This window comes from Panicum hallii, chromosome 5, assembly GCF_002211085.1.
Source record: "Panicum hallii strain FIL2 chromosome 5, PHallii_v3.1, whole genome shotgun sequence".
NCBI lineage: Eukaryota > Viridiplantae > Streptophyta > Magnoliopsida > Poales > Poaceae > Panicum > Panicum hallii.
Window position 1 is genome coordinate 2,672,826 of NC_038046.1, and position 60,948 is coordinate 2,733,773.

The window sequence follows — 60,948 nt, forward strand, 5'->3', positions numbered from 1 at the left end:
AGTTTGGTCTATATTGAAAGAAAGGGAAAACGCCTATAGATTATTTTCTTTCAGATGATGTGCTTTAGTATTCACCTAGCTCTTTTCTGATGCTTATCAAAATATACTAGCCATATTTCATGGTTGATTCCCACTCGTTCATAATTTTGGTATAACTTGAAGGTTGTCCAATGTGGTATAATTTGATGAAAATAAAAGATGATGTATAGCGTTGCTAGATTTTAGGGTGTTTCACCGTTTCGCAATTTTAAGTATTGTAATAAGAAGTAGTGAAATTACGCTCGCTTTACCGGATGTTTACTGGATGTTTAGTTTGATCTGTATTGAAAGAAATGAAAAACACCCATAGATCTTTTTCAGGCGATGTGCTTTAGTATTCACCTAGCTCTTTTCTAATGCTTATCAAAATATACTAGCCATATTTCATAGTTGATTCCGAATCATTCATAATTTTGGTATGATTTGAAAGCTGTCCATGTATTTGTTGCTGTCACTTGGTATGCGGTGACGAGTAGTGGCCATTATCATATCGGCTTCTCACTTTCTCAGTTTGTTTTTGTCAACATAGGTGGTATCACTTTAAGTCTGCTCTTCTTGCCCATCACAAATATAATGGAGTGAATCTTATTCACAATTTTGAGATCTATTATATCAACAAGAGAGGTTAAAAGAAGCCACCACGTTCGCTGAGAGAGTCTAGAAATTTTCACATTAATCTAAAAAAGAGAGAGAAGGATTTTCATCGTAGCATTTTATGAAGATCTAACGGTATAAAAGAAGTGTTAAAAGGAGTGCATGTCAAATATTAATAAAGGAGTGTTAAAAGAAGCCACCATGTTCGTCAAGAGGGTTTAGAAATTCTCACGTTAATCTAAAAAAGAGAAGGATTTCTACCGTAGAATTTTATAAAATCTAACGCTCTATACTAAATAAAGAGTCTATGTCAAATAGGATTATCTAAAAAAGAGAAGGATTTACACCATTAAATTTTACGAAGATCTAACGGTCTATATTAACCTGAAAAGTCCTCGCCAAACACGAATTGTAAATATGGCTAGATTATAAATCTAAAAATAAGTAATTCATCAGCCTGACAGAAATTATTTTTCTACGTTTCTTTCTCTCTCGAGATGTGTATGCTACAGAGGAGATGAGATGAGAACTGAGAAGCCTGCTGGCCGGCATCTCAAAAATTCCTCATCAGCTTGCACGCTGCTAGCCTCAAAGCTCCATGCTTGATACAGTGGTGACTCCATTTACAAAGGCAAGACTGGATGGATTCTGAAATCCCTAGCTATTACTATTAAAAGGCATGGAGCCACGAGCAAAACAGCAGCAACGTCCCCGCTGCAGTCGGACGAGGCGAGAGGGTAGTGCTAGGCCGCGCCTCACGGCAGGCACATGGCCTGGCCGCTGCACGTGTCCTGAGCCGTCTGATCCTGTGATTGGAAGAAGGAAGCAATTAGCCGATCTAGCATGGGGTAACAACAATCCAAATAAGGGAGAGGTAGACCGGCAGCTGTAGCAACTCTTATTATACATGCATATACTCCGTACTATAATATCCAATTAGCCAATTAAAAAGGTATTAGGCCGTAGGCTAATTATTGGTAGTTCATTAAAATTCTTTGATTGCGCTCCGTCCCAAAAAAAAAATTAATAAGGGGAAGCCACTACATTCGCTAAGAGGGTCTAGAAATTCGCACTTAAATTAAAAAAGAGAACAATTTACACCGTCAGATTTTATAAAGATCTAACGACCTATATTAACCTGACGAGTTCACACCGAATACGAATTATACACCGAATACGAATTATAAGTATAGCTAAATTAGGAATTAAAAAAATAGATGCAAAAGGCTTATATTGTCCTTATGTTATCATTATACATGAATATACTCCATACTATACATCCAATTATCCAATTAGGAAATATTAAGCTTGAGGCTAACTATTGGTGGTTTATTGAAATTCTTTGTTCTGTCCAACAAACTTTAGATACAGATACGACAGGAGCGAAGGACAAACGTCACCTGCACCTGATGGCCTAGACATGAGAGGGGATTGTTGTCGCGGGAGCCTCCTTGAATGGATCAAAATCAATATTGATGAAGCCTTCTCCATGCAGAATCGCAAAACTAGTATTGACATTGTGATTAGGGATCACACAGATAAAGTACTACTTTCAGCCTACAAGATTCTTGATTCCGACCGTATGGTGATGCTATCAAATAATTCTGGAAGCAAGCAACTGTTATGCTTATTCTGTTATTCACCATCCAAATAGCATGTGTCGCAAAAATGCTTCCAAAATTAGTGTCGAGTCATGTGAGAGAGAGCAGAACAGTATCGCAAATGAGCTAGCTTAGACCGTGAAGCTGCTAAACCATTGTGCAGTATGTCACGATTGCTTTCCGAAATGTTAAAAGCAATAAATTGCTCTTAATTGCTTGGATAGTATAATCGGTTTCTGAAGTGTTTGAGAAACTAATTAATTTTTCTCTTCACTCACAAAAGAACATGAAACTAAAATAAGTTTTAGCTTCTTTTGCGGGTACATTTTTAGCTTTCTTAATTAAGGGGCACGCACACCCACAATAGAGATCCATGTGCATTGTTCCCAAGCATCAAAGGTGCAAGGTGCGAGGAAGCTGCCTATGACCACCATGGAAAAGTTCACCTGCGCAGCCCTTTAACGGAGAATAAGAACAAAAACAAGTTCTATTTTGCTCTAGCTACAACAATCCAATTTTCAAGATGATACTGCTGCATGTCAGAACTACACTATAATAAAGAAGAAATTGTTAACTCTAATGGTGAATTTGTTAGCCCCGACGTATGATTTATGGTGGAAAAATGTACAACAACCGTAAGAAAAAGAGAGACTTGGATATGATAAAAACTAAAGATGATGTAACTTATACGCTTAAAGTACTATTTCAAACTCAAAATTAAATTAAGAATATTATTCCGGATCGACGCTCGTTTAGATATTCTTTTAATAGTCAAAGAAATTTATCACATATAACAAGTAGTCTCAAACAAAAATGTACATAGGCAGCTAAATTTTTTTGAAGTCTTTGTATTAGGTTAAAAAAATATTTCTACATAAGGTATTCCCTTTTTCTCCGGATCTACGTTACCAAAAGAATAAAGCAGAAAATATTATAGTGAAGAAAACATAGGTGATACCTTCCGTCTAGATCATTAAGATAAAACAATTTCCATAATATGACTAAACGAAACTATATGCATATTTCTTCAAGTAATAAAATTCAAATATCAACATAAAAAATGCTAGCTACCCACGCAATTTGCGCGGACCACCTTCCTAGTTATTAGATATTGGCTTGTCATCGAGGAGGATTTTGGTGGCCCCAACGAGGAGATTGAATGGAACCTCCCAATTCCTAGTATCGTTTGGCAGTGCAAACAAGTTCAGGACAGTTTGCAGTGAACTCTCTTAACGCATTGTCAGTGGAAGTTGAACCACGTCTTTAGCCGTGAGACATGGTGCCATACGCCCATACCAGTTCTGGACTAGAGTCACCCATTACATGCGCCGTGCTGCATGTGAATCAGTTTGGCGCCATAGACGACCTGTCACGACCTTTGTAATTTGAAAGGACTTTGTATCGCTTGTTTACTTTGCCCCCATGGTCGCTTTGACTTTTGAGAGAAGCAAACGGCGCGTGGATTCACACCCCCGCGTAGCCTTTTCACACCGGCTGAATCTGTTGTCGAGTGCGATGCTTCATGTCTTCTGACTCGATGCCTGCTCTGGTTTGGGCCCAGACGATGATTATTATGCAGCCCAGCCGACTGAGAGTCGCCAACAGCCCAGTAGACTCTTGGGTCGAAATCGCGAGGCTTGGATATTGGCCCATGTTATTCAACCTGAGCTGGCCCATATATTCGGTCCAAGCTGGGCCGTGTCTGCAGCAAGGTGGGCCACGTACAAGCAAACATGTTCTTGTAGCCTCGTATCGTATAATGTACTCCATGCAGCAAGGTCAGGTGCCACAACAAAAATAGTATACGCAGGTACATACATACATTATACGTATATGAATATTACGCATACATACATTATACATTATACCCCACAGCCCGGGATCCCCTGTCGAAGGAAATCTACCAGCCTGGATATGCGGTGAATATTCCGGCGACAGCGGCGCGCATCGAGTGCCCCGAGCGGTAGGCGCTCGACGGAGATGAGGAGGGACAGCGACGCGCCGGGGCAAGAGGGCGTGCGCCGACTGCGAGCGGTTTGTCCCCGCCTCCCCGGCCGCCGCGACGGGCCAAACGCTCGAGTTGTGGCGACGACGTGCGGCGCCCGCCTGATGCTTGCCCGCGCCCCCATGCCAGTCTCATCATCCTATTTTTCCTACGTGTACAACTCAAGCCTGTGGATATACTACGGGAGGGACCGTGGACGGGGATGCGCGCGTCCCTGCCGCCAGGACATGCTTTCGGCGGCCCGGCCTGCTGCATGGGTGGCTGCGGGATGGATTTCGGCCGGGTGACGCAGCGCGTCCACATACGTAAGCATCATCACCCGCACGAGCGTACGCCCGTGCTCGTGCGGCCATGGCGCGCTGTTTTTCTTTTTTACCCCGTAGCCGCGTGATCGAATCCTAACGAGAAGCGTTGCACGGTAAAGAAAAAAAAAAGGGTTAGGAAAAGAAAAAGGTGAAAACCGTAACCGCCGGACGCGCAAATCGAAGCAACGGCAAGCGCGCGGGGCCCAGCCCGCGGCGCGGCGGCTCGCTGACCCGGTGGGCCAGCGCCAGGGGCAGGCCCAGCCGGGGAGGCCCGTCCGTCCACGTGTCGGCCGCGGCGCCCCCCTATCATCCCCCGCGCCGCGCCGCTCCTCCCTCCTCCGTCCGCGAGCGGCAACGGAAGGCCCCTACAACCGCGGCCACCGCTGCAACCGCATGCACGGCACGAACCTTTCCTCTCTCTCTCTCTCTCCCCCCTCCGATGCTGCGGTGACGCGCGGGAAGTGCGCGCCGCCTTTTCCCCTTCTTCCCCCCATTCCCTCTCTCTCTCTTGATCGCTTCCGGTTAACACTTGCCATCTCTCGCCCGGGTCGCCACTCGCCACACCGGACGGGCGCTTTCTCCCTACCCCGCCAAACAAGGGAACCGAGAAACGGCCAGGGAAGGGCTCACGCGAGACGCAAAAGGGCGCGGGGGACAGAAGCGTGGGCGCCTGGGTTAGTGATCTGATCGAGAGCGGCCGGGGATGGCGGGAAACGAGTGGATCAATGGGTACCTGGAGGCGATCCTGGACAGCCGCACCGCGCCTGGGGGAGGCGGAGGTGGTGGTGGTGGAGGAGGAGGCGGCGGCGGCGGCGGGGATCCGAAGTCGCCGGTGGCGGGGGCGTCGCCGCCGGCGGCGGCCAGCCCCCGCGGCCCGCACATGAACTTCAACCCCACGCACTACTTCGTCGAGGAGGTCGTCAAGGGCGTCGACGAGAGCGACCTCCACCGGACATGGATCAAGGTCGTCGCCACCCGCAACGCGCGAGAGCGCAGCACCAGGCTCGAGAACATGTGCTGGCGGATCTGGCACCTCGCGCGCAAGAAGAAGCAGGTCCCAATTCCCATCTCTTCTCTCTGCTTCTTTTATTATCAGGTTTTTTGAACATTTGTTCTAAATTTCATTCATATCTGAATTGTGTTAATGCTCTCTCTAATCTCTGTTCCTTTCTCTTTCCTCGTGACCGTCGTTCCCTTGTGATTTCCTTCCCTTTTTTGGTGACCGTTCCGTGAAATTTGTAGTGTTCTTCCTCGCGGAGATGCTTATTAAATTGCATCCTGCGTGCACGAATTAAACGTTTGAGAAAAATTCTGATACTCTTTTATAAACTTGTGCTTGATTGAAGTTTAGATCAGACATTCATGGCGCGCTGTGCTTCCAGAAATTCAGAACTGCGTACTTAACTGATGCCATACCTAGAAAGAAACTTTAGTTTGGATCTCCCTATCTCACTGTTGTGCATAGAAAGGTATCCCTCTGTAGCATGTAGCATATGCATCAAGGCGGAACATGGTACTCACGGTTTGAGTTTGCTTTCCCTTTTTCCTTTTGTCGAAGTCGAACTCACGGTGTTGGCTGTGAGAGCAGAGAGTTCTGCTTCCCCACCCCCCCCACCCCCCCAAAAAAAACACCCAAAAGCGTTGTGTGCCAAATTCACAGAAGAGGCCGTAAGTGGGCCGAAACAGTTCTGTTTGTTTGTACCAACATTCTTAAGTTTGCTGATGCTTTGAGCAGCTAGAACTGGAGGGACTCCAGAGAATGTCAGCGAAGAGGAAGGAGCAGGAGCAGGTGCGCCGTGAGGCAACGGAGGACCTGGCCGAGGATCTGTCAGAAGCCGCGGATACCCTCGGCGAGCTGGTGCCAGTGGAAACGGCCAAGAAGAAGTTCCAGAGGAACTTCTCTGACCTCACCGTATGGTCTGATGACAATAAAGAGAAGAAGCTTTACATTGTGCTCATCAGGTCTTAACACCACTTGAACTTGCATATTGCTGCCCCGTAAAGAAATCATCTAGCCGTACTTGAATCCTAGTACAGAGCTTACTACTTGAAATATTGATAAATTTTTTAGGATAAATAATGCATCGCTAATCCATGGAGTTTGACAAATTATTGCATTCGTCTTTTGCAGTGTGCATGGTCTTGTCCGTGGCGAAAACATGGAACTAGGTCGGGATTCAGATACAGGTGGCCAGGTAAACATCATTGTTCTTTTACTCGGTAGAGATTGTCCTTCTGTTGAACCAAGTTTCTTTTCTTTTAGTTTCATGTCTGAGTGTAACTGATCTTCCAACATCGCAGGTGAAATACGTTGTTGAACTCGCAAGAGCACTGTCAATGATGCCTGGTGTATACAGGGTGGACCTCTTCACTCGTCAAGTGTCCTCTCCTGACGTGGACTGGAGTTATGGGGAGCCAACTGAGATGTTAACCACCGGTTCCATTGATGGAGAGGGAATGGGTGAGAGTGGCGGGGCGTACATTGTGCGTATACCGTGCGGGCCAAGGGACAAGTACCTCAAGAAGGAAGCACTGTGGCCTTACCTCCAAGAGTTCGTTGACGGAGCTCTTGGGCATATCCTGAACATGTCCAAGGCTCTGGGAGAGCAGGTTGGTAATGGGAGACCAGTCCTGCCTTATGTGATCCATGGCCACTATGCCGATGCTGGAGATGTTGCTGCTCTTCTTTCCGGGGCGTTGAATGTACCAATGGTGCTCACTGGTCATTCACTTGGGAGGAACAAGCTGGAGCAACTGTTGAAGCAAGGGCGCATGTCCAAGGAGGATATTGATTCAACCTACAAGATCATGAGGCGTATTGAGGGTGAGGAGCTGGCCTTGGATGCGTCAGAGCTTGTCATCACGAGCACAAGGCAAGAGATTGATGAGCAATGGGGATTGTACGATGGATTCGATGTCAAGCTTGAGAAAGTGCTGAGGGCACGGACGAGGCGCGGTGTTAGCTGCCATGGTCGTTTCATGCCTAGGATGGTGGTAAGTATTCAAAACTCAGTTGTAGCAAGCAGTAGGCACTGCTCACCATCTGGCAAATTGGGTACTTGTGGTGACTCATGTGGTTAACAAAAGAATTGCCTACGTCATCTATATTGTGGTGATTGGATAACTTTATTGGCAGGTGATCCCTCCTGGAATGGATTTCAGCAACGTGATTCCAGAAGACATTGATGGAGATGGTGACAGCAAAGATGATATCATTAGTTTGGAGGGCGCTTCACCGAAGTCGATGCCCCCAATTTGGGCTGAGGTTGGTGCTTGATTCTGAATCCCTCTGCAGACCTACAAAGACTACCTTCATAGGAAGGATAAATCTTAAAATTGCTGCATTACAATTTACAACTGCTTGTGGCAGGTGATGCGGTTCCTAACCAATCCTCACAAGCCAATGATCCTGGCGCTGTCGAGGCCTGACCCAAAGAAGAACATCACCACCCTCGTCAAAGCGTTTGGAGAGTGCCGCCCACTCAGGGAACTTGCAAATCTTGTAAGAAACTGTTAATCTGAAGCGGATCTTTTTTCATAAGTAAAATTCAGTAGTTCAAGCGTCTCTCTCTATGTTTGCTAAAAGAAAAATTTAGCAGTACAATCCGAGCAAATAAAGTTTGTAATTTATAATTTTCAAATATGAAGTGTTATCCATCATGATCACCATGTAGGAACTATAAGAAACCTAACTTTACAGTAGTTGCATGTATTGACTTGGTTAAGGAATTTTCCTGTGTTTTCAGACCCTGATCATGGGGAACAGAGATGACATCGATGATATGTCTGCTGGCAATGCAAGTGTCCTCACCACAGTTCTGAAGCTGATCGACAAGTATGATCTATACGGAAGCGTGGCATTTCCCAAGCATCACAACCAGGCTGACGTACCAGAGATCTACCGCCTTGCAGCCAAAATGAAGGTTTGCTGCATACCACGACCCTTCATTCAGCTTTGGCAACTCACACTACTCAACGGTATATTGTGGCTTGTTCCCTGCAGGGCGTCTTCATCAACCCTGCTCTCGTTGAGCCATTTGGTCTCACCTTGATCGAGGTCAGATTCAGTATTCTAACCATCAAAGACATTTCCTATAGCCTTCAGGGGGAAATCAAAATTGACTTTGAAAAATGTTTGGCTTTCAGGCTGCGGCACACGGACTCCCGATAGTTGCCACCAAGAATGGCGGTCCTGTCGACATTACAACTGTGAGAATCCATGTTTTGCACATTAACCGCGCGAGACCCACTGCTATTCACTTGCCAAAACAATTCCTAATTGTGTGCGTGCATGTCACTGGCAGGCGCTGAACAACGGGCTGCTCGTTGACCCGCACGACCAGAACGCCATCGCTGACGCCCTGCTGAAGCTTGTAGCAGACAAGAACCTGTGGCAGGAGTGCCGGAGGAACGGGCTGCGCAACATCCACCTCTACTCGTGGCCGGAACACTGCCGCACGTACCTCACAAGGATTGCTGGGTGCCGGTTAAGGAACCCGAGGTGGCTGAAGGACACACCGGCCGACGCTGGCGCTGATGAGGAGGAGCTCCTGGAGGACTCCATGGACGCACAGGACCTGTCGCTCCGTCTGTCCATCGACGGTGAGAAGAACTCCCTGTGCATTAATGAGCCACCATCGTCGGACCCGCAGGATCAGGTGCAGAAGATCATGAACAAGATCAAGCAGTCATCGGCGCTTCCGCCATCCATGTCCTCAGTCTCCGATGGTGGCAAGAACGCAGCCGAGGCTACCGGCAGCGTCGTGAACAAGTACCCACTCCTGCGCCGTCGCCGGCGCCTGTTCGTCATCGCCGTGGACTGCTACCAAGACGACGGCCGCGCTAGCAAGAAGATGCTGCAGGTGATCCAGGAGGTCTTGAGAGCGGTCCGGTCGGACTCCCAGTTGTCCAAGATCTCGGGGTTTGCTTTGTCTACTGCGATGCCGTTGTCCGAGACGCTCCAGCTTCTCCAGCTCGGCAAGATCCAAGCGACCGACTTCGACGCGCTCATCTGCGGCAGCGGCAGTGAGGTGTACTATCCTGGCACATCCCACTGTATCGACGCCGAAGGAAAGCTGCGCCCAGACCAAGACTACCTGCTGCACATCAGTCACCGGTGGTCCCATGACGGCGCGAGGCAGACCATAGCGAAGCTCATGGTTGCTCAGGATGGTTCGGGCGACGTGGTCGAGCAGGATGTGGCATCCAGCAATGCGCACTGCGTCTCGTTCCTCATCAAAGATACCAAAAAGGTTGGCCAATTCTTTAATTTAGACGTGTATCTTTAGAGCTGCCTACTTATAATCTACAAATTGATGTACGAATCTGAATTCTATTTGACTGGTTAGGTGAAAACGATCGATGAGATGAGGGAAAGGCTGAGGATGCGTGGTCTTCGGTGCCACATTATGTACTGCAGAAACTCGACAAGACTTCAGGTTGTCCCTCTGCTAGCATCAAGATCACAGGCACTCAGGTAAGAATATGCACCATGTAACTCAAAGCTACTGTAGTATTTCAGACAGCGAGAGCAATTAGCCTGCCCGTCAACCTGTTACCGAAAATTCCATTTCAGGTATCTGTTCGTTCGCTGGGGTCTGGCTGTGGGGAACATGTACCTGATCACCGGAGAACACGGCGACACCGACCTAGAGGAGATGCTATCTGGGTTACACAAGACGGTGGTCCTCCGGGGTGTCACCGAGAAGGGCTCAGAAGCACTGCTGAGGAGTTCCGGAAGCTACCACAGGACGGACGTGGTTCCGACCGAGAGCCCCTTGGTTTCTTACACGGCTGGTGATCTGAAAGCCGACGAAATCATGCGGGCTCTGAAGCAGGTCTCCAAGACCTCCAGCGGCATGTAAATTTGCTGCTAGGAAGGCTGGTCTCTGATATTATTTTGTTGTTTATAACTGAAAAGGCAGACTTCATTTTGACCTTTTTCTTCACTACATAACTTAAGAACAGTATCGCGACTGTGTATCTTGCAGTGAAAAAAAACTAGGACGCTGCTAATTTCTACTGGTTGCTCACATAATTGTGAACAGTGATTAAATAATATTGTGCTTCTTGAAGATCTGTTGCCAGAGCATGCAAGATTGTTTACTGTGTTTCTCAAGAAGTTCCAACTTCCAACTATGACTATTCTAATACTTGCTCAGAAATGCGATTACCTGAAATATTCTCCCAGCCAATGTGCAAAACCTGAACAAGAGAACGTTGCTTGATATGATCGTATCAACTAACATATACTCTCTCTATTTTTATTTACATTTCATATTAGTTTTGTCCTAAATCAAATTTGATCAACTTTGAATAAATTTATAAAAAAACTAATAGCATTTATAATACAAAATTTATTTTATTGAAACCACCATAAAATATATGTTGACGTTGCATATGTTAGGTAGTATAGTTGTTGCTATATTTTTCTATAGACTTGGTCAAAGTTAGCCAAATTTAATTTAGGACAAACCTAATACGACATGTAAATAAAAATGAGGGAGTAATTGGAACATTATGCAAGAAGCCAAGAACATTGCTGGATATGAACTGTCAACGTAGTTGGAACATTCTTCTGCATCTTTATTCGGTCTGGTCGTTCCCTTTCACAGCATGAGTATTTAATCGGTGATCGGATGTTCTCGAAAGTTCGTGTTGTACGACTATTATTGTTCTTCTTTATACAATGATACACAGTTTTGGAGCTAATTACGCTCAACCTCTCTTTTAACTTCAGCCCTATAATGTATGGGAGAAACATTTCGAAACATTAAGCACTAATAAACCACATGATGTTTCTAAGCAAAAGACACCTGAAATATCGCATCAGTAGATATCTTTTCCTATTGAATGCATAAGAGAACACACTATTAGATTCTTCATCAGTGGTACTATTAGCTAGAGATACTGCTGATATCCTAAACAGAAAAAAACAAATAGTTAAAAAAAATTGGTGAACAGTAGCGAACCTGAAAAATGGTTGGGCCATTGCTGAATTTTGTAATTGTAGTACAAAAAGAATCAGCGTGAGGTCATCTATGTTACTTCCCTGTGGGCCATTAGTCTCCGTGACAAATAATAAAGCTTGCTTATAGATCTATGGCAATATCAATCTTTGGGTCTATTTGAACGAGCGGGACTATGATTTAGTCCCGTCACATTGGATATTTGACATCAATTAGAAGTATTAAATATAGATTAATTATAAAACTAATTGTATAAATGGAGGCTAATTTACGAGATAAATCCATTAAACCTAATTAGTCCATGATTTAATCATGTTATGCTACATTAAATAAGTGCTAATAATAGATTAATTAGGTTTAATAGATTCGTCTAATAAATTAATCTCTATTTATATAATTATTTTTGTAATTAGATTTTATTTAATATTTCTAATCGGTGCCTAAACATTCGACGTGACGGACGGCGGATGCTTTGTTCCTAATTTTAAGAGCGCATCAGACATTGATCGTCCGCAGTGCCATGCCAATGTGTTAGATTGCTCCGCAGTGAAAAAGAAAAGGCAATGCCTTGGTACCTCCTGAGTTCTGACGACTGACGGTGACAACTCAGATACGCAAAGAAACTATTAAAGTCTGAAACTAAAACCCACCCATTGCATGCAATGCAGATCCTGATTCTGAATGTGAGGTTCTCCAAATTTAGCAGGCCAACACACAGCATCCGCTACACTTGAGCGACACCGCAGCAGCACGGACGCTGGCCCTGAAACCTCTCCCCTCCACCGCTCTGCTCCCCTATCTCCAGTTATAAAAAGCCTCCAAGAACACACCATCTCCACCGTAACCAAACCGCGATCCATCCGAATAAACCGTAGACTTCCATCCCTGCCAATCCCGTTGTATCCGTTCTCGCATCCGCAGAGAGGCGATGGCGTCCAGGTCCGGCGAGCTGCGCATGACGCTGCTAGGCGTGACCCTGCTGGGGCTTCTGTTGCTGAGTCAGCACGCGGCGGCCGCCGAAACCACCGGAGCCCCCGCCACCGGCAAGAAGACCAACAGCTTCAGCTTCAATAGCGCCGGCGGCCGCACGCTCACCAGCTTCAGCATGAACGCCGCCGACCCCGAGAAGAAGCAAGGTGGCAAGGGCGTCTGATGGGCGCGCCCCCTGGCCGCCGGCCACATGCCTTGCCTCGCCTTCGCCTCGCCGCGTACTACTACTTCTACATGCGACTGTGGGATCGCGCCAACCGGAGCTCCACCGGCGTAGCTGCCGTGTTGTCGTAGTCGGTCTCGTGTTTCTCTTTTCTTTACCTGTTCTTGTGTTGGATTCGATTTTTTTTGTTAACTTTTGACTAATCTTGGCTTCAGATGCATGTACGCATGCGCCGGCACCAATTGTTGTTCTTGTGTGTAATTCTTGGGTCAAATAACGATCTGTAGTAATTAAGGGTCGTTTGGTTTGTGCGTGTTCTACCGTGTATGAAAAATTGCTGCTGGAATTAGTACCTCGTGATCGGCTGCTCTGTTTCAGTCTCTTCTTGTTTATTAGTTCTGAATCTTCAGCATTATTTATTTATTTATTTATTTGCAGCAGCAACAAGATGATGTTAAAAACACAAATAGAACTCCAAATAAAACAAGATATGCGAGCCAAAAAATATGGGATCCTAGGCAGCGTCGGTGTACACGCGTCAGGGTATTTGTATACGTCAAAATGTATACCCACGAAAGTGTACGTACAGGTGTACACTGTATGAGTAGGTGTACATGTGCAGCACGTGCCGGGTACAAATAGTGTACCCACAGGTAGGTATAGGTGTATACGGTATACTACTAGTACGGCTACGTACGTGTGAGGAGAGAGAGAGAGAGAGAGAGAGTCGTCGACACTGCTCACAGCCGAAGAAACTTCCATGGCCCCCTGGTTGCTCCCATCCTGCACGCACGGGCAAATTTGTTAGACGCGTGTAAGATGGCCATGAATCTCCCGATTCGACAGCTAGAGCTTGCGAATCGGATCGCGCATGGCGGAGTGGGCTGCCGTACCTCCAGGTGCTGGCAAGGACCCTGACGCTCATGTAGATGGTGAGGGCGATCCAGATCCCGACGAAGCCTCCGTGCGACGAGAGGAGGATCAGCGACGGGATGCTCACGGCCGCCACGCCGAACATGGAGTAGGCGGAGAAGGCGTAGTCGGACGCCCCGAAGTTGATGCCGTCGAAGACGAAGGCCAGCGTGTTCAGCGTCTGCGTGCCGGCGACGAACTGCCATGGATCGATGTGCGCGCAGGTCGATCCAGCCATGGTAATTAGCATGCTCCGACTTGGCTTGGCCTAGCTAATCCGAGATTAGATCACCGTGAGATTCTTACCGGAACGCCCTTCTGCACGGTCTTGATGACGGCAGCGTCCTTGGTGAAGACTCCGGCGCCGAACTGCATGCCGAGCCCGAGGACGACCGTGAGGGCGGCGCCCAGGACGACGCCGAGCTGCAGGACGCGGGCGGTGGTGGCGGTCACCTTGTAGTGGTCCTTCCTGGCGAAGGCGCTCGCGATCATGGCCTGCATGCATTGCCACACAAGCAGAGGTCAACAGGGTGGCCATGGCGACGGAATACCAGTAGAAGTGCAGAACAGATGAGCTAACCTGGCCCGCGACGGCGAGCCCGTCTGCGAGGAGGGACGTGGCCAGCCAGACCTGGGAGCAGATCTGGAACGCCGCCATGGCGGTCGGCCCGTGGCGAGCGGCCAGCGACGCCGCCAGCGTCACGCAGAACGTCACGGCCACCACCCTGGCCAGCAGAAGGAATCCTGCAATCCATGGCAAGTGGTTAAACTCCTCAATCAAACAGCACCTGAACTTAAGCATTGGTGCCAATCTCATCTCGTCGATGAATCCTAATTCCAAATGCAAACACCCACCGCATCCGAGGAAACGGCGGAATTTGAGGCATCTCAGGCTGGGCGGCACGACATCGACCTTCCTCACAAGCTTGCTCAGCATTATCAGCGTTATCAGGTACCTGCGCTCAGTTTTTCCTCCCTGTCAGTCGCTGCCGGCAGGATGTGACACCACAGCTCATGTCGGCACGCCGCGGATTACATGAGATCAATGGGCCTACTGAGAGAGAACATGGGCAATGGCGGCGCCGGTCACGCCCATGCGGCAGCCAAATATCAAGATCGGATCCAGCACGATGTTCGCCAGGTCGCCGGCCACTGGAGATCCAAGCAAGGATAGAAGAGAGCCGTATTAGTAGTTGAAAGTCGTGCACGGTAAGAAATGAATGAACCACATCCACATTGTTTTTTTTCCCTGCAGCAGATCAATCACGATGGTTTGGTTATCAAGCTCAACTGCTCAAGCAATGGTGGTTTTGGTCTTACCGGTGGCGTATAAATGCGTCTTGGTGTCCTTGAAGCCTCGGAAGACGCCTTGCATGGCGAGAGAGAGGAGCACGGCCGGGGCGCCAAGAGCGCGCAGGGTCAGGTAGCGCAGTGCGGGGATCATCATCGATGAACCCTGAAAAATTGATCAGGACTCGTGTGTAAGCATCGCTCATTGCAGCGACGAATCTGCAAACGCCGCCGCCACCGTTGTTGGCAGTGGGCACGGTGACTGACCGACTTGACGCCCATCAGGCGCAGCAGCGGCTTCCCGGCGGCGACGAGGAGGGCGGTCTGGAACAGCCCCAGGAACGCGCTCACGATCAGCGCCGACGTCACGGACGGCACGAACCTCCTGTTCTTGCCGCTGTTCCGGCCGACGACGGCCGAGGCGCATCCCTCGGCCCCGGCGAGCTCGGCCGGCGACGCGTCGCCAAGCACAGCGGTGGAGTCGCCGTTGTTCTTGGTGGCTTCTTCAGCTGACGGTTGCTTCTCCGGGTCCGTGGCGGCAGCAGCAGCGTGCTGATCTGGGTTTTCCTCTTGTCCTTCTCCGTCGACGACCTTGGCGCCGTCTTTGCTGAGGATGGCGTCCTCCTCGGCGACGAAGGACGTGGTGACGCTGACGAGCGGGTAGATGCACACCTTCATGACCTGGTTGAACACGGCGATGGCGACCCCGACGGCGGCGATCTCCACTGACCCCAGCCGGCCGATGAAGGCCGTGTCGATCAGCGAGGCGAGCGGGTCGGCCGTGAGCGCCAGCGACGCCGGCACGGCGATGCCCAGAACCTCGCCGCCGAGCTCGTCGAGCTTGAACACGCTCCTGATGTTCATGACGAAAAGGTGCAGCCCCGTCCGCCGCGCCCCGCCGAGCAATGCGGTGTCCACCGCAGCCGCCGGTGAGCCGTCCCCGCCCTCGGCCGGACCGTCACCGTTCTCTGCCGCAGCCGAAGCGACAGCCACCGCCAGCTCCACCTGCGGCTGCTTCTGCTCCGGTGGAGGTCGCCGCTGCTGCTCGGCCTCGGGCGTGGCGTGAGCTGCAGACTGCTGTTCCTCCATGCGTCCGGTTGGTCCACGAATCGAACCCCCTCGTCGATCTCTCAAGCTTGCAAAGCCCCTGCCTGTCGATTACATATATGCAGGGATGCGGGCGTCAAATTAACAACTACTGATCACAGCATTTTCAAAGAAAAACAAGGATCGATCTGATCATCACCCACTTGTTCTTCTATTCAACTTCTATGTGTCAAATTAATTAACAATGACTTTTACATTGATGCTAGGTGACCAAAAAACATACATTGATGCTAGTATCGCTAATCGGAATCGAGGCTCGGATCATCATCAGATCCCCGGATTCTTAAGTTAACAACGACCATCTCACCCGCCCGGCCCACTTGTTCGGAGAAACAAATTTGGTTGATGTATTGTTTGACTCATCAGATGAATGATGAGTACTATCAACAATTGACGAAATGCATGGGCGACGTTAACAATGTCCTACTCCAAGATGATGCTAGCTAGTGATCATCAGGCATAAAAAGATGGAGATGTAGATGAACTTATGAAGGCAGATGGACTAACCAGAGCTGGAGCGCGCGCGCAAGAGCAGAAATGCAGCAATGGGGAGGAACGAAGCTAGAGGTAGGTGGAGCGGTGAAGCGGTGATGGACAGGCCGTGAGCACCCGTCGTCCTTATATAGACGGCGAGCTGGAGATCTTCTGACAGATGGAGAGAGAAAGGGTTAGTGTGCCTGCACTGGATGACGCCCGGACCTTCTGAACGAAGGGGCCCTGCAGTGACACTGCTAGCTACCACTGCCTACTGGTGTAGTGGTGTCCACACGTGGGAGAAAAGGAGATGCACGGTGTGCCTATGAGTCGGGAGAGTCCACAGCTTTCTACGGTGGATTGGTCTGGTCTAACGTGAAATCATCGTATAAGTTTATTAGTGAGATGATAACGTGCCTGTTTCTACTCAAACGATAGTGGTGCCAAATGAAAGAAACCCAGGGCATACAAAGTCTACTTCAGTGATGGCATATCCCTTCCTGACATTGGATTTTTTTTTCCGCCCTTATTCATTAATTAGTAATCAAATGCCGTCCATCGCATCAGTGACATATGGATCCAGATACATCTTGCTGCAAGGTTGTGTACTTGTGTGGCGCAAAAAGGGAGAACTAATTGTACCTACAATATAAGTAATACCATGTGTTCACAGAGGAAAATAGATTAAGGATCACTACAAGGCAGAACTGTATAGTGGCAATTGAGAAATATTTGAACCATAGATGTGCTGAGCACCAACTGAACACACACTAAATATTTGAACTGTAAATCTACATTTCAAATAAAAAGAACTCAATATATGAAGATGCATACAAAAATATTAATGCGCATGTAGTAATAAAGAACTCTGCACACATCTTTCAAATTCACCAAAAAGAATCTTTTAAATTCAAATCTCTTTGTCTCATAGCACACAAATAATCATGTGTTCGGTTGTGGTGAAAAATTAGCATTTTTAGGGCAAAATAGCTATTTTGGTCCTTCAACTTTATCCTAAGGGTCAAGTTCGTCTTTCAACCTTCAAATTAGCCAATATAGTCTCTCAACTTTCATTTTAAGTCATACTTGTCCTTGTGTGCTGATATTATACTACATAATAATATGAGATAAATGCAAAAAGTCCTTTTTACCCTTGATTTCTTCCCTTCCTCAATTTCCACTATTTGTGTCATTGTATGCTCAACTTTTCGCAACATTTAAAATTCTCCACGCGTCTTCAACACAATACAATGTATTGTTTGTGTTATTGTTTGCTCAACTTTGCAACAAGTAGCTTTAATTTTACTCTCCATGGAGTCCATGCGTCCGCAATACAATATAATGCATGGATAAATAAAATTCTATGTTTCAATTAAACACTTGGAATGTTTAACTCTAATTGCATAGATACTTATGCCACTACACTGATTTGCTTGCATTGGCCAAATATTTTTTAGTAATAATAAACTATTGAGGAATTTTGAAGGGGAAGAAGGCAAGGGTAAATATGACTTTTTTATAAATCTTATATTATTATGTAGTATAATATCAGCATAAGGACGAGTTTGATCCAAAAACGTAAGCTGAGAGAGTATATTGGTCGATCTAAAAGTTAAAGGATGAACTTGACCCTCGGCTCGGGGTCAACTCAAAGTTGAGGGATCAAGATGCCTATTTTGCCTTTTTTTTATTGTACACGTGATCAGCATTTTTGCTGCAGATACTCCTAAGTGCAAAATTTACTCGCTAGAGGCCATCATTAGTGCGATATGATGGTCCCATTATAATGCTTCATATTTTGTTATTTCTTAAACTACACATCTACATGCAAGAGACAAGCTATTTTAGAAACAGAATACACGTAGTTTTATTTAGATGAAACTCTTTCCACATCTCTGTTCATTACTTTTTGTCACATCATTAAAAACACAACGCTGACATGAAACTCTCATTCAGAATCAGCAGTGATTTCCGTCTAGTTTTGTGGTCAAAACAGAATAATTGTGCCGCGGCAAGCACTCCCCCTGCTGAGCTGAGCGTCGCCTGCGCGTTCTGCCTGCCTTCCCCGGATGGGCCCTCCCCGACCTGGCTACTCCGGTAAGACTAGAATAACCCAACCTAGGCTGCCGCCCTCCTCGCGAGTCGCGAGGTGCGCATCCCCGTGCTCTAGTTTTGGTTAAGTTTGATGCAACTTCAGTTTGCTCCAGACTCATTGATGATCAAAACAAAGGACGGCCGGATTCCATTCTAGAGTAATTAGCAGCATGTAAATATAAATTTATAAATATAAATGAGGCTATACTAATCTAGTAAACTGGTTCATTTTCGTTATACTACTCCTCTCTCCGTTCCAAATTGTAAGTGTTTTGACAATTATAGATGCATAATTTTTTACTATTTACTTATTATTTTAGACAATATGATTATAATTATCTAGATGCATAATAAAACTTATATGCTCTATTAGATTTAGCAAAACAATCTACATTTTAAAGCGGAAAGAGTTTATAGCATTGGTTTGGTCTTGATCCATGCATGTACGCGCATGAGAATGATAGCTCCGGTCTCCTCCTTTGGACGACATCTTCGCATTCAGCGCTGGATCCTACGGCGGCCTCGGACCGAGCAAGACGAGGGGGGCGTACGTGGGCGCTGCTCCGGCGTCCAGCGGCGCTCTCCAATCATGGGCCCGTTGCGTGCACTCTGCCTGGCCTCCTTTTTCGTTCCGCGAGGTGCATGTGCATGTAATGAACCTTGCGTTACATGCACCTCAAGAGTGGGCGCTGCTACGCGAACTGCAATCTCCTCCTCTCCCCTCTCTTTCTCTCTCTCTCTCTCTCTCTCTCTCTCTCTCTCTCTCTCTGAGAAAGGTGCTATCTGATACGTACGGGCTTGCCAGTTTGACCGCGGGGGGAGCACGTAAGGACGCCGCGCCACCGCGTCGGCTCTCGGCTTGGACGCTTGGCCGGCGAAGGAATCGTTCAGACGCCGTAGTCTCGGTACACGATGGATCTGCCGGCCGGCCAGCCGGAGGCCGCGCCGCGCTGAGATAGCGCCTGGCTCCGTCGCTCAGATCACAGCCTTCGCCCACCTTTTCAGCAGTTCTGTCTTTTCAACCGCCCGCCCCGGAGCTAGCAGCTGACCGAGCGAGCGAGACTGTCGTGTCCCGGCCTCCCGGGGAGCTTTGCTTTTCGGCTGCCTTTTCCCTCTGGAAGTTGAAGCTCCCGTAACCGCCGTGGCATTGCGTGCAAGATGCTCCTCTGTGAACAACAAGCCAAAGCAAAGCAGGTCGGCCGAGGAGGCCGCGGGAGGACGAAGCTTCCTGGGCCGCTAGCTCCAGCTCGTCTTTTGAGTTAAGTTCGGCCGAATATCGAAGCCAAGCGCGTACATGCAACTGCCGCCGAGTTAGTTCGAAGTACTTAGACTGACCGCCACATGCAAAGCACTGAGCAGGAGCTGATTTTGGGCGTCGTCATGCATGCAGGTGCTTCGAGGCCTAGTTACACAGAAAAGGTGCGGCCGGGGTCGAGGACGATGATCGATGCTCACGGCGCCGCGACATGTACTGGATTTTGTAATTTTACTACCTCGGACCCGCATGAAGTGGGTGACACAAAAGTCGCGAAGTTGTTGGCGGCATGGAGGACCGTCTCGTCTTGACTCTCGAGTCGCGCAGCCTACGTAGGCACACCTGTGATGTGTAGATCTCTGTTAAATGTCTAAAGCATGTGAAACATGAATCCCATCAGAGGGGATGTAGCTCAGATGGTAGAGCGCTCGCTTAGCATGGCCGAAAGCTGCAAGGGAACGCGCCGGCGGTCAGCGCGCGCGCGAGACGGAACACGGAACAGCCCAAATAGCAGGCTCCGCCAGAACAAGCAAGAAGGTCCATGAGCTAGCTAGAGCTGCACGACCATGGACGATTGCTTGGTTAAACAACGATTCAAAGCTCATCAGAATGAAGGCCCCTGCTGGTCTCTGCCGCCTTTAGACGACAGCTTTGTGAATTGCCGTGAGGCGGAGTAGTTCGGGGCTTTCGGCGCGAGAGAAGATCGTACTTGGACCGAGTCAGACACACGCGCAGGGGTTTGGCTCCTTCTTTGCGCGACGTCGTCACTGTCGAGCTGTCGCCTGCGTCCAATGTGTTAAATGTTTCACCGCAGGCCCAACTCCTGGCGACCCCCAACCCCAATTAACCGGCCACTCGAGCAATGGCACAAGAGCAGCCGCCAGCAGTAGTAACCGGCCACTCGTCATCTCCTCGTGGCGGGTAATCTCGTGGCCGTTTCCTTGGTGCTCTTCGCCACAGCCGCGCAGTTGCGGCGGGCGCACGGTGGCGGGTTGCATGTCGACGCCGAGGACATCAGCAAGACCATAGAGGCATGTACACGATCCCATCTCTTTGATCTTAAGGCGTACGGTCACCGTGTGGTGCCTTGAACAGCGCATGCAGAAATTCCTTTTATGCAGCTAGCTAGTACTGGTAGCATGAGATCGAGTAAGAATAAGATGTGCGTGTGCATACATGCAGAGAGAAAACGGCGTGGTGATCGACTGCGTTTACATACACAAGCAACCGACCCTGAAGCACCCCTCGTTCAAGGACCACAAAATCCAGGTTGAGCGCGCGCCTCCTTTATTTCCATACAAACTCAACCAGTAGATTCATCCTAGCTAGCGCTAGCTATTGATTTACATGCACGCTGCTAGCTACAGCTTTGGACGACAGACTGATGAAGAGGGATTGCCATGGATGCATGCAGGTCTACAAGTACAACGCCGCGAGATCTACCGGCCGCCGCCGTTCAGGTCGCAAGAATGGCATAGGAGTGGAAGCTGTCCTGCAGGAACAGTTCCTATTCGTCTGTCGAGCCAAACATCACCGTCGTCATGCCGGCGCCCTCTGCAGGCCGTGACACCATCGTGATGGACGGCTCCAACTCTCCCACAGATGAGGCACGTATGGCACACGTTGCGTCTCAAATAAATTGTTTTAACTAACCCCTCTACTCATTTTGTTTAGATTATTAGAAAAGGTTGCCTTTTTTCCTATTCCTTTTAATTTCCTACTAGCTAGGACACACATGCTGCCAAAAGTTTACCTATTATTAGTACCTTATAAATTAAAACATCAAGATTGATTAAGTAACCATATAAAATGACTATCTATCTATATTGCTAACGACTAACGAGGTCTACCTTAGCTTTAGGCTTAAGTGTTAATATAAAATTTGAAGGTCTTGTTTCATTTATATTTACTTGATCTGGTACATCCATTCTTGTGCTTGTAGTTCGCTGTGGCGCTTGCTTTGGATTGGCCATACCACGGCTTATCAGCATTGCTGCCGTTGTGGCGACCAACCAAAATTGAGCCACATGGAATCATCCATAACCAGCATTGCCATCGCCGGAACCGTGGATAGGCATTGGTACGGTCGCCCCGGAGAATTCCCACCGGATACCACCAACCAGATTGCTCTTGGCTTTATGGTACACATACGTGCTCTTGTTAGCTGGTCCATCATATACACCACCAGGCACATGCATGATACAGCCAAAAAGGTGCCAAACAGATTTCCTAACGTGTTTGTGCATGCAGGCTAGCAGCTCTTTCTACGGAAATGACAACCCTAACCTCTACGTATATTACTCGGTACCTAACAAACTAACAACTTAGAGTTTAATTTGTTCTTGTTAAAGTTGATCTTCTGGCTACAAAATAAAACCCACACTGCATGCAGAACGATGGTGGCAAGAGAAAGTGCTTCAACCTCCAATGCCCTGGGTTCGTCCAAACAAGTAACGAGATCGCCCTCGGCACGAGCTTCATCAACCATGGCTCCTCCATAACGTACGACGGTGTGCCCTACGTCACCATGAGCATCCACAAGGCTCCAGGTCAGCAGCAATGGTAGGTGTCCGTGAACGAGACCGCCATCGGCTACTTCCCGCACACTTTGTTCCCGATCTTCTTCCCGGAGAGCTTCGTCAACCAGGTGGGCGGCGTGGTCCACAACTCGAGACCCAACGGTGCACACCGACACCGTCATATGGGCAACGGCCGCACACCCGATAGCGGCAGCTCGGCCGTAGCGACGGCATATTTAACGATCGGCGCCAGTGGAGTTGACAAAGTGGACACACCTAACTTGGTGGGAGTCACGGCCCCCAGGTGCTACAGCGCTGCTATCCTCGGGGAGAACGTCCACATACCTGGCTTCGACGTCGCCTATGGCGGGCCCGGTGGACGTGGTTGTGACCAGTAATATTGTAATGACGTGTTGCCATGTCGTTTTTTTAGGCTCACATGAGATCGTAATAAACAGACATATGATATGGTGGTGATGTTGCATTGGCAATGAAAACACGGATGATTTCTGAAAAAAAAAACTAAGACGGCCTCACGTGTCATCCAAGCTTTTGCTCTCTCTCTCTCTCTCCCCCTCACTCTCTAATTTGTTCCCGCACACAATCGATCGATTAATTGTCGGCGAGCACGCCAGGCTCTCCTTGTGCCTTCGCAGCGTGTTTGGATTCTTGTGGTTTCCGGACCAGATGTCTTGCTTGGCATGCTAACTCGTAATACACAGGTACGCATGAGGTTACAGTTGAACATTGGTAGCCAAAAAGTTGGGAGTTACTGATTTGGTGTTCAGGGAAAGCTGTCACATCAGTACATCACAGGGGATGTAGCTCAGATGGTAGAGCGCTCGCTTAGCATGCGAGAGGTACGGGGATCGATACCCCGCATCTCCACACTTGGAAATTTTTTTTGGGTGTCTTCATGGCCCAATTCTTCTTAGGTCGTCGAGCAGCCTGGCCTGCCGTGCGTCGGCCCGTTCATAACTCGCGCGGCCCGCGATCCAGCACCGTACGTCCTCATCTGTCCGGGCAGGCACCAGCTGGCCCATCCCACCAGCAAGAAGTGCGCCGCTCTCCAACCTCCGCAACCGCAACAAAAAAAAAAATATTTTTCTTCGAATTGTCCGAAAAGTTTCCCAGAATTTTACTTCAACGGCTAATTCGGCGCCCCGTAATAATTTTTTCCTTTCCCACGCCACCTCGACGCTCCTCCCTCCGTTCGCCCGTTCCCACGCCCGACGGCGTCACCACCCTTCCAAATTCCAGCGGAGCAAGTCAAAACTCAAAACGGAACCGAATCGCACCAGCCCGGCCTGAAGAAAGGAACACCCCAGAGGCCAGAACGGGTGCCACCCCGCCGAGATGGACACGGGCTGCCCCCACCAACCCGGCGACCCCTCCGGCGCCGATGCCGACGACGCTGCGTCTTCCTCGGCGGCGTCGGCCTCCTCCGCGCGCGGCTCTGCTTCCCGGACCTCCCGTCTGCGCAGGGGGGTTCGGCTCCGGCTGCGGCGAAGACGGCAGGAGCCAACCCTGTCCGCCGGGTCCGGGTCCGGGTCCGGGGGCGGGGGCCAGGGCGGCGCCGGCGTGCAGGACGACCTCGCGCTGCCCCTGGGGATGTCATTCGCGGCCGTCCTAGCGCAGGTGCGTGCCATTTCCACGGGTCGGGAGGGCTCGAAGGATGTTCATGTCCTTATTTTTACTTTTTTTAAAAGCATTCTGCTCAATTGCGATCCTGTTACCGACGAGGCATAGCTACAAATCGTAAAGAGGCGTAAGGTGAACTACCGGAGTCAATTCTGTTTTGCGGTTCTAATTTGTACTGAGCGATGGCGCTTGAAATGTGATGTGGCAGCTTGGGGCTAGTGAAATGACACGGCACACAAAGGTGTATGCTTTGAGGGGGAAGAGGAATGACCATGCTTTTTGACATTTCTGTGGGCTTGTGGTTCGCAAGTTTTCTAATTCGTTTGCTAGTTTCCAGATACTAGCTCCCTGCTTGTTATTGTTTCAGGATGTTTGGATATTAGTTAGATTCCTGTTTAGGCCAGTAGATGACTTCAATATCGATCCAGTTCGACAAAATTAATTGTTACCCCCTTCTGTATGACTTGTGCCTTCTTCGCAGTTAGTGATCATGAGAATCTCTCTTTTCTGTTTCAAAATCACATGGAAGCAGCAAGGTGCTAAAACTCGGACAATTACCATATTCACTGATTATGGGTTCAAAGAGGAGAGAAATTGAGCATAATTGTTGTATGCCCATATGGGCTACGCAGGGCTTTCCCACAATAAGTAGTAACAGATTTACTATTGCGGCATTTGCTAACCAATTTAATAGCTTTACATTGCAAATTCATAGTGACCGCCAACCACAGTAAAATTCTGGTAGTCATGTGTGCTGTCCTTTTCTCCTACCCTTCCTATGCACTATTGTTACGATTATATGCTCAGAATCTGTCATCTGTTCATCCACTCTCGAGTTCACATGCATAGCTACATCATCAATGCACACAGAGTACACTGAAGCATATCCTATAATTTCACCAATTCATCTGCATACAACTTGAAGTTAGCATGATCATGTCATATGTTGTGCAAAGTGTTAAGTTTTTTTTGTTCAGGTCAATAAGGAGAAACCTTCATTGACTGCAGGTTGTGAATACGAAGACTCACTCAGGGGAAAGATTACAACCTGCACTCCTTTCGAAGGTTAGTGTACTACAATTTGACTAAAATATCTACGAAACCAAGTCTGAAACTGAGTCTTGATTTTTGATGCAGATATGTACATCAGCAGTGAAGGAATCATTGAGAAATGTAAGCCTAATTCCCTTTATCATCACACAGCTCAGTTGTTACTAAAATTCCTGATATGTCTTTCACTTATCATCTGTGTAGATATATGGCGATAAGTTAGACAGTTTTATGAGAAATTTCGAGAAATCATTCAGCAGCACACTGACGACGCTTCATCTTGTTAATGAGATGCCTGTTTATGAACAACGTCCTATTCCTCAATGTTCTTTTAAGCATGAAGACTCTGCAGCTGCAAGCATGTTGAGCACTGGTGGTCCACAAAAACCCCCACAGGAAATCAAGCAGGACATTTTGAACTCAGTAGAAAGTCAGCTTGTTCTTTATGCTGGCGGCAATCAGCAGCTGACTCGTCGCACTCGTGGCATATCTTCTACTGAAGCTGATCAGCGGATCCTTAATGCATTTGAGAGATCTTTAAAAGAGCAAACACGATCAAACGAGCTCAAGGAATTTGAGATAGGCCTTAGCATGAGAAAATTGCAACTAAAACAGTCTCAACTAGAACTTAATTCCTACTCACACATATTAGAAAAGATGAAGTTATCCTTGGGATTTCAGAAAGCTTCCTTCCGAGGGGAGAAATTGAAGACCGAGATGCAGGACACAAGGCATGCACAACTACTGAGGACACTCACAGATTTTCTTGTTAGCGCAGCGATTATCATGTCAGTATGCTTTGGTTACGGAACTTATATTTATTCATACCAAAGAATAACTGACATTACGGCAGCGTGTTCGGTCACTTCGAGGGTAAGCTCATCATCTGTCTCATATTCTTTTTTTATCAGTGATCAATAAATAATTCAATCTTAAGAAACCTGTGTGATAATCAGAAAGACTCTCTCTCTTGTGCGTCCTCATGCAGGGATCTAAATCATGGTGGGTGCCAAATTCAGTGTCAAATTTCAATTCCGGGTTGCTCTTCTTAAGATGTCATTTCATAGCAGCAACACGAATGGGTTTTGGCATGGTAATGATTGTGGCAATTGCTTGGTTAGCATTCCAGCGTTCTGCAGTGTCTGGATCAAATATGCCAGTAACTTTCAATTTCATTCTGTTGGGAGTTATTTGCGGCTTTGCTGGAAGGTTTTGTACCAACACTCTTGGCGGTGATGGGAACATCTGGCTCATATGCTGGGAAGTTCTTTGTTCCATCCATTTACTTGGAAATTGTTATCCATCTGTCGTGTACCGAGTTCTTCATGGTCCTATATCAGTCTCTCACAACAAGGAAGTTGTTTGGTTCCCATATTGGATTCGCCGGTGGATATTTTATGCTATGCTGGGGTTTATTATCCCAGCCTTGACTGGCTTCCTGCCGTTTGCTTCTCTTTCAGACTGGCTTAATCATTTCACTCAAGAAGTAAAATCCATCTTTGTTGGTGAGGAAAGTGAAGCCTGAAAGATCTTGGCCTCAATGATTGGCACGATTATGCCCGTTTGTGTCAGCGGTGCAAGCAGGTTTTGTAGAGAAGTGAAATCATTCTCTCTCAGAGAAGCTTCAGCAATACCCAAGGAAAACTTATTCGATGGGACTGCACAGTTGAATAAGGAAGAAAAGTTGTTCGTAGTTCTGCAGCAGCTACAGAGCATATATTGATCCAACCTAACGTGCTCCCATCTTTGGCTAATATAATGGGATAGTTCTGCAGCAGCTACAGAGCATATTGATCCAACTCGATGTGATCTTTGGCTAATGTAATGGGATGGATATCTCCTTCCACTGAAGTCAAAACTTCTGTGGATTTAGGCTTTCACTGTTGTGATCTTACATCTATTGGATTTCAAGTGCCTCGTTTAGCCAAAGGCTTTTTTATTTCAGGGTGCAAGTTCACAATACAGCATAGTCCGTGGACTTTGTCCACCAGTTGGAAACTCTGTCGATCTATCAAAATCCTTTTGTTGTCTTTGTTGTAGCTTGATAATATGTTTGTTCATTGTAAATATCAAGACAGACAGTTTATATAGTATAGGCACTGGACGCTTATTCTATATGTTTACTGCTTTAGCAAGTTGTGTGCGGAAGGAGAGATCTCCGGGCTTGAGTGAACTTCTGAAGTTGTACTTGCAAGCTGGTACATCCGTTCGATGTCTTCACCTACTTACTAATTTTTTCATGCGCTTGCATTCTAGCCCCGAGATATGCATACTTGCGAGTATGCGAGTTTGCTGAAGATTTCGATGTATGTCTGTCCATTCGTATGGACAGTACACACCAAGTCACCGACACTGTTATTATTGCTACTCACTGTAGCTGCTGGCATGCAACAAATGCACAAATTATAGACTTTCACTAGGATTCTAAAGGTAAAATGCCAGTTGCAACTTGCAAGCATTTTGATATTCACAGGTAACATTTTTCCAGTTACAGATATCATGCCAAGCACACGGATGTACAAGGGACTACTGAAGTACAGCATACAATAGCTGCATCCTACAGCTGCCTCCAAGCAAAATTTTATGGCCTTTCATTGATGAAGCCTACATGACCTCTGGAACATACAATAAGGCATGTCAATTTACCTCAGCTCTGGAGGTTGTCTTGAGCGAACCGATGCCGCGATGCGTGTTTTCAAAGGCTTGTATGCATTCTCTGCCACGACCACGATGCATTCTTTCAAAGGCTTGTGCGCATTCTCTGTCACCGTTATCACCGAACTCTTTTACAAGAAAGTGAGGCGATCATCTCCTCCTCCTGTGGCCGCTTTCCATTTGCATTTACAAAGCTGCAGGAGAATTTAACTGGCTGTTGTGTGTCTGCTCCATCCATGGATCACCGAATAATGCAGGAAGAAACAGAAAAGGGTTTAGAATATGTTCTCGATTGTATAATATGAATAAACATGAAACACTGGTTACTTCACACATGAGAATTTGTTAGTTGTCACTCACCTGAGCCGTACTCTACTTGCTTAATCTTCTTTGCTGGAATTGTGTCGTCCAATCTGAGTCTTCTCTTCAAACCAAGGACGATTTCTTCGCTAAGTACATCATCACTTCGTTTTGAAAGAGATGATCCGTTCTCTTGAGGCTTGGTCCTCTTGGAACGCCTTTCTACCACGAGTCCAGATTTTCGCTTTGAGCACACAAGAGTTATAGGATCTGAAGAATACAATTTCACAGACCCAACGACTGTGTGAGTATCTGTAATGATCTTCCACAAGTGCAATATACGCCACAATGGCATTCTTCTAGTATTAAGTAGTTCCGTCTAATATTATGTGGATTAGGTAATTCAGTAATGTTCACTATTCACATGTTCATGAATTATGTATAGGGTTTAGGGTTTAGGGTATAGGGTTTAGGTAAAATCGATGTGCAGATCAGCAAGTAACACTTTTTAATGAACTAACGAAGAATCGCTGCATGACAATTACATGAGGCCCAAAGATACTGAAAACTGAAACTACGTGTAATCAACAATACTGAAAACTGTCAGAAGAGTGAGCTATTTTGCATTTTTCTAGTCTGGCCAAGATTGTACTACAAGTTTGTCCGAAACAAGGTGTATGTTACCTGTCCTTATACAAAGACAATCGACAGAACAGATAAACTTAGGAATAAAAGCTAGAACTATAGTTTGCAATCTCAACTATTGCAGCATCAGAGTAGTCCATCAGTAATTTCAGAAACTTTTGTTGGTATCCGCTCCCTTATACATTCAAAATCTTTTTTTAAGAAAATAGTCATTCAAAATCTTAGTAGCAGCAATTTCGTTAACCCCGTTGGTATTATTGATCGTCGAAGCTGATAAGATTACGTAAGAAACCAACCAGGCATAGAATCTGCATGATCACTTGATCCCGGAACCCCGACCGCACATTGTAACATCCAGTGATCCAGAGACATTGCTCCTATTTCTCTACCAGTTAGCAATCGTATTCGTATCAATCAAGGATTAACAGTTCCTAAACGAGGGGAAGGCCTGACCCTGAACGCACCTGAGGTCGGGGCAGGAGACGCGGCTGGATTGCCGTCCACGGCGACGGGCGCGGCGGCGTCGGCGCCGGTGGGCAGCCCGCGCGCGGCGAAGAAGTTGAGGAGCGCGCGCCAGGTGACGGCGGAGCAGACGTGGCCGGGGCCGCGGCTGAGGAAGTAGCCGTTGGGGCGGACGGAGGCCGGGTCCAGCCCCAGCGCGAGCCCGACGCGGGCCAGGTCCACCCCGGAGCCGCCGTCCACCGCGATCGCCACGGTGTCGCCCGGCGGCGAGGACGAAGAGCGGCGGAGGTGCACGGTGCGGAGCGGCGAGCCCATCGCGGGCGGGTGATGGATGCTTCGGAAGGGCGCGGCGTGGCGTGGCGGGGAGAGACACGGAGAACGGTCTGGACTCTGGTCGCTGCCTCTCTGCTCTGTTGCTGCTGCTGATGCTGATGCGTGTGCTCTTTCCTTTCTGGGGGAGGGGAACAAAGTCTAGAAGCGTCGCCGCGTTGTTGGGCGGTAGCTAGTAGGATTGCCCGGCCCACGCGCGGTCGGACTCCGTTTCCCTCACTGAATCCTGGGTCGTTATGGGCTTCTCTAGTAAACTTGTGGGCCTTGGAGGTTCGCTAATCAATACTCCACGGGCCATGTCGATTGAGGAGGACTCGCCTTCGACGGGCCAAATATGACTATTATGCCAGGCCCCGAACTTTTTCGAAGTTCGAACTCACACAGTCACAGGAGAAAGAAAAAAGGGAGTACACAGAAAAAAGAAATTATAGTTCAAAACTGTTGTGTTGGCTGATGTTAAAGTTATTTCCGATACTCTATGTTGTGTTGATTGATGAAAGGTTATATCTGATGGTACCAATAATGCAGGTAAAGATAGAGAAAAATGTGGTAATAATCTGTGGCTGCAAATAATCAAAATAGCCATTAGTTCGAATAATATGGCCGCTTAAGCTTTGTGCATGTCACGCCTCTATCATCATTTGTCAACATGAGTCGCTGCGTCCAAGGGGACAATTAGAGAGCTAATCTCGCACTTTTTTTGTGGAAACAGCTGGACATTCACCATCTCATTTTGTTTTTTAATGCAACTTTTGAGTTTTGGCAGGCGATACACAAACAAAAGGGTACCTTGGTGTGGTGGAGCATAGGAGCCCCTAGGTGCCGGAGCACTCACCGCTTCCAATTGGACATTCACCGCCCTATCTTCTCCTACATTCACAATCCTACCCTTTTTTATGCAGCTCATGACCATTAAGCCCTAGATAATAAATGAAGAGAGATTGATGTAAACTCGCACGAATTTATGAATAAAGCCACCTATGCCTTTGAAGCCACTGGCTAATGGACTCTTGTCAATGGATAAAGCCAACTTGATTGTTCATAGAAGCCTTCGAAGTGAGCTATTTTGATTTGTGTTCTTCTGCTATCTATCTAACCATGTGGTCAAGTTAGGGGTAGAAACTAGAAGGTACACTTATGTACGCCCCCTGTCACGTTCCAAACGCCATCTTCTAACGTGCAAGCGCATCGTCTCCCACACCGCTCCACACGCGTCCGTTCGGTCGCACGACGTAGAGGACTCGCCGCACCAGCCCGTTCGCGCGAACCGCTCCCACTCCCCGCGCCCACCAACCCGCCCCCGTCCGTTCCGTTCGCACGCATGGCGAAAAGACGCATCCGGATAACTCCGCGCGCCGTACACCTGTACACGCCGCGGCGGGCCCCACACGGGCCCTTGACCCGGTTGGCGTGCAACCCACGCACCGCACCGGCCCACGAAGCGGCGGGCGGGCGCGGCCGCACCCGATCCGGATCCCGAACAGCCGCGCGCGCGGCCGGGGCCAGGTACACGCGGGCCACAGGGTTCCGCGCAGGGAGGATCCGGACGCCAACCTCGTATCAAATCCGGTTACGGGCAGCCGCCCTATAAGACCCCACGTCCGCCGGCGCATCGCAACCCCACCCCCAACCCGCTCCGGCCGCCACCGACCGATCGATCGCCCGGAGATCGCCGGACCCTTCCGCGAATCTAACCCGTGCCGCGTTTCGTAGCCTTCGACGACGATGTCGGGAGCCGGAGAGGAGGACAAGAAGCCGGCGGAGGGCGGCGCCCACATCAACCTCAAGGTGAAGGGACAGGTATGCTCGCCGGCGGTTCCCCCGTCATCTTCTTCTCCTTTCCTGCCGCGTGATAGAGTAGTACGGAGTAGCTCGGTTTCGCCTTTGCGGCGATCCTGGCGCTGTAGTGGTTGGTTAGGTTTGCGTCGATTTTCGGATTGCTGTGCCTGGTTGATGTTTGATTCTCGGCGATTGCCTTCGACATGTACATTAGGTACCCTACGGTCTAGCATGCAGCTTCCCATGTTGCGATCATCACTTTCCGCCTTAAGATTGACTCCGAGTTGATCCGATTTAAGATTGGATTGTTCATATTTGAAATAATAACGGTATGAACAGGGCATCAATTGTAGATTAGTCAATCTGTACTAGTATTATGGCACAATGTTCACCATTTAATTTAGATAGAAATTTGTAGACAACAGGAATTCGGAACTCTGAAGTATGCCTTGTTCTCATATGTAAAACCTTACCCTGATCATCCTTCTGGGTGCTGCATGTTTATTATTCACTCTGTGCTGACGAATGCTCCATGGAAGTGTTAATTTTCAAAGTAATCATCTTGTCTAGGCTGTATAGTTCGATATGCATGACAACTCAACTGAATATCAATCTGTAATATGGACCCTGGCAGAATTCTCATCTTTAAAGTTTGAGGTAGATATTTGTAACAGTTAGTCAGCACTGAAGATTAAGTTCTGATCTTGGACATTTTTAGTACTGGATATTTGGTTATAGTTTTTTAATGCCACACGATCCTGTTTTAGAATAGGTCTAGTGAATAGTGGCTTAAAGTACAAATTTACAGAATCATACTTGTTTATGCTTGTTATTTTCTAACTTAAAAGTTTGAACTTTTGCCTACTGTTATGTGAGAGGTTGATATACTCTAGTTATTATTATCTGATACCTGTATGTTTTTTATGCCACGCTTGGCTCAAATTGCTTGAAGTGTTTGCCAGTCTTGCTACTGCAACCCTTGTAGCAAGCTCTTTCAGGAATTGTTTAAGTTGCCTGTGCATATTGGTTTTCATGCTGGAGAACTACACTTTAGCTTGCCTACCTAATTTGTTGGTGTGTTTTGGCTATATACTTCTTTACAGGACTGGACACTTGAAACACTTGTCTGACCCTGGCCTGTTTGAGTCAGTTGGTCTGGGGTTTGTGTGGCTTTGCTGGATGGCTTTTAGCATTTTCAAGCAACGCTTTGCTTAACCAGTATGGGTGACCTTAAGGTTATACTTAAAAAGTTTTCCACAGCTCTCTACTTATAAAAAAGAATTATCTTTGGTTATTCTTGTCTGACCCGAGACATCCTTAAATATTATCCAGAAATCTAGCTTCCATGATGAAAGCTGATCCTCCATTTAACTGAGTTTTTGGGTAATTCGTAGTGATTGATTGATATGGTTTGTTAAGAATGCATTGTCTCTATACTGATCTATGTATTGTTGGATGTTGCTGTGTTTTCCATGTCAGATTGGAACTGTTTTAGGTTGTCTTATGATTTCTCGGTGTCAAGTATTATTTTTCACTTACCCTCTTGTATGATAGGATGGCAATGAGGTGTTCTTCCGTATCAAGAGGTCCACCCAGCTGAAGAAGCTGATGAACGCCTATTGCGACCGCCAGTCTGTGGACATGAATGCCATTGCATTCCTTTTTGATGGCCGCAGGCTTCGCGGTGAGCAGACCCCAGATGAGGTGCGTGTGCTTGCAGACTCACTCAGCTTGTAGCAACTCTCTTAACATTGAGATGAATCGGTGACTGACATTTTGTTTCTGTGCCTAAAATTGCTTCAGCTGGAGATGGAGGACGGCGACGAGATTGACGCCATGCTTCACCAGACCGGAGGCTACATGGCTAGTGCTTAGAAAGCCCTTGTCGTAGCCTCGTTTTGCTGCGCTGTGCGCCCTACCTTCCATAGTAAACTAAAGAAGTCATGAAGGAACTTGTGAGGCTCTGGCCCCTCTGTGTGCCATTGCTGAAGGACATCTGTAGTCTTGTTTAGTAAGATTTGGTACTTTGGCGTGTCATGACTCGTTTATCTATCCCCTAATATATCCTCCCCTGTGTGTACTCCCAATGATCGCCCATGGTTTGTTTAACCTGCTCGAAGTGCGCCTTGCTTTGCTGACCAACCGTTGTGCATGGAGCCGGAGGTCATGGTTAGTTTTGTGTTGCTGAGGTGCGGGAAATCGTGCGCTGCACGTGTCACCATTATCGTTTCGAAAAATGTTAATAAGCCTTTGATAGCCTGCGATTAGCGTGAGCAGGCCATGGGGATATCATGGCTTTTTATCTATATAAATATTTTGTTCGCATCTCTGCCGCCAGACTTTTGTCTCTATCGTGTGCTGCTCCTGTGAGTGAGGAATGATTATGACCTTTTACTGCCAGGAGCGTGGAATGTGATCAGTTTGCGTACTTCATGTAAATCTCTGGATCGGTTTGCAAGATTAAGGTGGATCTGTCACCTCAATTAAGTACACTCCGCGAGAAAAGGAAGACGTACCAACAAGGCTATTTGATCGTTCACAAAAACAGCACAAAAGAATTGGAAGTGCCCCTCATTTCAAAGGTTCTCTATAAGAACTCATCGCATATGAATCAAATACTGCCATGCTGGTGAGTGGTGAGGGAGCTTGGTGATACCGGCTCTCTGTACACGGCGTCCGAGCTGGTATGCAAACGGCTCTGGCTTAGCTATCCTCTCTACACATCGCCGTCCCGATCTGGTTCGCAAACGCCTTGCGAATACTTCCGGCGACCCGGCATGTGTACTCAGTTCTCGTGAGAAAATAAAGGTAGCCACACGGTCCACGAGGCATGGTCCCGTCGGTAAACTCGCCGGTAAACAGATCTGTGATCCGTCGCTCCGTCTGTAACAACCGGGATCAAGATCCAAACCCCATCTTCGCACTACCTTTTTAACAGTTTTTTGACCGACCTGCACAAGTAGCAGTTTACTACCGAAGCTTTTTATCTGCACCAGCTCATCACGCAAAACCTAGACTCTTTTCTTTTAACTCGTCCCAATCTTAAAGCGATTCCGCATCATCTTTGGTTAATCGGAGCCGACGAATGAGAGCAGCTGACATTCTTCGAATTTACTGTTCACGCCACAAACGCCCCATGTGCGCCCTACCAAGTACCCCCCAAAAAAATGCCTGCGATGTGCAGCAGCTTCCGGTCGAGTTCGCCCTGTAATTTTGTGCCCCCGCCTGTAACAACAGAACGGGATAGGGCGCTCCCGACATGTGGGCCACGGAATAGATGGATCCGGCGGGCCCACCTCCCAGTGTCGGGCTCGCCGGTCCTGGACCCGAGGGGAGGGGGCAGCCTTCTTTGTTCTTGTCTTGAATGCTCCGGATCACATGAACCCTCAGGGGTCCGCAGTTAATGGCCACGATCTACCTCTGCACCTGCGTATTTACTGTTGTTCATGCCATTTCCGCCGCGACAAATAAATCTTAGCATCATCTAGCGCGTCGGGTGTACACGAAAACATTTAATAGTGCGTGTGATTTATTTAATTATTTTCTTCCTTCAACTTTGGATGCTTACATGAAACTTGTTGCCAGCAGTAATTCTCCGGAATTTACCAAATCCCCTTGGATTTCGCCTCTGGGCTTTGGCTTCCTTCCCGTGCAAGCTTCCAAGGCCCAGCCAACAGCTTCCTCGGCAATTTTCACGGCCTCTCCTGCAAATGCTCCGGTAACCGCCTTTTAAAATCGCGATTAGATACAGTTAAACAAATGCGCGGCAGGATCATCGCGTCGCGGGAAGGGACCAGCTGCTGGGATTAGTCATAAGATAATCAGTGCCTTGCTGCTTTCGTTGTGTTTTCGTCGGTCCCCGTGCCGCTGCGCTGCAGACTGTGCTGTCACATTGGAGCGGGAGAGGAGAGAGAGGGACAGAGAGAGAGAGAGAGAGGAGATAAAAGCATCGGAATTTTGGACTTGTCTAGAGAGAGAAAGGGACAGGAGGCAGAGGGAGGGAGAGCGGCGAGCGCTGAAACCGCCTGCTGCCCACTCCCCACCCCCCACTTCTTTCTTCCACCACCTCTTCCTCTTCCTCCTCCTCACCTGCCCCCTCTTCTTGGCGCGGAGGGGGAGAACCTTCCGTCCCTATCGTTGTCTGTCGACGGAGTGCTACCTGCCTCGCATCGTGGATCCAATCCGTGGCCCTCGGCGCGCGGGTATGGATTTCGACGGCGCCATTGGTGATCAGGGGTGAGCTGCTCTCTCCGGGCTTTACTCATGCCGCGCGTGATTCGGGTCCGTACGGCGAGATGCCGCGGGAAAGGCGGCGTTTTGATGGCTGGGCTGGGGGACGAAACCGCGGTTTATCTCTGTTTTCCGCTTCGATTGCTGCCCCTGTTGATCCCCAATTTCAGTATTTCACCCTGTTTGGTACGGATGTTGGGTGCAGTACTAGTGCAAGTTGCTACCAACTGCGCCTTTTTTGGTGATCTTTATGTAGCTTATGATGATGTTGGAGATCAGGGTAAAGACTTCTAATTGTGGGGGGGGAAGATCGTGTTTTCCCTTCTTTTGTACGAAGCTTTTGTTGTGGTGTTGGCTCCTTTTGTGGTCTGTTGCGCCTCAGTTAGTAGCAGTTGTGTGTGTTTTTGGTTCTTGCGGTTAAACCCTAGCTACCGGTTGCTGTTCGTCGTGTTCGTCACAAGTTTTGCGCCCTATTATCTAACACTTTTTATGCATTTGTCTACTTGTCCAAGGATTTCTGTTTTTCTCGTTATATTCCGTTGCATTGTTACATTATTATCGCAAGCTTTTGGCCTGCACTATTCTGCTTCTGACTATCTGAAAATTCTTGCATTCCACAAAGAAACAATAGCAATATTGACATGCTGTCCACATGATGGAAATCTTGCTGTGGCTGTTGCTCTGCGTTCCATGTCAGTTAGTACTTTGCACAGCTGCAGAATTTATCATCTATATTTAATATTCCTCAAGTTTAACATTGAGTTCAGGTCTTCAGTATGATTCGCTGTAAAAATTATACGATTTATATTCCCCCAGTTTAACATTGAGTTCAGGTGTTCAGTATAATTCACTGTATTTTTTTTTGCCGTTTCTGCAATATTTGCTTGGACAGACTTTATACTCTGTGCTTTCACTCGTTGATCTGAAAATTTCTTCAAGCCTTTGCATGAGTACCCACTCCTAACTGTGCTAGTCATTGTGGAAATTTTTTACAGTGAGATTTGGGGATGGCAAAGTCAGGAGTATAGTCTGCAGAAAGATCTGTTAGCTGGTTTGCACCACACTTTGCACCACTCATTTTGCCCTAAAGATGTTTCCACCTGAAGACGCTGAGCATCTTGTATTTCTGATTTGGCAGATCCCTGTAGCAGCTTGTGGGCTGAAGCAAGCAACAATTTGAGTGATGATTGGAGCATGCTTGATGAGCAAACTCCAATTAAACATTGTACCGACTTCGAGTTTCAGTTCTGCGATATAGGAGGTAATGTCCTGTTCTCATGGTTATGAGATCAACAGTTATCACCTTAAATGTATGTTGCGAACAATTTCACCAAGTTATCAGCACAAATGGTTCTCTACTTCCAATATCCTGTACTAAACCAGTCTGCATACAACCAGTTGCACATTCTTTTAACTGTTACTATTCTATTTAGTTGTGTTCGAGAAAAAAAAATTATGTTATCTATAATTCTCTCTGCTCCCAGTAACTTGTAACTCCACAAATGTACATATACAAAGCAGAATGACTAATAAAATAAAAAAGTCAGCTGGTTATCAGTTCCCTCTTGCACATGTTTACTCTTAACCAGTGTTAAAATTGTCCTATACGCAACTGTTGTAGGATCTGACCTAATTATTACAATGGACTCCACTTGTTATTTCCTAATTCCATTTTGTCTGGCTTCTTTGGAAAACACTGAAAATGTGCTTCAATATGAGCTGCATTTTCTGAAATAGTTAAGCTTCAATGTAGATATCATCATCAAGGACTTTGAAGAAGGGAAGGAAACGTTACAGGCTAAACGCAGACGCATGCTGCAGTTCTGTCCAGAAAATGTTGAGGTAGATGCTCCATGATGGATCTATCAGTGTCCCTTTTTTGGAACTGTGTCAATTTATTTATCGTATGCAGTGGCATATTGTATTGCCTTCATTGGTATAATGCCTTACTATTTCTAGATGACCTGTACTATGACTGAAGATGGGCTTTCAGAAAGTCTGCAAGTGATGGATTTTCCAGGTACATTTTCAATCAGTTCTGTTAGGCTTATGGTGTTTACTTGGGTGTATTCTTTTCTGTTCCTCCTAATTATGCTGGTAACTCCAGGTGCCAACTGTTTATTGAACTCTGACGGGACAGATGAACTGCCAGAAGAATGGTTAGTCAATTGCTCACAAGATAGCGAGCCTCGTCTCCCAGCTGAAGAAATGTATGCAATCCAATCCATAAGTGCTTGGCTTTATTAGTTATTCAATTAATTGTTATTGAAGATGCAATATTGCTTCTTATGGTTTCTGAACCTTCTTAACAGGACTAGCCCTGCTACTGCCGTGGAAAAAGACAACAGTACCTCTGGTTGGTACAAACCTCTCATGAGTTTTCGGTATTGCTGTTTGTAGCAGATTCAAAGTTGCTGATAAATCAATGCTATGCTTATTTTTCAGTGCATCAGAATTCTTCGCCTTGTGAACAAGCTATTGTAGTTCACAACAATCCTGTGCAAGCTAGACCTACACCTCTGAAAGGTGTGCCTAACTCTTGTACAGTTTGTTTAAATCGCCGTGGATTTTATTCTTCCTTTTCAAGAACATTGCATATTGGTCGCATCTCCTATCTATTGAATCCATTCACTTTTCTCTGTTCCATAGCTGGGAGAAATATTATCAGAGCAAAGAAGGTGAGAACATCAGTGGCCTTCCCTTTCGAGCTTATCAAGCCATGCAGTATCCTTGGCGCTGTCACACTGAATGACATCAACGAGAAGATCCACGCCCCGCCACCATACAAGATCAAGCACAAGAATGACGAGGAGCTGAACTCACACCAAGCTTCGGCTATCTCCGGGAAACCTGTGGTCCACATGACGAAGATCCACACCGAAGGGGGAAAGGGAAGCATCACGATCACCAGAACAATAGGCTAAGCTGACTATTGCTATGTAGGACATTTGATTTTGCATTTCTAGTGCTCTGGGTTTGCCCCCAATTGGTCTGTGGCCGAAGAAATGCATACCCTTAGTAGAGTGATTGTAACATTTCCCCCCTTGGGGAGCATTTGCCTGTGCTTGCTGTTTATGGGATAGATGTTAGAATCTAGATAGAGCGTGCTTGTTTTCTGCTGTTGAAAGGCGAAATAGTTGGTGTAACCTGATAAGTATGGACATATAGGTTTGTTGAAGTTATATAAAATCTGCGAGATGTGAGCTTGACAGACTGAACTTCCTTTTGTCACCTGTTAATTTGAGCTGTTCATGTCTGAAACTTGATCAGACGTGAAGTCCAACGGCAGAGACAGTGTTTGTCCAATGCAAGGACACTAGCAGGAGACATTGCAGCAATGCAGCCTTGCCGATGCCATGCATCCATGGTCCCGTCGTCCTGCGTCCTTGGCTTGCGCGTATCTGTCAGGATTCGCAAGTGCGCCCAAGATCGCATGCCGGATCTCTGGCGAAATGATGACTGGTCCATCTATCTGCTCCCGTCGTCCGGACGACGGCACGGCAGCGGCGCTGGTGGCTCGGCTTTTGCCAGCGGCGCCGTTGGGCGCGCGCACTGCACCTGACGCACGAATCGGAGCCCAAGAGCAGGGCTCGTCAGGTTCCGGACGGACGCTCGCCATCCTGAGCGAGCCTGAACTCCTGGCCGTGCGCCCGTGCCGGCCGGGCCCCTGCTCTGCTCGACCGCCATCCCTGCCGCGCGTCCGTGCGCGACGCCAAGACCTCGGCGCCCGGCAGCGGCACGGATGGCGCGTCGCGCCGTGCGGCCGTGTACCAGGACGAATACGGGCGCGGTGCATGTCTGCTGCCACTGCGTTCCGACTGAATGGAACGATCCAGTTTTACCTTCCTGTGCACTTTGCAGCAGCTCCTACGACCACTGCGATACATCCACTCTTCGTTTCCTTTTCCTTTTCCTTTTTTTTCAAACGTGCCCACCTCCTTTTCTTTTCTTTTCTTTTCCTTTCCTGTTTTTTGTTTTTTCAATCCTTGCTCAACGAGTATGGATTCTAATCAAGCCATTGTCAAGGTTTAACAAAAGGGCAACGGTGATCAAGTCACAGAACATTTCCGTTAGCTACAAGACAGTGCTGTCATGTCAGCTGATCAAGTAGCCGCCACCTGGTGCCGTTTCGACACGGAAATACCACCTGCTACAATGCTATAGTATTATTGTAAACATCCATGATCCATCCGTCAGACGCTGATGGATCTCTTCCTAAACTAAAGATCGGACGGCAACTTGGTTGCGAGACCGGCGCCAGCCAAAGCTCTACGCTACCGAGAGAGGGAACACGAGGCGGGATCTGGCGCCCCTGCCGGGGCATAACAGGGAGCTCGCACGTGCCGCCGCCGTTGCCGTCGGGGAGGAGGCGGAGGCAGGCAACAAACCCCCAAACCCCACACGCGTACGGCCACAGCCTGGCGGGGGAGAGACTCCTCGGGGCTTGTTGGTGGCGCAGCGTTTTCCCGAGCGCGCGGAGCCGACGGGTGCCCCGGCCAGCTCCCGGTCACCCGCCCCCCTCCTCATCATGGCCCCTCGTCTCGTGCCGTTCCTGCGAAGAACAAGGCTGCCCCGGCCGACGCCTCGCTGCTCCGGCGGCGGATCCGCCCAATCCGGATGCTGGCTTTGGCATTTCTCCGGCGCCATGCCGGCCTCGTTTTGTTCCGTAGCGCGGGCGGGCGGGCGGCGCATTATTGGCGTTCCGGGATTGCAATCACCATCTCACTCACATGGAACACTGGTCACTGCACCACTCGGATCAGGATCATCGCTCTCCTCTCGTGAAGCAGCAGCACTGCGCTAATGATAATTCTTCCCTGTGTTGCGATGAGAAGACCTTGATGACGAATCATGTTCGAGTAGAATCCTGACACGGGTTGGGTTCAGACTGCAGAGCGCCAGGAGATGGCAGGTGAAATTCTCACCCAACTCCTCCTGCACGCTCCCCGATTACATTACACCTAAACAGTGAGGAGCCAGCCGTGGCAAACTGCCGATTAGCCTACGCGACCGGCAGCTGTGGAGAGGTCAACTGGGGTGGTTGCAATAGCGATCGGCAAGAGGGGATTATTGATTTGGTTGATTAGCGTCAGTGCAGGTGCAGTGCAGCGCGCCGAGGGACTAGTCCCTGAGTCCTCTTTTCTTTCCTTTTTTTCTAATGGCCAGCCAGACCTATCTCAGTCGAAAGCTTCAGCATATACCACCAAATACGCGCACGTACGCGGGCATCTACAACACACAATGCTGTTAGCTTATCCTGGTAGCAGGTAGCAGCGACGTCGTCGTCCTCCAACCAAATACCAAACTGGACAACTATCATAGTGATGGAGGACGAATGGGGAGCTTCCAGGGTACATCTCGCCTGTCTGGACTTTATCAGTTGAGTCGGCAACACTAGACATTCATAAACTTTAGCAGGTGGTACTACTCTTAGTACTAAAGTAGAGATCAAAGTAAATTGTCAAAAAAAAAGGTAGAGATCAAAGTAAGAATCACGCACGCTCCAAGGTTTTATTTTGACGAAGTTTTGGATTGAGGAAATTGTAAAAGAGCTAGCGTGGTACATTCTGATTTTGTTTTCTGTCAAAGAGGTCAAAAAATCGTGTCTTGTTTCGAGGATCAGCACACTCTTCTGCCTGGTGAACTGTAAAGAACGAACCAACAGCCCCATTGTCGACTTGCCGTTGCTTACACGCACATGTTCAAGTAGCCACATTCAGGAATTTTACTCTCCCTCTCTCTCTCTCTCTCTCTCTCTCTCTCTCTCTCTCTCTCTCTCTCTCTCTCTGTGAACAGAGATGTTTACTCTTCTTCGGATTACAAGTTGTACTCTGAAACACTAGAAAGTTACTGTGGGTAATTTAAATTTCAAAGGTTGGAAAGTTGGCATTTGGCAAACCAAAAAACACAAGATGCGTACGTTTCCGGTTCATTGTATGTCCTGAGTCCCAACAAATGTTCCAATCATTTCGAGAATTGAAATTTCACATCTACATGGCACCTAAAATTGGTGCTACGCATAGCATAGACGCTCCCAAAATTGGTGCTACGCATCTTGAAAAGTCCCCTACCCAGGAATAGGAAGGCCGGCCGGCGATTACGCGTTCATGGCAGCACAGTAATTTTGGCCCAATCCCCCGCACGTTGCGGTAATTGTATAGGCCAGTTTAAAAAGCCCGCGAGACCCGCTCCAGCCTGCTGCCATGTCCAACGCCTCCCTCCTTCCCCTCATCGCGCGCGACCGTACCCGACCCGGCCATAAGACGCCACCTCCCCGCATCTACCGCCACCTTATCGCCTCGCCCTCCAACGCCGATCGACGCGAACCGGGCACCAACCCGCTGCGGCGGCCCGGCGAGAGATGGACGGCGGGCGGCCGGAGATGCGGCGGACGATGACGCTGTCCGAGCAGCTGTCCACGCCCGACCCGGCCATCCGCGACTTCCTCAAGATCCCCCAGGACGCTGACGTCGGCGGGAGCCCCGGCGAGGACGGCAACCCTGCGGCAGGCGGCGGCGGCTGGAAGCCGCTCCGGGACCGCCTCCGGCTCCGCCGCGCGGCGGGCGCCTGGCCGCCGCCCAAGCCCCGAGGGCCCGCGGCCGCGGCCCACGCCCGGACGAGCAGCGCTGACCTCAGCAACAGCACCAGCGCCAACAGCCGCAGCAGCAAGTACAACCACGCCGGCGAGGCGGCGGCGGCCTTCTCCCGCACCTTCTCCCGCGCGCCCTCGCTCCGCGCGACGCCCACATTCTCCCGCGTCGCGTCCACCCGGGTCGGCCCCAGCTCCACCTCCAGCTCCAGCTCCAGGCGCCCCGGGTCGTCCAACTTCCGCGACCATGAAGAGGAACGCCGCGACGACGGCGACGGCGAAGACAGCGAAGAAGATGATGATGATGACGAGGAGGAGGGCAAGGAGGAGGCGCCCGCGGCGCAGATGTCACTGATGGCACTGCTGGAGCAGTCGGACAGCCAGTGGGACGACGACGACGACGAGGATGGCGGCGGCGGCGGCGGCGCGCGCAAGAACGGCGACGGCGACGACGACGAGGACGACGGCGAGGGCCGGGAGGAGGAGATGGTGCACGTGTGCTGCGTGTGCATGGTGCGGCACAAGGGCGCCGCCTTCATCCCCTGCGGCCACACCTTCTGCCGCCTCTGCTCACGCGAGCTCTGGGTCAGCCGCGGCAACTGCCCGCTCTGCAACGGATTCATCCAGGAGATCCTCGACATCTTCTGACCGGCCGAGCTTGCCTCCGCCATTGTTCATCAGCTAGGCCTTTTCACGTCCATGGCATCATCACAATCACCATCGTCTCCCTCTGCTTCTTCTTCTTCTTCTTCTTCCTCCTAGACGAGGAAGTGACACGGAATCTATGAAACCGAAATCCCTAGAAGAATTCAATTGATCAAGCTGGCGGTAACTAAGGCTGGTGTTTGCTAATACATTCAATTTTTTTTTGGATGTGATTGATTATATGTTAAGTTTCAATAAAAAGTGGTATATGCAATGTGTGTATGTATATGCACATTTCAGAGTGTGGTTGTTAGGTTGACTAAATAGCACCAAAAGCTTATGATTATACATGTTTCCAGAGTATCTAATGGTAATGGGAAAGTCGTCCCTCCAAGTAACTACCAGGCTGTTCTTATTTTTCTTGGTTGGAGGTTGGAACTGAACCATCAAATTCGTTCATGTCACCATCTGATGATAACAAGACTTTGTCCGTGGTCCAATTGTAAGCCTAATCTTCTCAGCATTTCTCTTCACTGCAATTACTAGTGTCAGTTGCAATTTCTTAACATCACAAGTTTATCCCATATTTGCGTACTCTCCATATGGAAAATACGGTACCCAAATGCAAGTAGACTGACTGAACTATTCAGTCTTCACGGAACATATGGGCCTTTCCCCTGAATCCCACCCAAATTAAGTGTTATATTAGTTAGGCCCAAGAGTCGCTGACACAGTCAACCACCCATCTTTTTTCGGCCCAGTTCTCAGTGGTCAAGCCCACCTCATGATTTTACTGGACCTGGTCGCCCTGTATTCCTTTACCATTTTTTTTTCTTGGAAGCAAAGATACTGACGGAGGCATTTTTTTTTTCGTGGTAGCATGAAACTACTGCAAGTCTGCAACACGCTAAGCACGCATTATCTACAGAGGTGACTCGTGTAAAATCGATCTAGCCCTTTTCATGTGCGCGCGCAGCAACGCATGAGTACAATCGAGAGCAGGTCGATTAGCAAGGTAAAATGAGCCGGGAAACCAGTCATCCCAGTGGCCAAAGTGCCAATGCCCATCGGCAAAGCTGGAGCCTGGAAACATCGCGGGGGCGTGACACGAACACGGCCACGCCGACGAGGACCACGGCGGCAGGGAGCGTACACGCCGCCGCGTTCCGGCTTCAGACTTCAGACTTCTTCGGGAGGCTGGGCGTCCGAAGCGGAGGAGCCGTTGGGGCACTCGCGCTGGTCCAGGCAGGCAGGCGCACGAACGAAGCCACCGGCGGGCCGCGCGCTCGCCGCCCCCTTCGGCTCAGCTCACCCAACCCGGCCCATCCGCCCATCCGTGCGCATGTCCGCCGCGACCTGCTGGGAGCTGGCTGCTCCTGCATTTGCGCCCGAAAGGCGTTGGGGTTCGGGTGGCGCGGGTACCGAACCCAACACCAACCAACCCAACACAACCCAAACCCCATCCGCAAACCACTCCGCCCCGGCCCCGTCTCTTTCCTACCCCCACACAGAGGAGAGCACTGGCAGGCGCGCACACACCACCGCGCCGCGGCCGTGCCAATATAGTAGTAGGAGAGCACTAGCCGTATGCCATGGTAGTGGCGCCACCACTTCTACGCCTATAGTATCCAGCCGCCTCGCATCGCCGCTCGCCTCTTTTCCATCCCCTGCCACCGAGCGGCACCGAACTGGGCGGGGCGACCGGTGGCCGGCCGGCCCCAGCGCGGAGCTGCTGCGCGCGCGTGCGGACCTAACGCGCTCTTTCCGCTGGAGTAAAGGCTCGCCACCTTCCCTGCTGCTGCTATCTGTTCTGCTTGCTCCAGCAGCAAGTCAAGAGGCAGCGACGGTCGGGTTCGGCGCGGCGCGGCTGGGCAAGCGCGGGTAATCCGGCGGCGCCATGAGCAGGGAGCAGCAGCAGCCGCGGCGGTTCATTGCCATCCCCTTCTCCTCCGGCTGCCGCTCCCACTCCAGCGTCGACGTCGTCGACACCTCGCGCCTCGCCGGCAAGAAGCCTCACCCGCAAGGTGCGTGCGTGCCAATTGACAGAAGCAAGCAGTTTTGATTCTTCCCTCTGCTGCCTGGCCGCCATGCTATTGCGTGCTGGTTACTGAAATTTGTTGACTCGATTGCCATTAGCAGGGATTGAGTTCGGGGTGGTGCCAGGCGGCGCGTTGGCGAGGCCGGCGTCGGCGGCGGGCAAGGGGGAGTCGCTGGTGGCACGGCTCCTCCGCGGGTTCAAGAACCTGTCCCAGATCTTCGCGGTGTACGACGAGGACGAGGACGAGGAGGAGGAGCGGGAGATGGTGATCGGGCTCCCCACGGACGTGAAGCACGTCGCGCACATCGGCTGGGACGGCAGCACCAGCACCACCACCAGTCTCCGCTCCTGGAACCGCGCCGCGCCGCCTCCGCCACCGGCACCCTCCTCCGCCTCCGCGTCCGCGTCCACCTCCGCCGCCGCGCCGCCCCAGCAGCAGCACCAGCCGCCGGAGCAGTACCCGCTGCCCCTACCGGCGCTCGACATGCGGCAGTTCGAGCTCGCCATGGCCGCCCAGGCCGCCGCCACGAGCGCCGGCACCAGCGGCCCCCACCGGCATCACAGCTAGCGTCGAGCCAGGGAGGAGTTGGTACACCCTTGGCTCGTCAGTCGTCACAGGCCGTCGTCCGTTTCTGCCGTCCACCTCCGTCCCCATGTGGAGCAGGGTGGGGACGGGAGCGAGCGCCCGGGCCGGTCGGTCCGACCTCCTCGGCTCTTCCTCCCGCCCGTCCGCCTGCCCGTTCCCCGCCCTGGTCGCCGCCGTGTCGTCGGAGTTGGTGCATGCTTCGTTTGCTTGTGCTTTGGCCATTGCTGCGGTGCTCTGTACTGTACGTAGCCCATTTTTTTCCCCCGGGGGTTTCTTGTTGGCTTGCTACTTGTTCCTTACCGCCGTTACGAAATCTTAATTGCTCGCTCTACACGGTACTCCATGGGCTTAATGGCGTCTCCTCTCGTCGTCGGCGCTGCTACCCTTTTTGTTTGTCCGGTTACCGCTCGCGCCGTCGCCTCGGTGGTTGGGTTTGGTCGGGCTAGGCTGCCGACTGGTGCGGCGCCCGCGAGGGTTCGTGGGCGCGCATGAGATCCGCGGCCGCGCGCGTCTCGGCAGTTTGCATTCCCCCTCCCGTGATCTCGTGCCGCTGCGCCGCGCGCGCGTCGTGGCAGCCTTGGCGCGCGTCCACGGCGCCGGCCGTGCAGCTGCCGGCCTGGCCTCGCTCGGCCGGGCGCGCGTCCCTGTGAGGCGGCGTGAATGCGCGCGTGCACGGCCACTGTTCCATGGTCACGGGGCCAGCCGGCCGGCCAGGGGTCAGGGGATGTACCAGGCAGGGGTGGTCGTCGTGGTGGTGTGCTCAGTGCTCGGTTCATGAGATATGAGCGCCGAGGAGCCGCGTTGTTTATCCCTGGGGCGCCTGCACCCATGCATGCATGCCGTTTATGGGTGCGAGCGCCTGTTCCGGCTCGCGGGTGTGGAGTGGAATCTGATGCCCTGATCTCGAGGGGTGGCGTCTCCACGCTCATGGCTCAAACCAAACCAGCTTCAACAAAGTTTGAATCTTCCAGAGTAGGGTCTTGTTTAGATTGTAAAAAATTTACAATAGTGACACTGTAGCACTTTCGTTTGTATTTGATAAATTTTATCTAATCATAAATTAATTAGACTCAAAAGATTCGTCTCGTGATGTACAATTAAACTGTGCAATTAGTTATTTTTTTACATATATTTACTGCTCTATGCATGTGTCCTAAAATTGATGTGATGGAGAGAAAGTGTAAAAATTATAACATTTGAGGTGCGTCTAAACAGGCCCTAGGAAACATTCCTGCTTCCTTTTTCCTTCCCTCTCCTAGAAGAACTTCCATGGCGATTTGCCCTGTCGTGCGACGGCACGAGTTCACGCAGCACACCGTGTGCCCATGAACGATCTTTTCCAGTTCCTTTCACCGCTCCAATTGTGCGCCTTGGGCCCATCCTATTCCTGCAGCATCTCAAGTCTATTCGCGTGACCTCGCCATGCTTGAAAGGATCGTGCCGAGGCTCGCAAACTGCCAGTGATCGACAACCTAGGGTGGGGTGGCGTGGCGTGGCATCCGACGCGAAACTGGATAGAACGAACGAACAGGCCGTGGCTGGCTCCTCCCGCCCGGACATCTGCGGCACCGTCGTGCCGGTCGCGCTCACAGGTCCGAAACTCCCAAACCCATGCCGCGCCATGCCACAGCCGTCGCTCTGGTTGGCTTGGACGCTTCCGGTTCACGTGACCCGATTTCGACGGCTCAACTAATCAAGCCGGCTGGGATTTACAACTGGGGTTTTATGTGAATTTCCGTATCTTTTTTTTCTATCTGAATACGGTCTCTGTTGTCGCTGGCAAGCGGGCCCGGGCGGCAGGCGCCGTTCAATTTCCACGGGCCCCGTCCGGTCCCATGCGTCGCTGCCCCGTACTTGGTGGATTCGGCCCGCACCGGAAACCGCGCGCACGCCGCGGTGGCAGCGGGCGGAGGCGTACGTGTCCGTGACAGCAATAACCCCGTCGCCGGACGAGCCGGCCGTCGCCGCCGTCCGCGCTGGCGGTGCGTGACCCGCGACGGCCGCCCTTAACTCGCCGTCCCTCTCCCGCCGATCATATCGGGGCCTCAGGAAGGGTCGGGTTGGTTTGGTGGCGGATTTAATCATGGCCGGCCGGCCGGCCGGTACGGTCAGGCGGATTCGTGTGGCGTGCGCTCCGCTGCGGCGCGCGCGGCCGTTGCCCGGGCGGATGCTACGTGATCCGGGGGCAGGGCGACGGGGTCCCGTCTCGCTCGGGCAACGGGCGATGGGCGACGAGGGGGTGGTGGCGTGCCACACGCGCGCTCGCGTCCAGCGGCATGTGTCCCCGTTCCAACAGCGTTTCATTTACGGCCGGTCACGTGTCGGGTCACACACGCATACCCGTCCGTACGGAGCGGGGACTGTAGCGCCGTCCGTCGCTGCAGACGCATGCATCGCCGCCGTTCGTCGGGGCCTCGCCGGTGCCTCGGATCGATCGATCGGGTTCATGATTGGCGACCGGATGGTACCATCCCTCCCTAATCAGCAGCAGGCTGTGGGTTTCAGGCTTTCAGGTTCAGGGTTTGGTGACCTGCCTGCCAGCATCTGCCTCCTATCACGCTCCAATCAGTCCCAGCTGCTACCCAGTGGGCTACTAGCTCTTGCTTGTCTCTTGCTCGAGCCCGGCTGCATCGGTTCCTGTTCTGAAAAAATTTGTGTTCCCGGCACGGGCGTTTGTTGGCTACCGCTAGGCCCGGTCCTACTGCCACCTCAGGCCGACGCCGTCCGCTTCCGCGACGCGCACATGGATGATGATACAGCAAAGCCGCTGCTCGTCTCTTTGTGTTCTGCGCGCGTGACCTGCGGGGTTAATCGCATGCTTTGTCTAGGGCATTTGTTTACGGATTAATCCATCGCCTGCCTGTTGACCCGTTTCTTGTTTTATCGGTCGAGTTCAGTGTTCAGCGTGGACCGGGCAGATCTTCTTGCAGCAGCAGCAGAGCGAGCTGCTGCCTGCAGACTCTGGTGGATTTGCAGTCGGTCTAACTGGGCCTTAATGGGACCAGTCCACTAATGGGCTGCGTTATATTCGGCCTTTCTTTTTTTGGCTTTGAGGCTGCATCATCATCAGTAAGGATCTAAGCTGCCTGCAAGAGGAGGTCAGATTGCATCTCTAGATCTGCTCCAAGGGAGCCAAGAAAATACCGGAGCCCCCTGAATCTCAAGCTTTGAGCAAAAATTCCTCCAGTCATGACTCGTGACCAGAGCCATCTGGATGCTCAAACACCAATTGCTCCATCACCCAGCCACTCTCTGAAGCCTTGAGATTCATTCACTTCACTTCGCCTGCCATTCTGCCAATACCACAGCGGTCAGTGGAGTGGTCTGCATGATTCAGGGAATGTAGAGGCCCCAGACGCCGTGCCAGACCGAATCCACCGACGAGGACTGCTCTGCTAGTGCTCTACCTGTCCTTCCCATCCAGTTCAGTTCTTCCTTCTTATCACCTCGGGTCCTCAAACCACATGTCCACACATGTTTAGTAACAATACCTGATAAATCAGGCCAAAATAGCATGAACTGAATCTGAGCAAAGGACCACGAGTATAGTGCTAGCAATTCTGCGTGGTAGTACTCAATTATGCAACAAGTAGTTTCAGTCAAAGCAGCGGCACAAACGACAACAAAGTAGAATGGAAAACCACAGGGGTTGGATCAAACATAGATAAGAATGAATCTAGAACTGGCAAGCATATCAAGTAATTCAACACAGGGAAAACGAGAAACTTCAGTCACTACAGCTTCTGAGCTTGTGAAACCCACCCTGCCATATGACTACCAGATAAGAAAGCTCTTGGGGGCAGATTAAAAGGTCACACCACTAACTACAGCCTCAACATGAGCAGCATTAGTTTCTCATTACAGTCACCAGATAGCTCACTCTACAGAACCTACATTATTACATCAATAGCAAGAAAACATTCGCCGCCTGCGTTACACTTCCCTAGTGACTGTCACCACCAGAGGTCCACATTCCATTGTCTGGGCCATCTTGAGGCCCTTCACCACTTCCAGCATGCTTGGCCTCTTCCATGGCTCGTCGGCAGTGCAGTCCCTGGCAATGGCAAGCACACAGGCCATCTGTTCCCGCCACAAGCTTGATACTGGCAAACAAGGATCAAACAGTTCATTCTCCTTACCATGCGCTATCATCCATCGCACCCAACCAACTAGGTTTCCACCCCCTTCCCCCTCCTCTTGCCCTGTAGGTGGGCGCCCAGTGAGCAGCTCCAGCATGACAACACCAAAGCTGTAGACGTCACCTTTCGCAGAGGATTTCATTGTCATGCCGTACTCGGGAGGTATGTAGCCAAACGTACCAGCGATGTCAGTGCTGACATGAGTCTCACATGCGCTGATTATCCTTGCAAGGCCAAAGTCAGAGACCCTCGGCTCAAAGTTCTCATCCAACAGAATGTTGCTTGACTTCATGTCCCGGTGGATGATATGGGGTACAAAGCCATGGTGCAGGAACGAAAGCCCACGGGCAGAACCAAGGCAGATCTTCAGGCGGTCTGGCCATCCAAGTGCTTCGATGGCATCAGCCCGGTTCCTGAGCCACATCTCAAGACTCCCATTCTCCATGTACTCATATATCAGGAACCGTTCATCACCACAAACACAGTAGCCAAGTAGAGGAACCAGATTAGGATGTTTCACCTTTCCAATTGTCTCCATTTCAGCCAGGAACTCACGATCACCTTGGAACTGATGACCACCATGAAGCCTCTTGATTGCGACTCTCCGGCCTTCAGGAAGTGCTGCCCTGTAGACAGTGCCAAACCCACCATCCCCTATGATGTGCACCTTACTGAAATTCTCAGTGGCTTTCAGAATGTCATCTGCAGTGACCCTCAGAAGAGCATGTTCAAATGTTGCAAGATTGATACTCAGGGGTTCCCGAAACTTCTTCCCTAGGAGTTCATCACTTGATGTTGGCTCAACGGTAGCCTTGGCCTTGCTGGCAGGTACAAGAGCCAATGGCCTGTTTCTCAATAGCTTCCATCTCAGCAGAACCATCAGAAGAACTAAGACAACGATGACAATGATAATACTGACACAGATTATTGCTGCTCTTGAAAGTCTTGGATCAGATGAATGAAGCATCTTATGATCAAAACCATTTCCAGCACAAAAGCCTTCTGCAGCACAATCTGCTAAGGTGTACATGCCAATGTGATTACCAGAGAAGTTGGCAAATGAGAGGCCAAATATATTGCAGATACCACAAGGGATGGCACCATGGAAGTTGTTGCTCGAGAGGTCCAGATAGTTCAAATAACTGAGATCAGAAAGCGAAAAAGGCAAACTTCCAGTGAGGCTATTGTTGTGGATATCAAGAGAAGACAGTTTTGTGAAGTTTGAAATAGACTGATCTAGGTTCCCTGAGAAATGGTTACTGCTTCCATTGAAGAATATCAGTGAGCTTGAGGATTCCTTTTCTTTAGGACAAGAGAATGGGATTTGTCCAGAGAGACTGTTATTACTGACATCCAAATAGGTCAGGTCATCAATGCAGAGTAAAGACTCGGGTAGAGTTCCAGTAAATGCATTACTGGATAAGTCTAGCTTAGCAATTTTGGGAAGTATTTGGTCAATATCAGTAGGAATCGAGCCACCTAAGTGGTTATTCGAGAGAAAAAGACCTTGCAGTTGTAGTAAAGGTGCAGACCAGGGAAGCATGGGGCCAACTAATGTGTTATAAGAAAGATAGATGGCTGTAACATTTGCCAGTTCACCAAGCTCTGGTGGAATGGTGCCGTTGAGCATATTTCCTTGCAGGTTTAGCACTGTAACCATACCACAATTCTTGATCGCTGTTGGGATATGACTGGTCAATCGGTTGTATGAAAGATCAAGCAAGCCATGATGCTGAATAAATTCCGAGTCTGGGTGAGCTGCATTCCCAAATCCAACACAGATCTCGGCAGGTATAGCACCGGACAGCCGGTTACTAGACAAATTCAAGGTGTTGAGAAATGTCAACTGAGATATGGCCCTTGGGATGTGGCCAGACAGATTGTTAGAACTGAGGTCCAGAGTAACAAGATTTCTGCAGTTGAAGAGCTCTAGTGGAATGTTCCCAGAAAGCCTATTGCCATGTAAAGAGAGAGTTGTCAGATTCCTTAGAGCGCCAATTGACCGCGGGATAGGTCCTTCCAAGTAGTTATTGTCGATCTGTAACCTCTGCAAAGTGGAGAGCCTACCTATGCTTTCAGGTATAGGGCCAGTAAGCTGATTGTAGCTGAGTGCGATCTCAAGAATAGTTGATGATTCCCACAATTTTTCAGGCAGCTTCCCTGTAAAGTTATTTTGGGACAATTCCACACTTACTAGTGGTAGCTCAGACAAGTACTGCGGTATCTCACCATGAAGATGGTTTCCTTGCAGGTTAAGTTCCGTGAGGTTTTTGCACCCTTTAAATGCCTCCATGATATTCCCAGTCAGATTATTATTGTGCAATAGCAGTGACTGCAGCGATTTGCCCTTGCATATCTCAACAGGAATAGAACCAGAGAGCATGTTGGTTTCTGCAGAGAAAGAAACCAGATGCTGCAATGGAAACACTGGAAGGGGCCCGTAAAACATGTTCTGCCCCAGCGATATGGAGCGAAGATTCACCCAGTTCCGGATCCACTCTGGAATATGACCAGATAGATTGTTCTGTCCCACATTAAAATTGACAATGGCTTCTAAACCTGCAAGTTCTTCAGGTATAGAGCCAGAAAAGGAGTTGGTAGACAGATCAACATATACAAGCTTCTTGCAGCTACCAAGCTCTCTCGGAATATTCCCACTGAGTCCAGCACCCTTTGCAAGCAGGCGAGACAGATTTCCCAGGTTGCCAATAGATGCCGGGAGTTCAGTATTGAAATTATTCCCTGATATATCGAGTAGCTTTAAGCTTCTGAGACCACCAACTGTCCAAGGGATACCTGTGAGCTTGCATCCAGGGAGTATAAGCTCTTCCAGCAGCTTTAATTCACCAATCTCTTCTGGAATGCTTCCACTGAAACCATTATGCCCCAATATTAACAATTGAAGATTCTGTAGCTGACCAATCTCCCTAGGTAGCGGCCCCACCAAGGCATTTGATGAGAGATCAACTGTCACAAGGTTTGCCATTGCAGTTATTCCTGGGAATATTGACCCTCCAAGATTATTCTGGCTTGCATCAAGATGCAAGAGCCGAGACAAATTACCCAAAGATGCTGGTATTGACCCATTGAATGCATTCATGTGCAGGTCCAGGAACTCCAGATTCTGCAGACTGCCCAGCTCTGGAGGAAGGGCACCGGAGATGGAATTCATGGATACAGATAGCTTCTTGAGATACTGAAGCTGTGCAACAGCAGGACTCAATTGCCCGGAAAAGAAATTATTGTCAAGCACCACTTCTTGCAATCTCTTCAGTCCATATAACGAGACAGGAAGGACCCCTGTAAGCTGGTTACGGCTCAAGTCAAGGTAGCGGAGATGGTGCAAGTTCCCCAAAGCATCTGGGAGCTCACCAGAAAACCCACAACCACTGAAGTTGAGAAGAACAAGTGATTGGAATGACCCGACACATAACGGGAATGGGGCGTAAATTGGCACAGACGATAAGTCTATTTTCACAACAGCATGCCCCACACAAGCTATACCTGACCAGTTGCATGGGGGTGTTTCTGAATCAAACCAGTTACTGAGAAATCCTTTCCCTTCAGTGACTGCGTCCCTCAGGTTGAACAGGGTGCTTATATCACTATATCCAGCAAAAGCAGAGCTTGGGATAGAACATATAAGTAGGATCAAGGTGAAGAAACCATGGGATCCCATTGCCAACAGTTTTTATTGGAATCTGCATGAAGAAAATAGTCAAGTTATTACTGCAAAAGATCCAAACAGCATTAGTCTAGACTCTAGCATAATTTCATCATGTCAATGTATCAACATGATCTGCAGAACAAAAGATGTCCTACACTTTTTCCTCAACATACAAAAGAAGTCAATAAAAGCAGCAATCTGGTTTTCAATTGTTTTGGACCAAGCCAGATCCTCGAATGAAATAGCTAGTTTATGTCCAAGAACATGTGTGAAAACTTGACTATGCCTCCAACAAAACAATAAGATCTTTTCTTATGTTGATCATAAAAGAAGAGCGCACAGATAAAATGAAAATGACTAGGAGACCATTAATAATATGTTTGTTTATCTCATTCTCAGAGTTTAGAATTTGAACATTTAATGCCTGAACTACGTAATTTTTGTATTGTCCGAACTGTATGTATGCAATGCCTAGCTATCTGTGAGAAACTGAAAGACAGCTGAATGCACTTTTGGACAAAATGAAACAGTAATAGCATGTCAATACCTTTTAATTTGACAACCTTCTTCCTTCAAGTGGCGCAGAAGAAAAGAAGCAACAACCAAAGCAACAATGTATACTTAATACACATCCTGGAGGAAAAAGGTCAACGTCATATCAATATAGAAGACACTATGATGATTAGCCTTGGTTGAAAGTCATTACATTTGATAGCAACATTTAAAATAGTACAGGTAATGATAGAGATCAAACAGAGTCATGTCAATCACCGCAGATGCATTGGGTTTTGCCAAATAGCAACCACAATAAAAACTCTACAACTACAAGCATACAGCCCAAAGAAGGAAGTAATCAAATTACCTTTGGAACTATGGCTCTGTTCTCCTGTTCTCACAAGTTGCCAAAGTAGTGAAACAGGTGGTGATCTCCCAGAAACATGACCTGAAGAAAACAAAAGGATGGCACACTCAGCTTCATAAAGAATAGCAAACAAGCACGCCCATCCTACTTCAATCAGAGCATCATACGGTATAAGCATAAAATTCCAAAATAAATATCAAGTCTCCCTTAGAAATTCAGAGTATGAAAATCTAGTCAATAATACAATGCCGGTGGCGTAGTGTTTAACGCCCTCTCTTCCCGCGAAGATACACGGTACTAGTACCATGCGAGCCCCCAAAAAGACACAGCATCATCATGTCTATCGCTATCTCAGATCAGCACGAATAAGAGCAGAAGTTACGGAAACCCCTCCCTAAAGCCAAAGAACCAGGGCAGACCGGCACAAGAAGCCCATGAAACATCCAGCCATCATAAGCCCTCAGCTATTTTAGTAGTACAAGAAAAGAAAGGGTCCCTACACCATTCCAGCGTGCTATTGCTACAGCTTTACATCTAATCAGATGAAACAGAACCAACCGATCATCATAAAGGCGGACAGGCATGCCACCTCCCGCGCAGAAGCACACTCTCCATCTCCAGACCCCAGGGCACAGGAAAGCCTAACCCCACACACAACACCTTGCCCACAAGCTCCAACACAAGTGACAAGGCACACGCAAAATTCAAGTGAACCCAACACAAGATACTGGCATGTTATTTACTCCTGCACCGCTGCAGATTAAATGAAGACAAGCATAGCAAACCCCACAAGAATCTCTGGAAACTCAACCGCATGCCAACCCCACAAGAATCCCTGAACCCTCCACCCCCACTGACAGGAGGAAGCAGCCAGCAACAGTATTGGACCAGATCAACAGACAATGTAAATAGCGACAGTGGCTACAGATTTCAGAGGGCTATCTGAAACTTGCAAGAGAAACACAGACTTTTTTGTCTTCACCCGGTTAATGACCTCTGCTTAGATACTGCTGGCATGACGTCTGGTGAAGTTTCTTCCCCTGTGATTTAGGCCATCATTTGGGTTGTGATTTGTTTATGGGGCCGTGTGGGTGTGCTGACCAACCAAGTACAACTAAAATAGTCGCATTCAATAGCAGCGTTCCATTAAACAACAGCCAGTACTACTACTGCTAGCACGTAGCCCGAGACAGCACGAAGGAATTGAAGCCACGGCACGGGGAGCGAAATGGGGGCGGAATTTGGAGGACCGAAAGGAACGCATTTTTCCCAAGCAAAAAAAAACCGCAAAACAATTACCCCAAAAATCTTACTGTAGACACGAAGAACAGAATCATCGGAAACCAGAGGCTACAAACAGCGCCCCAAATCGTCTGAACCCTTGCTCCTCCCTACGATTTACCCGGATCAAGCCCGACGGTGGCGCCACCGGACGACTGCAACGGCAGAATTCCGCGCCGCGCCGTGCCTATCGCGTCGTCCTCCCACCGCTCCGCGGCTGGCCGGGCCATGAACCAGTGCGCGGCAGCGCACACCAACAAGCGGGAAGAGGCAACGAGACCGAACTCGGCGAGAGAACTCGGTAGCATAACAACGCCACAATCAAGAGCACTCGCTCGCAACGCAACGCGACACCGCAGCGTCTACCCCAGGCATTGTAGCGCCGCCGCCTCAGCAGCAAGCAGGGATATGGAGAAGCGGGGGAGGGAGGATCACGCTTTACCTCGCCGCCTCGCCGGGGGTGTCGCGGGCACTCCGCAATGCCGGCCGCGGGCGGTGCCGTGCTCCCGCGGGGCGTGGCGCGGCGCGGGCACGAGGGAGGCGTGAGGCGCGAGCGGCGAGAGGGGGCGGTGGGGGAGTTCACGAACTGGGGGGCGGGGAGGGTGCGTGCGCGGGTCGACGAGGGGAGGGAGGGAGGCGGTGCCGGGCAGGAAAGGCCTGGTGGGTTTTTCAGGCCTCCTCGGTTGCCTTTTGGTGTGGTGTTGTGTTGGCTTCGGCGGCCACTGATGAGTTCGCGTTCGTCTCTTGTGCTTATCGCCTTCCTTTTTCTGCAAAAGCTAGCGGCAGGCGCGTCCGTTTTGCAAGCTGGTGGTCTCTTCCGGTTCCACTGTTGGGCGGTGCGTGCTCGTTTTTCTCCCCGGGTCTTTGTTTACATGTTGATTTGAAGTCTTTGAGAGTTAGTCAAAGTGCAGTTATTGGAGGTGTTTCATTAGCACAGCTGTTTAACACGGCATAAAATCATTGTTTTGCATGGTTGTACAGAGTTGCCGTTTTAACTGTGCAAGTGTTTTATTTCATCAGCCTACAGTTTTAGGGTACAGTTACTAAGGGGCTGTTTGGAGTGCCGCCTAACCCGCCACGGCGCGCCACACTTTTTCTGCCGCAGGTGTGGTGGCCGTTTTGAGCGCCACGAGTTAGGCACGCCGTGGCGGGTTAGACGGCACTCCAAACAGCCCCTAAGACTAGAAACTAAACAACTGTGCCGGATGAGTTTTATGGTGATAAAATTTTTCTCACATCCCATAAAACTTACTTATTCTCTCTTTTCGTTCTGTCAGCAAAACTGATGATGTAGTATATAATTTAATGCCATAAAATTTTCTATGGAAATTCCATTGAGACTGGTCTAATGCCACGGATTTTATAACTTGAGAAGCCATTATGGAAGGATGTTGCTACTCGGATTAGCCATATGCGTAACAATTTGAGAATCTGACGTGGAGTAGAAAAGAACATAGTGGATCCTCAAAAGTGAAATTGATTGTCAGGCACATGCATACACCAAACATGTGTGTAACTAGTCAAAACGTTAGTTACTAAGTAAGCGACAACTGTAACTTCAACCCCGCCCCCCCCCCCCCCCCTCCCCAAAAAAAAAATCTAAAGTGATTACTGATTAGATCATTGCCAGTTTTTCCTTTTAATTTGATACATATGGTTTATTGTTAATACTACCTTCTCTGTTTAATTTTCAAAAAAACACACGAGGACTTGCTACCTTCGCGTGCGCTGTTACGTGACTTCAGATAGACAAGGTTCCCTGCATTTAATAATAGCGTTGGCAGGTCTCTTCCGGAATTCCAGTCAAATAAACCAGAGCAACCTGAACAAAAACATTGAATGGAAAAGAACAGAAGTAGTTGATTGCAGTGGCTTCTTGCTCGTCTCTTCTTAGAACGGGTAACATGCCACCTGCTCTCAGTCAAAAGTGTGGTTACTAGCATGGGAGTATAGGACAAATGTTGTGATCCCAACGGTAGCCCCATGATCTCACATCACACGACTTGACATTCCTGCTCACCAAAGTGCATTTGCAGGTGCTTGAACGTGGAAAACTAGAACGCGAGCATCAATGGAGGCGTGAAGGAGCCGTACGTGTACCTCATCCAAACAAACTACCAATCGCACGCACATTTTCCTCTCGCGAGACATCTACGCATCTGCTTCCCTTAAAAAAAATGACTTCTCAAGTCTCAACAGATACATGCAGATCACCGGTCCACAAATCAAAAAGGCCCCCAATTCAAAGCTGCAGCCGCATCACCCACGTTCACCGGTTACCAAATGAAGGTGCTGCCTCTTGCCTCATTTTGCCGGGCGAAATCGACACACAACTACTCGCGAGTGCCCTAGCCGGCTAGCCCCAAGAGCCGAGGACCACACCGCGCAGATTCTCAGCGGCTGACATGCTCGCAGGCACAGGCAGGCGCGCCGAGCCCGTGATCGCGGCAGGGCCAGAGATTCTGATCGCCATCCGGGGCTGTGGGGCTCGGCACCGTGGGAGAGAACGGAGAAGCGAGCGCGCCAAGGGACCGGACCCGGACGGATGGATGGATGGATGGGATCGCGTACGAGCACTGGGCGTGCCGTGAGGTGCACTGGGCAAGTCGTCGGGTCAGCTCGAGCCGGACAGGTCGGCCTGGGTCCGGGGCTTCGTACCATCTCGTTCAGAGGAGAGGAGGTGCCCAAGGGAAGGGACCGGAGCGGCACGGGTAGGCCCGCGGGGTAGCACGGCGGCGGCGATCGATCTCATGATGATGGCGCGGATGGGTCGCACAATCATACGGCCTGGAGCAGCTTTGCTTTGATCTCCCTTTTGACTGCGACTGGACTTGCTTGATCCTCAGTTGCTGGCTTGCTGCTGGCCTGCTGCGCATCACGATGAAAAAGGTTGGCACCGAGCGCCATGATTGTTCCTTGCCTTGGTGTTGATGTCCCTCGGTCGCGGGATGCCCTCTGCGCGGCAAGAATTCTTCTACAGCTCTCACCGGGAACAATCCAACCTCCTTCAGGATCCGCGACATTCCAGCTTCGAAATTAACCGGTTTACTATCTTACCAATGCCTGTCTATCCACATTTCACCATGAGCTCCCGATCGCTCTCTGCCTCTCGTCTCTTGGGTTGAAATGGCTTTGCCGCTGCTTCTGCCTTCTGCCACTGGAGAGTGGCGTGGGCGGCGCGTGGCGATCGCAGAGGACGAGGACGACTCCTACTAGGGAGGGAGGGAGGGAGGGAGGGAGGGAGGGACGCATGCAGAATTGCAGCGCCACTGCGCTTGCCTTGTCCTCCAGAGTCCAGACCACAGCTTTGCGTGCTCCGCTCCGCTTCAACGCATGGCGCATCAAAACACGCAGCAGGCGGGCAGGGAATGGTCAACGTCTCGCCCGTGTTCGGGTGCTCAGCATGCTTCGATCAGATTTTCACGGCCGGACACGGGAGGACGTCGCGGACGCGGTCCGGAGTTAGCCGAACCACGCGACGCCCGGCGGTGTGGGTGTGGTACTGTGGTAGCGCCACATGTGCACGATCCGCCTGTACCGGGGGCCGGGGCCGGAGCGGATACGACATGGATGACTTGCGGAAAATGAAATTCTGGCGTGGATGAGAGTGGTTGGCGTGTACGGCCACGACGCTGAGGCCTGGTAGTCCCTGGTACCTGCAGGGTGCAGGGCCTTTTCGTACTGGACTAGCTCATGCATGGTCAGGGATGCCGGATGGGACGGCAGAGTCTTCTTTCTTTATGGCGAAAAGCTGGTGCCCGGTGCCCCCCACAGCGGACTCCTCCAGGCCCGGTGCGTGCAGCGCAGCTGGCCTGGCCAGGCTTGCAGAAACGAAACGGAAGGGAACGGACTGGGAACTCCATTTCTCCTTTCCTCTCGCCTCTGGCAGCTGGCACGACCTGTGGCGAGCATGATCTAAATGATCGAAATTATTATTTTCAATTGATTTCCATGTTTCCACAAGTGGTTTGCACTACATATATTATTCCCCTACTAGTAGCACTGAAGGAAAAAAAAAGAACAACTGATTAACTCCAGAAAACTTCATCAGAAAACAATTGAATGCGCCATGATCTCCTTACTCCATCTCACCACGGCTCCTATTGTCTCAGTAAGCTTCTGCCGATCTTGTTCCTTCAGAACCTCTGCAAAAGCATTTCAATTTTGTACAAAACATTATTAGGATATATTGGAAATTATTTTTCTATGGCCATCTTATTTCTGTTTAGACATAACGTCCAAGTAACTACATCAAACTGAAAAAAGTTTTACGTTAAAATTGTCAGAGCATCTCCAGCAGTCTCTCTTTCTTAAAAAATCTGACAATATTGGAAAGAAAATATACTCCAATAGTTCCCTAAAACCTCCTCCTTTCCCCAATAATTATTGGGTTGTCCCAACATTTCACCCCAACTCCTCTCAAATAAAGGGAGAATTTTAGCTCTCCCTTATTTGTACAGGGGTGGAGATTAATGGGGAATTATAAAATCATCTCTCCTAATAATCTATGAATCTCAATAATCTATAAAAGTGGTATTAGGATATCCTAATACTATCTTATTGGAAGATATTTTTTAGGAAGCGCTGGAGATGCTCTTATATTTGGCAATAATACACCTAAAGAAAATGTGATCCACCTTCTCTCTAACCCAGTACATCACACTTACCCTTCCACTTTTTCTTCCCCTAGGCACTATGCGCCCCATTTCGGTAACGATCAGGAACCGATAGCTACAAGCAGTAACAACAACCCATATAACTACTTCTAATATTCAACTCAATGCAAAGGATGTAACTATGAACTACCAAGTATATTGTAGTATTGCAAACTTAGCGTAGCTCAGCTGGTAAGGTTGCTTCTGATGGAACCTGCTCATCTGGGTTCGAGTTCTCATTTTGTGGATGCTTGCATTTTTTTGAATTTATTTTAAGATTTATTCTGGCACTATTCTTTCAGCAGCAGGTGACGTGCCCTTAGATAATGAGGTATCTATGATGACTTCATCAATCTTGAGAATCTTCTTGAAAGTGCTTATAGAGGTAGGACCGCGTGCGTGTATTTATAGGGATATGTATGCGTGCGTGTTTGTAAGAGTCTCCCTCTGTGACGTGTTTCGCAAAGAAAAAAAGAAATACCTGGTAGCATTGAATCTTTCTTAATGAAAACGATATAGTCACATATGTATTCATTCAACACATATATGTATTCAAATTCATCACATACCGACATGGTTATATATGCACATAACATTGTCAAACCATAGGTCTAATGCATGGCATCATGTGCTCATACCACATCATAGTAAAAGAAAAAAAATACCTCTGGCTTTTTACAAGGACCACGAATTACATGTCTATTAAAAACAATCTAAATAGTCAAAGAAAGAGTAAAATGGAGCTGTCCATGGTTGGGGGTCCATTTTCACGGGCAGCCAGCAAGGATAAATAATCAAATAAAGAGAATCAATATACAAACAACCTGATCAACCTGTCTGCTTCGCTATGATTCATGCGGAAGGCCCGGCAGCAAGCACACCGTGCGGCCCACTAGCTTAGCAAAGAAGAGGAGACGCTGGGCGCAGAGCAGGCCAGCAAGGTAGTTGACACTTACAGTGACGCCTGCCAGTCTCTCGGGAATAAACTTGTGGGCTGTTAGGCCGAATTGTGGGCTGTTTCCGAATCCTGGGCTCCCTTAATGCGTCCCGGCCGATTTCGTATTTTTCTGACAACAAC

The 60,948-nt window shown here is 49.3% G+C and overlaps 10 protein-coding genes and 1 non-coding gene across 13 annotated transcripts; 8 read left to right on the forward strand and 3 right to left on the reverse strand.

Annotated features, from left to right (window-relative positions):
• Window positions 1–4,876: 4,876 nt before the first annotated feature.
• Window positions 4,877–10,618, forward strand: LOC112893063 (sucrose-phosphate synthase). The gene is made up of 12 exons (XM_025960219.1): window positions 4,877–5,598; window positions 6,280–6,506; window positions 6,676–6,739; window positions 6,846–7,538; window positions 7,681–7,809; window positions 7,915–8,046; window positions 8,291–8,467; window positions 8,548–8,601; window positions 8,691–8,753; window positions 8,849–9,796; window positions 9,893–10,020; window positions 10,120–10,618. The coding sequence occupies exons 1-12, from the start codon at window positions 5,248–5,250 to the stop codon at window positions 10,406–10,408; spliced, it is 3,255 nt and encodes a 1,084-aa protein (XP_025816004.1). The 5' UTR covers window positions 4,877–5,247; the 3' UTR covers window positions 10,409–10,618.
• Window positions 10,619–12,440: 1,822 nt separating this feature from the next.
• On the forward strand, window positions 12,441–13,065 carry LOC112891515. Its single transcript, XM_025958396.1, has one exon. It carries the CDS (start codon window positions 12,441–12,443, stop codon window positions 12,663–12,665), a length of 225 nt encoding a protein of 74 aa, XP_025814181.1. The 3' UTR covers window positions 12,666–13,065.
• Window positions 13,066–13,405: 340 nt separating this feature from the next.
• LOC112895980 (protein DETOXIFICATION 42-like) lies at window positions 13,406–15,956 on the reverse strand. The gene is made up of 8 exons (XM_025964005.1): window positions 15,135–15,956; window positions 14,898–15,033; window positions 14,633–14,729; window positions 14,433–14,533; window positions 14,158–14,321; window positions 13,884–14,072; window positions 13,559–13,776; window positions 13,406–13,448 (listed from the first exon to the last, which is right to left on the reverse strand). Exons 1-8 carry the CDS (start codon window positions 15,954–15,956, stop codon window positions 13,406–13,408), a joined length of 1,770 nt encoding a protein of 589 aa, XP_025819790.1.
• Window positions 15,957–23,131: 7,175 nt separating this feature from the next.
• Window positions 23,132–23,204, forward strand: TRNAA-AGC. The gene has a single exon. It is a non-coding gene; the product is annotated as a tRNA-Ala (tRNA).
• A 362-nt stretch (window positions 23,205–23,566) lies between these two features.
• On the forward strand, window positions 23,567–27,182 carry LOC112895900 (protein CPR-5-like). The gene is made up of 5 exons (XM_025963900.1): window positions 23,567–23,954; window positions 24,966–25,022; window positions 25,095–25,130; window positions 25,212–25,880; window positions 25,996–27,182. The coding sequence occupies exons 1-5, from the start codon at window positions 23,673–23,675 to the stop codon at window positions 26,530–26,532; spliced, it is 1,581 nt and encodes a 526-aa protein (XP_025819685.1). The 5' UTR covers window positions 23,567–23,672; the 3' UTR covers window positions 26,533–27,182.
• Window positions 27,183–27,432: 250 nt separating this feature from the next.
• Window positions 27,433–29,492, reverse strand: LOC112894946. Its single transcript, XM_025962799.1, has 3 exons — window positions 29,072–29,492; window positions 28,023–28,232; window positions 27,433–27,887 (listed from the first exon to the last, which is right to left on the reverse strand). The coding sequence occupies exons 1-3, from the start codon at window positions 29,382–29,384 to the stop codon at window positions 27,781–27,783; spliced, it is 630 nt and encodes a 209-aa protein (XP_025818584.1). The 5' UTR covers window positions 29,385–29,492; the 3' UTR covers window positions 27,433–27,780.
• A 1,513-nt stretch (window positions 29,493–31,005) lies between these two features.
• Window positions 31,006–33,320, forward strand: LOC112893711 (small ubiquitin-related modifier 1). The gene is made up of 3 exons (XM_025961173.1): window positions 31,006–31,199; window positions 32,733–32,882; window positions 32,982–33,320. The coding sequence occupies exons 1-3, from the start codon at window positions 31,125–31,127 to the stop codon at window positions 33,051–33,053; spliced, it is 297 nt and encodes a 98-aa protein (XP_025816958.1). The 5' UTR covers window positions 31,006–31,124; the 3' UTR covers window positions 33,054–33,320.
• Window positions 33,321–35,146: 1,826 nt separating this feature from the next.
• On the forward strand, window positions 35,147–38,626 carry LOC112891480 (protein XRI1-like). 2 transcript variants are annotated; one of them, XM_025958362.1, is made up of 9 exons: window positions 35,151–35,414; window positions 36,404–36,459; window positions 36,547–36,669; window positions 37,162–37,250; window positions 37,368–37,428; window positions 37,516–37,618; window positions 37,721–37,764; window positions 37,854–37,934; window positions 38,058–38,626. In XM_025958362.1, exons 1-9 carry the CDS (start codon window positions 35,383–35,385, stop codon window positions 38,330–38,332), a joined length of 864 nt encoding a protein of 287 aa, XP_025814147.1. In that variant the 5' UTR covers window positions 35,151–35,382; the 3' UTR covers window positions 38,333–38,626. The 2 variants fall into 2 exon arrangements, with proteins under 2 accessions (XP_025814146.1, XP_025814147.1); XM_025958361.1 differs by having other exon boundaries at window positions 35,147–35,414; window positions 37,368–37,618.
• A 2,880-nt stretch (window positions 38,627–41,506) lies between these two features.
• LOC112894847 (transcription initiation factor TFIID subunit 11-like) lies at window positions 41,507–43,040 on the forward strand. The gene has a single exon (XM_025962676.1). It carries the CDS (start codon window positions 41,770–41,772, stop codon window positions 42,643–42,645), a length of 876 nt encoding a protein of 291 aa, XP_025818461.1. The 5' UTR covers window positions 41,507–41,769; the 3' UTR covers window positions 42,646–43,040.
• A 1,005-nt stretch (window positions 43,041–44,045) lies between these two features.
• LOC112891696 (CRIB domain-containing protein RIC4-like) lies at window positions 44,046–45,597 on the forward strand. 2 transcript variants are annotated; one of them, XM_025958625.1, is made up of 2 exons: window positions 44,046–44,666; window positions 44,779–45,597. In XM_025958625.1, the coding sequence occupies exons 1-2, from the start codon at window positions 44,540–44,542 to the stop codon at window positions 45,246–45,248; spliced, it is 597 nt and encodes a 198-aa protein (XP_025814410.1). In that variant the 5' UTR covers window positions 44,046–44,539; the 3' UTR covers window positions 45,249–45,597. The 2 variants fall into 2 exon arrangements, with proteins under 2 accessions (XP_025814410.1, XP_025814411.1); XM_025958626.1 differs by having other exon boundaries at window positions 44,113–44,666; window positions 44,782–45,597.
• A 3,344-nt stretch (window positions 45,598–48,941) lies between these two features.
• On the reverse strand, window positions 48,942–55,791 carry LOC112891932 (leucine-rich repeat receptor protein kinase MSP1-like). The gene is made up of 4 exons (XM_025958941.1): window positions 55,658–55,791; window positions 53,935–54,015; window positions 53,620–53,705; window positions 48,942–53,106 (listed from the first exon to the last, which is right to left on the reverse strand). The coding sequence occupies exon 4, from the start codon at window positions 53,082–53,084 to the stop codon at window positions 49,200–49,202; it is 3,885 nt and encodes a 1,294-aa protein (XP_025814726.1). The 5' UTR covers window positions 53,085–53,106; window positions 53,620–53,705; window positions 53,935–54,015; window positions 55,658–55,791; the 3' UTR covers window positions 48,942–49,199.
• Between the last annotated feature and the right edge of the window lie 5,157 nt (window positions 55,792–60,948).

Bases quoted from the DNA above. Each gene is read 5' to 3' on its own strand.
- LOC112893063 (XM_025960219.1), top strand. From the start codon at position 5,248: ATGGCGGGAAACGAGTGGATCAATGGGTACCTGGAGGCGATCCTGGAC. The intron at 5,599-6,279 runs GTCCCAATTCCC...TGCTTTGAGCAG, and splicing joins TCGCGCGCAAGAAGAAGCAG to CTAGAACTGGAGGGACTCCA. The intron at 7,810-7,914 runs GTTGGTGCTTGA...TGCTTGTGGCAG, and splicing joins TGCCCCCAATTTGGGCTGAG to GTGATGCGGTTCCTAACCAA.
- LOC112891515 (XM_025958396.1), top strand. From the start codon at position 12,441: ATGGCGTCCAGGTCCGGCGAGCTGCGCATGACGCTGCTAGGCGTGACC.
- LOC112895980 (XM_025964005.1), bottom strand. From the start codon at position 15,956: ATGGAGGAACAGCAGTCTGCAGCTCACGCCACGCCCGAGGCCGAGCAG. The intron at 14,730-14,897 runs GTAAGACCAAAA...TTGGATCTCCAG, and splicing joins GACGCATTTATACGCCACCG to TGGCCGGCGACCTGGCGAAC. The intron at 13,449-13,558 runs GTACGGCAGCCC...CCGTGCGTGCAG, and splicing joins GTCCTTGCCAGCACCTGGAG to GATGGGAGCAACCAGGGGGC.
- LOC112895900 (XM_025963900.1), top strand. From the start codon at position 23,673: ATGGACACGGGCTGCCCCCACCAACCCGGCGACCCCTCCGGCGCCGAT. The intron at 23,955-24,965 runs GTGCGTGCCATT...CATTGACTGCAG, and splicing joins TCGCGGCCGTCCTAGCGCAG to GTTGTGAATACGAAGACTCA. The intron at 25,881-25,995 runs GTAAGCTCATCA...GTCCTCATGCAG, and splicing joins CGTGTTCGGTCACTTCGAGG to GGATCTAAATCATGGTGGGT.
- LOC112894946 (XM_025962799.1), bottom strand. From the start codon at position 29,384: ATGGGCTCGCCGCTCCGCACCGTGCACCTCCGCCGCTCTTCGTCCTCG. The intron at 28,233-29,071 runs GTGCGTTCAGGG...TGTATTCTTCAG, and splicing joins GTCTCCTGCCCCGACCTCAG to ATCCTATAACTCTTGTGTGC. The intron at 27,888-28,022 runs GTGAGTGACAAC...TGGATGGAGCAG, and splicing joins GCAAGTAGAGTACGGCTCAG to ACACACAACAGCCAGTTAAA.
- LOC112893711 (XM_025961173.1), top strand. From the start codon at position 31,125: ATGTCGGGAGCCGGAGAGGAGGACAAGAAGCCGGCGGAGGGCGGCGCC. The intron at 31,200-32,732 runs GTATGCTCGCCG...CTTGTATGATAG, and splicing joins ACCTCAAGGTGAAGGGACAG to GATGGCAATGAGGTGTTCTT. The intron at 32,883-32,981 runs GTGCGTGTGCTT...AAATTGCTTCAG, and splicing joins GTGAGCAGACCCCAGATGAG to CTGGAGATGGAGGACGGCGA.
- LOC112891480 (XM_025958361.1), top strand. From the start codon at position 35,383: ATGGATTTCGACGGCGCCATTGGTGATCAGGG. The intron at 36,670-37,161 runs GTAATGTCCTGT...GCTTCAATGTAG, and splicing joins TCAGTTCTGCGATATAGGAG to ATATCATCATCAAGGACTTT. The intron at 37,251-37,367 runs GTAGATGCTCCA...TACTATTTCTAG, and splicing joins TCTGTCCAGAAAATGTTGAG to ATGACCTGTACTATGACTGA.
- LOC112894847 (XM_025962676.1), top strand. From the start codon at position 41,770: ATGGACGGCGGGCGGCCGGAGATGCGGCGGACGATGACGCTGTCCGAG.
- LOC112891696 (XM_025958625.1), top strand. From the start codon at position 44,540: ATGAGCAGGGAGCAGCAGCAGCCGCGGCGGTTCATTGCCATCCCCTTC. The intron at 44,667-44,778 runs GTGCGTGCGTGC...GATTGCCATTAG, and splicing joins CAAGAAGCCTCACCCGCAAG to CAGGGATTGAGTTCGGGGTG.
- LOC112891932 (XM_025958941.1), bottom strand. From the start codon at position 53,084: ATGGGATCCCATGGTTTCTTCACCTTGATCCTACTTATATGTTCTATC.